Source organism: Zingiber officinale, chromosome 2A (assembly GCF_018446385.1).
Source record: "Zingiber officinale cultivar Zhangliang chromosome 2A, Zo_v1.1, whole genome shotgun sequence".
In the NCBI taxonomy this organism is placed as follows: Eukaryota; Viridiplantae; Streptophyta; class Magnoliopsida; order Zingiberales; family Zingiberaceae; genus Zingiber; species Zingiber officinale.
Genome location: NC_055988.1, coordinates 135,867,177 through 135,939,265, shown reverse-complemented (window position 1 = coordinate 135,939,265; position 72,089 = coordinate 135,867,177). Strand labels below are relative to the sequence as shown.

The 72,089-nt window shown below is 40.1% G+C and overlaps 1 protein-coding gene across 3 annotated transcripts; it reads left to right on the top strand.

Moving 5' to 3' along the window:
* The first annotated feature begins 36,476 nt into the window (after positions 1–36,476).
* LOC122042397 (malate dehydrogenase, chloroplastic-like) lies at positions 36,477–45,903 on the top strand. 3 transcript variants are annotated; one of them, XM_042602504.1, is made up of 3 exons: positions 36,521–36,612; positions 41,071–41,261; positions 44,392–45,903. In XM_042602504.1, the coding sequence occupies exon 3, from the start codon at positions 44,413–44,415 to the stop codon at positions 45,646–45,648; it is 1,236 nt and encodes a 411-aa protein (XP_042458438.1). In that variant the 5' UTR covers positions 36,521–36,612; positions 41,071–41,261; positions 44,392–44,412; the 3' UTR covers positions 45,649–45,903. The 3 variants fall into 3 exon arrangements, with proteins under 3 accessions (XP_042458437.1, XP_042458436.1, XP_042458438.1); XM_042602503.1 differs by lacking the exon at positions 41,071–41,261 and having other exon boundaries at positions 36,477–36,612; XM_042602502.1 differs by lacking the exon at positions 41,071–41,261 and having other exon boundaries at positions 36,505–36,842.
* Positions 45,904–72,089: the final 26,186 nt, after the last annotated feature.

Below are 72,089 nucleotides of genomic sequence, written 5' to 3'. Positions count from 1 at the left end.
ATCTAACCCAAGCCTAACCCTTATCCTGACTTAAACCTTACCTTAACAACAAACACTTACTTGCAATATTTCTGTGCTATTTACCCAAGATTTTTCAAAATCTTGGAGAATTTTCCTTGTCTTAATGGCCTTGCAGGAAGGCTATAGTACCACTCATCTTACTCTTTTCAATGACAATAATTTTGATTATTGGAAGGGTAGGATGGTGTACTAACTTATGAACGAGATTGAAAATTGGATGATCATCAAAGTAAGCTTCAACCTACCAAGAGATGCCAATGGTGAGCTAGTTGGATTCAACTTATGGACAAGTGACATAAAGAAGAAATCCCAAACAAATGCATGCAAGAGCTACTACTACACTCCAATGTGATCTAACCCAAGAGCAGCTAAGTAAAGTTGGACCATTTAACAATGTAAAGGAACTATGAGAGAAACTCATTAAACTTCATGAAGATTTAGCTGACTCAAAAACTACCAAAATGATCTTTTTCTAAGTTAACTCCAAACCATTCAAATGAAGGAAGGTGAGTTAGTAAGTCAACTTCATAGAAGGTTCAAGGAAATTCTCAATGACATCCACGCAATCAACAACAAGTCAAAAATCATAACTTGATAAGATACGTGCTAAAAGCATTTCTAAGGACAACTTTATGAGCATCTATGGTGGATTCTTATAAAGTGTCTAAAGACTTATCTTCAATTAAGTTAGATAATTTTTTTGTGATTTTGAATTGGATGAACACACTAACCTTGATCAAAAGGAGAAGGATATAGCTTTCATTGCAAGTAAACTTGATGGAGCCAAGGCAAAGTCAAAACCTAAACCTAAAGTTGTGACCGAATTAGAGTTTGAGTCTATGAAGATGACTTATCTTCTGAAGTTGCAAACATGGTTAGAAAAATGATCAAAAGAAAGAAGTTCCCCAAAAGACTTGTGAAAAGAGAGATTTAGATGAAGGATTAAACCAACAAGTGAACGTCTGGTGCTTTGAGTGCAACAAGAAGGGACATCACAAGTTAGAATGTCCTCTTCTAAAGAAGTCAAAAGAACCAGACAAGTCTAAGAAGCAATGGAAGAAGAAGGTTTTAAAGGCAACTTGGGATAAGTCTTTCTTCGAATTAGAATTAGACTTAGATCAAGTTAAATTGATGACACTAATGGCTACTGAAGAGTCTCAAAATTTGAGTCAGAATCCAAGTTTGAGTTTGTTGGTGTAATTTGCATTAATGATTTAACCTAGATTTTGATGAATGACAAGTGACTTTAAAGTTAGAGTATTTGTGATCTAATTGTTTTACCAAGTGTGTAGGAGTTGACGAGTTTGAAGGACCTGACACCAACACAACGAAGTCATATGAGGCTCTCAAATTCATCAAGTGGATGGTCATGAGCACGCATATTTTGTTGGTGCAATATCCCTTGGGTCAAGGTTGGCTAGGCTTGAGTTGACTCAAGCCTGAGTCTTGATGTTTTGGGTTTTGATATTTGACAATACATGGAGATTGCGAATGCAATTGTCTGATTGGAGAGATTATTGATACAATTCTCCTCTAGTAAAGGTTCACCAGTTAGATGTGAAAAAGAGTCAAGTAGGTCAAAGGGTTGATCGGATACTTGACTAGGGAAGTCCTGACTGGAGGTTAGGTTGTTGAAAGATTTAGTGAGTGAAGCTAGGTGAAAGTCCTAGTGAGTGAAGCCAGGTAGGTGAAAGTCCTAGTGAGTGAAGCCAAACATTGAGAAAATCTTAGTGAGTGAAGCCAGGTGAAAATCCTAGTGAGTGAAGCCAGGTGAAAACCCTAGTGAGTGAAGCTAGGTAAAAGTGTGGTGAGTGAAGCTAGGTAAAAGTGTGGTGAGTGAAGCTAGGTAAAAGTGATGGTGAGTGAAGCTAGGCAGATGGGAAGTCCTAGTGAGTGAAGCTAGGCAGATGGAAAGTCCTGGTTAGTGAAGCTAGGCACGAGGAAATCCAGATGGGTCAAGGGTGACCGGACATCTGGTGGAAGTCCAAGTAAGTTAAAGGATTGACTGGATACTTAGCACAAGGAAATCCAAATGGGTCAAGGGTGACCGGACATCTAGTGGAACTCCAAGTAGGTCAAGGTTGACCGGACACTTGGCACGAGGAGAAAAGTCCAAGTGGGTCAAAGGGATTGATCGGACACTTGGTGAAGGAGACCTAGCAGGTCAAGGTTGACCGAATGCTAGGAATAAGGTTCCAACAGGTTACGGTTGATCGGATGTTGGGTTTGAGAACTTTAGACTTGATTTAGGCAAGTTAAAGGTGGGTCAATCGATAAACCGATCGATTGAACCGTAGTCCAATCGATCAGTTGGATGTGTGCTGTAAAGAAGGTTTGACCCAATCAATCGGTCGATCGATTGGGAGCAATTGTCACAAGCACAGAACCTTTCCCAATCGATCAGCCGATCAATTGGGCATCTCCAATCGATCGACTAATCGATTGAAGACTGGATTTCTCGCGAGTAGACACGAGAAAAGCTGGATCGATTGGTCGATCGATTCAGCCATTTCAAGATAGCACAAAGGCACTCTAAATTGATTGACCAATCGATTCAAAACCTCCAATCGATTAAGAGTCATTCAATCGATTGAGATCCGATCGTTACTCAGGTTTAAAGCTATTGCGGGTGATTTCTTCAACAACGGCTTCAAGCGCTTCTTCCTGATTTTCACGATCTGTTCTCCACTGAGCTCACCTACACACACCAGATCTTGGAGGCTTAGAAAGGAGTGTTGTTGCACTTCCAAACAAGTCAAGAGGTGTATTCAAGTAAGAAGAAAAGCAAGCTAGGGGTTCTGCCATGTAAATCTTGTAAGATTTGATATTGCATTAGCTTGCATTTTGTTCTTCTTGTATATCTTTGTGTGTGAGCTTGTACAAGGCTTCTCCATCTTTGGTAGTTACTGCAAAGGAGTGTTTTCATAGTGGATGAGTGAGTGAGGGTCAGATCCTTGGATTAGTCACCTCTTCTTGAGGTGGATACAAAGTAAATCCTTAGTGTTAGCGTTGTGAGTGTGTTTCTTGTTGTTTATTCTGCTGTACATCATCGAAGAAGAACATCAACAAGCGCGAAGAGCTATTCACCCCTAGCATATTTCGACCCTAACAAGTGGTATCAGAGTGATGTCGCTCTTCACCGGAATCATCGTCGGAAGGGGCAACAAGGCTAGAGGGTGAAGAAGTTGAAGCAAGTTCATCAAAGTCAAAGAATTCAAAAAGCTCAACTTCAAGATGGAATTCCGAGATGGACTCAGATTCGACACAAGGGTGCCTCCACCATTCACAATGACGAGCTTCAATTCTTGGAAATAAAGAATAAAATTTTTTCTTATGATGGAGATAGAGCAATGGTTTACTTTAATGGAAGGCTTTGAAGCTCCAACAAATTCAAAAGGAAAAATTCTCAAGAGGAGCAAGTGGAGCCAAGAGCAAATCCAAAGATGTGAGGCTAATGATAAAGTGACCAAGTTGTTGGTCAATCTATTGCCAAGCGACATCTTGGAGAAAATTGGAGAATTCAAGGATGCCAAGGAGCTTTGGAGAAAATTGACCAAGGTTCATGAAGAACCCTCCACTACACCAAACCAAGAGGAATCCAAAGAGGGCAACTCATTGGAGCAAGACCAAAAGGAGGAGGACACCGAGGTTGAGAGATGCTCAACATATGAAGAAGAAGAAGCTTCATCCTCAACGGAGTGCAACAAGAAGGGCAAAGAGGGAGCATACTCTTTGTTCCATGTAGAGGATGAAGATGAAGAGACCTTCACCTCAAGGATTGAGGGGGAGCGACATGCATTGACACCGGATCAAGAAGAAGGAGAAGCTTCTACATCCGGGTCAAGTGAAGAAGAAGATGATGCAACCTCTAAAAGTCATGAAGAATCAAATGGAGGATCAAGTGTCATCCCTACACATGAAGGTATAATTAGTTCAATTAAAAATAAAAATCATATTATATATTTTGAGTGTAGGAAACATGGGCACTACAAGAGTAAGTGCCCTAAATTTGTCAAGAAAAAAGGCCAAGTGGCACTTAAGGGCAAGGAGAAGCCCAAGGAGACCGCCCCCACAACACAGAAGAGCAAGGAGCACATAGTTTGCTTCTTGTGTAATAAAAAATGATATTACCGGAGCCAATGTCCAACGGGAAAGAAGTCAGTCATCCAAAAGAGGAAGTTGTAACGCCCGCCCTCCCACTGCTCAAGGAGGGACGGGGTTACTTACTTACATACGTGCATACATATAAAATCATGGCAGCGGAAACAGTTATAAATTTTTTTTTCTACACTAACTACACTAAACATCATGCTTATCATATTGAACATGTAGACATGCTAATGTTCATGCATATAACTTAATTAGTATCAACTACTTGAAACATGATTCAAGATATCATAAGCATACTAACATGAAATAAGGAGAACATAAGTGCATACTATCCATACTAGTGCAAGTACCATCAAAGCATAATGACAACACATGGTTCATATGCAAACTTAAAACATATAAACATAAAGCAGTTTTTTTTCTTCCACCATGCCACTGCCACACACACACTTGCCCTTCCTGCTGCTCCTCTTAATTTAGCCATCCCTTCCCTTTTTCTGCAGTACAAGGAAACATAAAAAGACTATAAGCCCATAGGCTTAGTAAGTTCCTTTTCTACTCACAAAAACCATGAATCATGCATAAACATAGTGTGATAACATGTTCATTTGACAAATCATAACATAACATGTGAGAGCATAATATAAAGTCATATCATATCATGTGAAATCATAAACATCAAATCATATCATATCATGTGAGAACATAAGATCATATCATAGCATGTGAGAGTATAAACATAAAGTCATATCATATCATGTGAAATCATAAACATCAAATCATATCATATCATGTGAGAATATAAGATCATATCATAGCATGTGAGAGCATAAACATAAAGTAATAACATGATCATATAAGCATCATTTGACATATTTTCAAGAGCATCTTAAGTAAGCATAAAAGAAAACATATAACATGAACTTGTAGATGCAAGATGTTCTTTTGAAAACATGTGACATGAGATGAATATATGTAAGATGTCCTTTTGAAAACATATATCATATACATACTTAAACATAATCTCAACATGAGGGCCCGACTTGTACCATATATATACATGAATGCGCACATCCTAAATAGATCCAAGGTAGCTAATCTTGAACCTACTAGGAACTAGGCCCGTTTCATAGACCATCGACCTAGGGGCAACTTAAGAGTCCATCCCTTTTACTAGGCCCGTTTCATAGACCATCGACCTAGGGGCGCTTATGAAGCCCACCCTTGGTACAAGCCATACAAAGTAAAATAGCATGTCATATCATGTCATATCATAACATATCATGTTCTTGTCATATCATAACATTTCATGTTCTTGTTATATCATGAAGAGAGCTCTTGATCCCAACCTAAGGGAAGCATCTCTTTGTCATGTCATGAAGAGTGCTCTTGATCCCATCTCAAGGGAAGCATCTCTTAGGCTTTTCATCTTACATAAGTCTTTCATAAACATATCATAATAGCATGAGGTGCACATAACATAAAGCATATCATAAGGAATCATAACATGATGTCATAAGTGCACAGACATAAAGCATATCATAAAGAATCATAACATGATGTCATAAGTGCACATACATAAAACATATCATAAGGAATCATAACATGATGTCATAAGTGCACATAACCTAAAGCATATCATAAAGAGTTATTATCATGCATGGTTGGGGTTTTGGTCTTCCTACAAATCCTAAATCATCCTTGGCCGAACCTTAAGGTGAGGTTCCAATTTTTTTTAATACAACAGTAGCATGAAACTAACAACATGTAAGAAATCATATATCATAAGGAAGCATAAATAAGCATGGTTAGGTTTCAAACTTTGCTCTAAGTCTCAATTTCAACCTTGGCCGAAACCTAAATGTGAGGAATTCAAACTTTTAAATACAACATGAAGCATGAAACTTAAACGAACCATATATTAAAGATCATACATCATAAGGAAACATATACAAGCATGACTAGATTTCAAAACCTTGCCCTAGACCTTGTATCCCAACTTGGCCGAAACATCAAGGTAGGGTTTCTCAACCTTTAATACCACATGAGGCATAAAACTCTTAACTAACAACATATAAGAGATCATGTATCATGAAGGAGCATAAACAAGCATGTTTTCATTTCGAAACTTTGCCCTAGACCTTGTCTCTTAACTTAGCCGAAACTTCAAGGTGGTATTTCTAGGTTTTTCATGCAACATAAGCCATGGATATTTAACCTAACATAGCATAGGAAAGCATACATCATGAGGAAGCATAAAACAAGTATAGTTAGGTCAACAACTTTCTCTAAGCCTTTAATTCAACCTTGGCCGAAACTTCAATGTGGTATTTCTAGGTTTTCATGCAACATAAGCCATGGATATTTAACCTAACATAGCATAAGAAAGCATACATCATGAGGAAGCATAAAACAAGTATAGTTAGGTCTCAAAATCTTGCCCTAGACCTTGTGTTCATCTTTGGCCGAAACCTAAAGAAAGGTTCTAGGTTTTGTTTATACATCATGTAGCATGAAAATTTATCTAACAACATATAATAGATCATGTATCATGAAGGAGCATAAATAAGCATGTTTAGATTTCAAAATCTTACTCTACACCTTATATTTTCTCTTGGCCGAAACCTAAGGTAGGGTCCTAGGTTTTATTTATACAACATGTAGCATGAACACTCAACTAACAACATGTAATAAATCATGTGTCATGAAGGAGCATAAACAATCATGTATAGGTTTCAACATTTTGATCTAAACCTTATATTCCATCTTGTTTGAAACTTCAAGGTGATATTTCTAGGTTTTCATGCAACATAAGCCATAGATATTTAACCTAACATAGCATAAGAAAGCATACATCATGAGGAAGCATAAAGCAAGTATAGTTAGGTCTCAAAATCTTGTCCTCGACCTTGTGTTCATCTTTGGCCGAAACCTAAAGAAAGGTTCTAGGTTTTTGTTTATACATCATGTAGCATGAAAACTTGTCTAACAACATATAATAGATCATGTATCATGAAGGAGCATAAATAAGCATGTTTAGATTTCAAAATCTTACTCTACACCTTATATTTTCTCTTGGCCGAAACCTAAGGTAGGGTCCTAGATTTTTTTGTTACAACATGAAGCATAATTTGTAGCTTGACAACCATAAGTGACCACAACTTCTTATCTTGGCCGAAACTTGCAAGGAGATCCCTAAGTCTTTTTTTTTCAAACAAAACGTAAAGCGTACGATAACTATTGTACTACAAGTGAGAGGATACTTACATCTCTTGCTTAATTCTCTAAGAGAAGAATCCTTGGTTGTGAAGCTTTTCCTAGAGAGTAAACCTTCTTGCTTGGTTCGGCAATGGTGAGGAAGAAGAGAGTGGTTTCGGTGGAGAGAAGGAGGAAGGAGAAAGAGAGAGCAAAAATGAAGATTTTCATTCTTTTTCTCCTTTTATTCCAATTAAGAAGAAGAAGGAAAAATGATCCTTTCCTTCCCTCTTCTTTTACTCATCCTAAATGAAGGGAGAAAGTAAAAACTCTCTTTTCATTGTAAGAAGAGAAGGAAGCTTGAATTTCTCCTCTTTAGTGAAGTGAGTCTTCACTTTCCTTACCTTTAATCATAATTTCCCTCTTTTCATATCAGCACACCCCTGCTGAGGCTACTGGTTATGACATGGAACCACTTACCAAGAGGTCCAAGGTTCAATCCTTGGTCATGCCTCTTTTTGGTTCTTTTTCTTTTATATTTTTAAAAATCCACATAACGCCCATACTATATCATGTATAAATCTATTTGAATTATTAAGGCACATTTTAATCATGCATAAATCTACATGAATTATTAGAGATTCTATGGGTGTTACAGAAGCACAAGTCAAGGGGGAGCTCTTAAGAGCAAACCCGAGGTAACATTTATTGATGCAATTCCTCTTAACAATGGTAAAAAGCATGCTAATTCTAGTTTATATTATTTTGATGTCATTTACCATAAAAATAGAAAGCATGATACCATTAAGGAAAAACATGCAGCTCTTCATGCTAAAACTACCTCACCTAAGGTTAGGAAGGTAGATAACTATTTGGGAAAAAACACTAAGGATAATAGATACAAGCCTAAAAATAGGAATACTCAAGGATTTAAAGAAAAATCCAAATCTAAGGACTTAAGATTGGAAAACCAAGCCTTCAAGTCAAGGCTTGATAAAATTGAAAATACCCTAAAAAGAATGGAAAATATTCTTAAGGGGCAAAATGAGCATAACCTAGGGATAGGAACACAAAAGTCATCCTATGGCCATAGAGGGTTAGGATACAAACCCAAAGCCAAGAAGAATGTCCCTTCTTATCATAGGGTTCCATATAGTTATGGGACCAACCCTAGGTCTAGGGGTCAAGTCAAGGATACAAGGGAAGTTATCCCTATGAGTATCTTTGCAACAACTAATGTAACTAAGACTTCTAAGAAGTCTAAAAAAGTCACTAAGATGGTCACAAGGGAAGATATCCCTAGAGTTGACCTGGAGGAAGTGACCAAAGCTTCTAAGAGGCTTAGAAAGATCATTAGGAAGGTATCAAGGGAAGTTATCCCTAGTGAATACCTAAAACATCCAAGGAGCAACAATAGGTGTTGAGTTCTAAGGAGCATCTTCTCTACCCCTTAGAAGGGTTAGAGAGTGTCAACTCAAATTGGAAGGGTAGTTAACCCAACCTTGATGAAGTTGGCACTTGGAGAGCATTTTCAAGGTTATTGTTAACCTTTGAAAATGAAATGGATTATTGTTTACTCTTTGGAAGAATAAAATGTGCCATAATTTGAGGAAATGGATTTAATTTCCATTGGCACAAAAAGGAAAAGAACAAAATAAATGTTAAGTTGGGTTTTGACATTTTCTTGAAGAAAATAGGGGCAATCTAGATAAATTTTAGGTTTAACTAAGGATTAAGGATGCTTAGATAGATAATCTAGGTATATTTTATTTATGCTAAAACTTGTCATGATTGTTTGCCCATTATATGTCATGACATCATATTTTACATTCATACTTATTATGAAAAACATAAAAATATCATGTTATGTCATACATATATCATGTAGTTATAGCAGATTTTCTTTTAAAAATTATTCATTTTGATGTGTGTCATATATCATCATGCATTATTTTAATTTCCTTGGAATTAAGGACAAATGACATTTACTAACAAGTGACATCCTGAGTGGATGTTCAAAATTTCTAAAATACCTAGATAGATATGCATGATCCCTAGTTTAGGGCAAAACCAAACTTTAATCTCACAAAGAACCATAAGGTGACTTGTATATGTTTTAGTACACATTAGATACAAGTGAGGTGTTAGGATGATGAACAAAACTCAAGATGTTGATTTTGTGCATTCTTTTTGAGTCTTGATTTCATCAAAATACATAATTATGTGTACTCCAATCATTGGAAAAGCTAATGTACAAGTCATGTGCATTGAGCCCAAGGAACATGGTTGGAAATTGATTTTGAAAAAATTTTAAATATACTTTGGAAAACCTTGGTGAAGACTATCTTTTGATAGTAATCATCATTGAAAAGTTATACACAAACCTAAAAGAAACATTGAAGTTTTTACAAGCTTCCAATGTTGTGTCAATATTTGAAAATAAGATGTATTTTCTTAGAAAACTATTTTTCCATGATAGTATATATATATCCTAAATAGTGTCTACAAGAGTTTTCATAATTTTTAGAATTTTGTAGAATTTTTAGGACATTTCTGAAATTCGGCTGAAATTGAATTTCAAAATTTCAGAAACCTAATCGATCAACCGATCTATTGGGAAGCCTCAATCGATCAACCGATCGATTGAGCTGTGTTTCTTCGCAAGCAAAGCCTTGCTGAATCAATTAGCCGATCGATTCAACCAGCCTGGATCGATCAGTGGATCGATTCAGAGGCAATTTCCACGAATAGAACCTCGCGAAGTCGATCATACGATCGATTGAAATGGTTTTCAATCGATTGAGACCCAACTTCAATCGATTGGGAGTACTGATTTTGGCTGAAAAAAGCTTGATTTCAGTATTTTAAACCATTTTTAGTCTAGGTAACCATTCCTAACCTTTAGGAATATTTTTGTACACATTTAGGGGGAGCTTTCATGCTGAAAGCGAGAATGGATTGGTTTGGAAAGACTAAGTTGAAGTTTAGGTTGAGATTTGTCAATATTGAATTTTAAACCTCAAAACTTCTAATTTTAGATTTTCTAAGGTTTAGGGATTCCAAATCATTGTTTGTGCAATGACAGAAGCTTGAAGCATGTTTTTAGGGTGAGCATTTGAAACAATGAAGGGTATGAGACCTTCATTATGGTGTTGTGAACAACATGTGAGATTGTGAACAACGTTGGGTAACTCTCCAAGGGAGAGTTTTTAATGTGTGCCAATAGAGGAGAGTTTTTGATGTGTGTCAATAGAGGGAGAAATGTAGGGTTGAAGTTAGGCCTTTGCCCCTCTAGGAAAGTTAGGGGGAGAATGCAGGATCTGTACTATGCCTTGATTACCTTAAGAGGGAGTTTGCCCTCTAGGAAAGGGAGAGAATGAAGGAAGCCCTCATTCATGCTTTGGCATGAGGAATAAGTTGAGGCTATGGATTATTCTAACTTAAAAGTATTATAAACATCAAAAAGGGGGAGATTGTTGGTGCAATATCTCCTAGGTCAAGGTTGACCAGGGTGACTAGGCTTGAGTTAGATCAAGCCTGAGTCCTAATGTTTTGGGTTTTGATGTTTGACAATACATGGAGATTGTGGATGTAATTGTCCAATTGGGAAGATTGTTGACACTGAAGGCGCTAGAATTCCGTTCTGTTTAAATTTTCCTGTACAAAAATTGTACAAGTACAGAACTTTTCCTAGCAACCCGCATGCTCGATCAGACATGTGTTTGATTAATCAAGCAAGTTCTTGATGGATCAAAGCACACCTTAATCGAAGTACAAGATCGTTGGCCTCTTGTGTTTGGTATTCAAAATCGATACAAAGAAAATAAAATTAATTATGCAACGGAATTAAAGAACTAGTTGTACCTTTCCTTTGTAGCTAAAGATCTCTTGATCTTCTGTCGTATTTCTCTCCTCTTATTGGACGTCATGTGAGCGACAATCTACCAAGACAAAACCACCCTTCCCTTCTTCTCTTCCAAACCGCCGGCCACCAAGGAAAGATCTAGGATGGGGCACCTTCTTCTCTTCTTCCTCTTCTTCCTCTTCTTCAAGTCGCCGCCCACCAAGGGAGAAGGGGGTGCCAGCCCTAAGCAAGGAGGAGGGGGGCGTTAGCCCTAAGCAAGGAGGAGGGGGACGCCGGTCCTAATCAAGGAGGAGGGGAGGGGCGCCGGCCATAAGGAGGGAGGAGGTGAGGGACGCCAGCCACAAGGAGGGAGGAGGTGAGGGGCGTCGGCCACAAGGAGGAGAAGAGAATTTTGAAAAATTAGGTTTTAGGGGTCACCACCTACTCCTTTTATAGCCTTGTCGCCGACCCTAGGAAGGTAAGAAAAAACCAACCCAAAATCGAGTTGTAGATGGGTGGATGCGATGCTTTATATAAAGGCTACAACAGGGACCTAGAGGAGGAATTGGTTTAGGACTCCTGATGGGCTTAGGCTTCCTGTGTTCAGCCCAAACACCCAACTCAAGTCCATCAATAATAACTCATACCACTAAAGGTTATTATTGAACTACTGCACCGATCCCATATTACAATATGAGCTTCTTCTTATCATGAGTGCGTTAATCTCCTTGTGTTTAAGATATCGTATGCCTGTTAATTAAATGAATTACTGACAACTCACTTAATTAACATTTGATTCCAAGAGTAGTACCACTCAACTTTATTATCATAGCGGACTAAGTCCACCTACAGGGTTTACATGATAATCCTTATGAGCTCCTCAAGGGGACATCATCAACATAAATAATTAGGGCACAGATTCTTTCTATAATCAACAACATACCATATAAACAGTACTATTTCCCAACTCATCAGACTTATTAATTTAACGAATAAATCTCACTCATTGATAAGTTAAAGAAATAAATACTAAGTATACGTGCTTCTTATTATATAGGGATTAAGAGAACGCACATCCATAATAATAGAGGTTCTGTTCTTTTACGTAGTCAGTACAAATCAAACAACCTCAAACAGTCCTGCTCAATATACACACATAGTGTACTAGTATTTATATCCAAGACAAACTAATACCAAATTACACTACAACCATTCCAATGGTTTATCTCAATCTATCTTGGTTGTGAGCTACTATTTATAATTTATAAGGAACCGTTAACATGATCTTCTGTATGACACCACACACTATGTTATCTACAATATAAATTAAATGGGCAACTGCATTAACATATATATAAATATAAAATGTAAACATTTGATCAAAGTGATTCTCATTTCAAAATATTTCAAAACAGATGTTCATACAAAAGCTAGGCTTATAGTATACATCCCAACAAATATAATTCTCCTCTGGTCAAGGTTGATTAGGTAGATGTGAAGAAGAGTTAAGTAGATCAAAGGGTTGACCGGATACTTGATTAGGAAAGTCCTAACTGGAGGTTAGGCAGTTGAAAGACCTAGTGAGTGAAGCTAGGTGAAAGTCTTGGTGAGTGAAGCCAGGCAGGTGAAAGTCCCGGTGAGTGAAGTTGGGCAGTGAACAAATCCTAGTGAGTGAAGCCAGGTGAAAACCTTAGTGAGTGAAGCTAAGTGAAAGTTCTGGTGAGTGAAGCCAAGCAAATGAAAAGTCCTGGTGAGTAAAGCTAGGCACGAGGAAATCCAGATGGGTCAAGGGTGACCGGACATCTAGTGGAAGTCTAAGTAGGTCAAAGAATTGATCGGATGTAACGCCCCGGCCCGGGAGGGCCCCACCCGGACCGATCCAGGAACGCCACCAGAATTGCCCATCGGGTTGACAACTAGCTCCACACACCACCGGAGGTCCTTTTAACGTGCTTTATCCTCACTCGCACGCACCTTGGAAAACTTCCCAGGAGGTCACCTATCCTCAGATTTCTCTAAGTCAAGCACGCTTAACTTTAGAGTTCTTAAGTTTGAGCTTCCGAAAAGGAAGGTACACCTTGATGATATGGATAGTACCATCTAACCTTTTTAAGTCATACTTAACCAGAATCTCAGAACCGAGGTATTACAATCACCCCCACTTAAAGACATAACGTCCTTGTTGTGTAACCACAAATCACACCACAGACAAATCCCAGAATCTCCTTCGCTAGGTGGTGCTCTGGATGCTCCTGCCACATGCGCACTCACGGTCGCAAGGTCGCTCTGATACCATCTGTAACGCCTCGGCCCGAGCGGACCCCACCTGGACCGAACCGGGAACGCCACCAGAATTGCCCATCGGGTTGACGACTAGCTCCACAGACCACCGGAGATCCTTTCAACGTACTTTGTTCTCACTCGCACGCACCTTGGAAAACTTTCCAGGAGGTCACTCATCCTCAGATTTCTCCAAGTCAAGCACGCTTAATTTTGGAGTTCTTAAGTTTGGGCTTCCGAACAAGAAGGTGCATCTTGGTGATATGGATAGTACCATCTAACTTTTTTAAGCCATACTTAACCAGAATCTCAGAACCGGGGTATTACACCGGATACTTAGCATGAGGAAGTCTAGATGGGCCAAGGGTGACCGGACATCTGGTGGAAGTCCAAGTGGGTCAAGGTTGACCAGACACTTGGCATGAGGAGAAAAGTCCAAGTGGGTCAAAGGGATTGACCGGACACTTGGTAAAGGAGACCTAGCAGGTCAAGGTTGACCAGATTCTAGGCATGAGGTTCTAACAGGTCACAGTTGACCGGATGTTGGATTTGGGAACTTTGGACTTGATTTAGGCAAGTCAAAGGTGGGTCAATCGATCAACCGATCGATTGAACCTTAGTTCAATCGATCAGTTGATAGATTAGATATGTGTCGCGAAGAAGGTTTGGCCCAATCGATTGGGAGCAATTGTCGCGAGCACAGAACCTTTTCCAATCGATCAGCCGATCGATTAGAGACTGAATTTCTCACGAGCAGACGCGAGAAAAGTTAGATCGATTGGTCGATCGATTCAGTAATTTCCAGAGAGCACAGAGGTGCTTTGATTCGATCGACCGATCGATTCAAAGTCTCCCCAATTGATTGAGAGTCATTCAATCGATTGGGATCCGACTGTTGCACAGGTTTAAAGTTGTTGCGAGCGATTTCTTCAACAACGGCTTCGAGCGCTTCTTCCCGATTTTCACGATCTGTTCTCCACTGAGCTCACCTACACACACCAGATCTTGGAGGCTTAGAGAGGAGTGTTGTTGCACTTTCAAGCAAGTCAAGAAGTGTATTCAAGCAAGAAGAAAAGCAAGCTAAGGTTTCTACCGTGTAAATCTTTTAAGATTTGATATTGTATTAGCTTGCATTTTGTTCTTCTTGTATATCTTTGTGTGTAAGCTTGTACAAGGCTTCTCCGCCTTCGATAGTTACCGTAAAGGAGTGTTTTCATAGTGGATAAGTGAGTGATGGTCGGATTCTTGGATTAGTCATCTCTTCTTGAGGTGAATACCAAATAAATCCTTAGTGTTAGCGTTGTGAATGTGTTTCTTATTATTTATTCTGCTGCACATCATCGAAGAAGCACATCAACAAGCGTGAAGAGCTATTCATCTCCAGCATATTTTGACCCTAACATGTTTGTCCTTATCAATCTATTTTGATCAATTTGATTTTTGCATGTGTAGAAGGGGGTGATTAGAAAAAAGGTAAAACTGATACCAGGTAATTACTTAACCAGTCATGACAACAGCATTGCATCAAATTCATCTAATGCCACCACACTAGCTTACTTGTACACTAGGTGTGGTATGTTGAGTATTTCGTTAAGTCTTTTCAGATCCATATGACTATATGAGGAATTAAGAAAAGAAATGTTGCTTCATGAAATGGACTGATAGCGGGTCTTAGTCAATCTGGCCAAATTTTAGAATCTTTGAAATATTTTAATCTTAATCTATCACAAGAAACAACAATAATTCAGAAAATAAGCCTTCAGTTCTAAATAATTACTGACATCACATGAAATTAGGAGATATAAATTTCCACTAAACCAATCATGTTCATCAATGAAATTTAGTAGACAAATAATAAAAGACTTATGAATGGGGAACAATGGGATTAGTGATGTGAACACAATGGCACACCAATGCACTCCTCAAATGTGAATCCTAACTTATTATATAGCTGAGTTCCCATATTGTCCATGGTATACCGTATACCATTTTGTAGATATGTAACAAGATAACATTTTCAGATTTTATATCAACAGGAAGTTTTTTGTAATTCATATATATCATGTGTTCATTGCCCTTAATGCCATAATCAGTAGTGATGATAACTTCCTAACCCTCCTTTAGTTGGATTGGTTTTCCATCCTCTAGGAAACCTATATGAATCTCACGTTTTTGTCATAAGATTTCTAGTATAATTTTCGCTATCATGGTACACCTTTGACATTTTCAGATAATTGGTCTCTCCTTAAATCTTTTTATAAGCTTTTTGTATGGTCAACTTTTGTGATCATTGTCATTTTGCCTAGGTGTTCAAGGAACATATTATTGCCGTTTTTCACGGTTCTGTTTATCAAATGTTGGCTTGAGTTGTTATTGCTCTTCCTTTCATAATCAACATTTATTTCTTAGCTATTGGCTTGAGCAAACAAATTCATAGAGCCTCACTTCCTATCTTTGGTAAAATGCAATAATTCGATAATAATGGGATTTCTATTATTTATGGTATTTTGGGCATTTTGGCACTCTATTGGTGTTATGACACTCTCAAAGGCAGAATATATTTTTTATGGGATTGTTGTCGAAATGTGGTTATCAATTATCTTATTTTTTCAATTATTCTATAAGATGTGTTGCATGTTATCATCATAAATGAGTTGGATATATACTACCAGCCTCTGAGCAAATCATAACGGCCTATAGGTTAGGAATCTTACAATAGCCCCTAAGCATTATAACAGCGCTATACGCTATAGTATTTGCAAATAGCCTCCGGGCCAATTATAATGCGGAGACTAACTATGATAGTCTCTGGGCTACTCTTGTGACAGCCTCCGAGCTACTACTTATTATGATAATCTTTGAGTATCAGTATAATGACTTAAAGGTCAGGTAGCTAGTGCCTCTGGACTATAATAACGGCCAATGCGTTAGGTATTCATTTCTCATTAACGCACTGATCTTGTTTAATATCATTTTTCTTCAATAACAATATCAATTGATAGTTACTGCATTTATAAGTGGATAGAGCATTTTTCCTACCTATATTCAATTTGTTGTAGTAACCTGGGAAGCGTCGGAGTAAATCTCGAACCATATGAATTTTGTTGAGATAGGGCACTTATTTATTGCATTGTGAAATCTTGGGTTTCACATCCTTTGTTTACATTTTGTCATTTTTCGACTACGCTCTACTTGGATCATGGGTTGCTTGTCCTATCTCGGAGGCTGCATAAGGAGCTTCATGGAGGCTGCTTATTGGACTAGTCAGCGCCACCTATTCTCCAGTGTCAGGGCTAGCGCAACCCTCTCCATAGTCGTTCGCCACTGCCTCTAGAGGCCGCCGTTTCCTCTCGCAACGCCGCAGTCGCCTCCCGTTCTCCCACGTTGCCCGCTGATAGCCTTCGGCCACCGCAGCAGCATTCCGGCCACCGCCGCGAACCACCTCGTAGTCCTCACTATGGTTTAGCCTGCTACCATGCACGTCGTCTCCCTCTCCCTTGGCACGCCAGCATCCACAGCCGCTTCCAACGATCGTCGGCGTCCACAGCCGCTTCCAATGGTCGCTGGCAGCCCAGTGTCTCCTCCCTCTCCCTCCTTACCGGCTCCCTTCTCTTCGCCGGCCACAGCCAGCCGACGCTGCCCTCCGGGGTCGCCGCCCACCTTATTGTCGCTGCCAGGTCGTTGACTAACCACGCTAGTGTAAAATTTGGCCCGAGCCGCAGCCGGTCCCCATCGTCGTAGATGGCCTCCTATCCGTGTTGTCGTATACTTCCGATGCCGATCCGGTATTCGATCCACATTGACGTACGTTTTCGGCACTAATTTGGCCTTCAAGTCGTTGTCGTGTTCCGGCCTTCGTGTCGTTACTGTATCTCGATTTGCGTGCTGATATTAGATCACGGCCTTTGTGCTGATGTCATATCTCGACTTGTATGCTGATGTCATATCCTGGCTTACGTGTTGATGTCATATCCCGACTTGCATGTCGCTAGTAAGTCCTGGTCTGCATGTCGCCTTTCGGGTCCAGGTCGCGCTCGGCTCCGTGCCATCAAATCCAGCTCCTCATCCGGCTCGCATTCATTTACTCTTTCGGGTCACGACAACTCAATCAGCGCCACAACCAGCTCACCAATCCACCAGAGGACGCCCCCTAGGTTAGGGTACATTCTCCATTTTTATTCTATACGCATTTCATTACTCTACTATTTGTTCTATTCCTTATATATTCGTTGGATCCGTCTCGAGCATCAGGGTACCAGGGACTGGACAATCCGGTCATTGGCTACAGGTAGCATTGACTAGAGGACTTCTGATGACTTCGTCAACATAGAAGGCAACTCAGCATAACCCCCTCCAGATCATAGTGATTCGGTCAACATTACAGCCACATCACCCCGACGGTTCCTCTAACTCAGCTCTTGGACAGGATCAGTCATTAAGATGCACCACGAAGGACAGGATGGAAATAGAGTTATTCTTGTGAGCTTTCTCCAGGCAGCAATGCATTTACAAGCACTTACAGATGGTCATTCAATCCATTTATATGCTTTTAGGAGAGCAGCATGTGTACTAAGAAAAATGAAGAGAAGAAAGCATTCTTATACAAGGAGGAGTTTGGGTCACAGCATATTGCATTCATGGAAATTGGAAGCTTACAAAGATGGTGACAGAGCATTTGTTTGAACCAAAATAAGATGTCCACAAATATTATATCTTGCTTCCACCAAAGTAAGCTGAGGACTTGGCAAGGAGTATGGTCAAGTTGGACCACGTTGTTGGCCAGATCTTATTTCCTATTGAACATCTTGGAGGTTCCATTGGTAGTCTCACAGAATCTTCACCGGCAAGATAAGTTATTCATTTCTCATTAACACACTTATCTTGTTTAATATCATTTTTCTTCAGTAACAATATCAATTGATAGTTACTGCATTTAGTGGATAGAGCATTTTTCCTACCTATATTCAATTTGTTGCAGTAACCTGGGGAAGCGTCGCAGTAACTCTCGAACCATATGAATTTTGTTGAGATAAAGCACTTATATTTTACTGCATTGCGAAATCATGGGTTTCATATCCTTTGTTTACTTTTTGTCATTTTTCGACTACGCTCTCTACTTGGATCATGGGTTGCTTGCCCTATCTCGGAGGCTGCATAAGGAGCTTCTCATGGATCAGTAATGAAATTTGGATTTTTGAATGATGTATTTGTTAGGAAGACTCTTCGACGAACCTATTCTGCTATTGATGATGCATGCTTCACACATAAGGTGTTCAATGAAATGGTGCACAAATGCATTGTATCAAGGAATTGGTGATGATAAATTGTTTCCTGTTAAACAACTTAGAGCTTCAAGGAGTTTTTCACTCCCAAGAAAGTCCCCCTCCTCTCACTATCATATATATCTTTCATAGTTGTTTTGTCTTCTTAACTTAACTCACTAGCAATATCATCTAGTAATTTATACGTTTGTTTACTGCATTTATTTGTTTCTACTTAAAGTATCATTAGCATTAGTTTTAAGGATCTTCCGATGCTCGAGGGGCTCAAATCACAAGGAACCTAATGAACACTACATAAATATACACCTCTAGACATGTCATACTAGGCAACATCTATGATTTTAACTATCACAAGAAACAACAATAATTCAGAAAATAAGGCTTCAATGTTAAGTAATTACTGACGTCACATGAAATTAGGAGATATAAATTTCCACTAAGCCAATCATGTTCATCAATGAAATTTACTAGAAAAATAATAAAAGACTTGTGAATGGGGAACAATGGGATTGGTCAAGTGACCACAATGGCATACCAATGCACTCCTCAAACGTGAATCCTTACTTATTATATAGCTGAGTTCCCATATTGTCCATGGTATACCGTATACCATTTTGTAGATGTGTAACAAGATAACATTTTCAGATTTTAGATCAACAGGAAGTTTTTTGTAATCCATAGATATCATGTGTTCATCGCCCTTAATGCCATAATTCGTAGTGATGATAACTTCATAACCCTCCTTTAGTTGGATTGGTTTCCATGCTCTAGGGAACCTATATGAATCTAACGGTTTTGTCATAAGATTTCTAGTACGATTTTCGCTATCATGGTACACCTTTGACATTTTCAGATAATCAGTGTCTCCCTCTTAACTCTTTTTATAAGCTTTTCGTATTGTCAACTTATGTGATCATTGTCATTTTGCCTAGGTGTTAAAGGAACATATTATTGGGGGTTTTCACGGTTCTGTTTATCAAATGTTGGCTTGAGTTGTTATTGCTCTTCCTTTCATATCAACATTTATTTCTTAGCTATTGGCTTGAGCAAACAAATTCATAGAGCCTCACTTCCTGCATTTGGTAAAATGCAATAATTGGATAATAATGAGATTTCCATTATTTATGGTATTATGGGCATTCTGGCACTCTATTGGTATTATGGCACTCTTAAAGGCAGAATATGTTTTTTATGGTATTGTTGTCGAAATGTGGTTATCAATTATTCTATTTTTTAAATTATTCTATCTAACTTTGTTTCAAGAGAAACAAATGTGTATTGCAGGTTATCTTCATCAACGAGTTGTATATATACTAACAGCCTCCGAGCAAATTATAACAGCCTATACGTCAGGAATCTTACAATAGCCTCCAAGCACTATAACAACGTTGTACGCTATAGTATTTGCTAACAGCTTCTGGGCTACTTCTTACTTTGATAGCCTCCGAGCATCGGTATAATGACTTAAAGGTCATGTAGCTAATGCCTCTAGGCCATAATAATGACCAATGGGTCAAGTATTACTTTTTGTGACAACCTATGGGCTACTTTCTGTGATAGACTCCGAGCTACTCTTGTGATAACCTCTGGACTACTCTGTACTTTGATAGCCTCTGAGCATCAGTATAATGGCTTAAAGGCTAGGTAGCTAGTGCCTCCGGACTATAATAATGGCCAATGCACCAGGTATTACTATTATGATAGCCTCTGAGCTACTCTCTATGGCAGCCTTCGGGCTACTCTTGTGACAGTCTTCGGGCATCAGTATAACATCTTAAAGGCTAGGTAGCTAGTGCCTCTGGGCCATAATAATGACCAACACGCAAGTATTATTACTCAAACAATCTCCTGGTGTCAATGTAATGGCATATATGTCAGGTAGCTAGTGTCTCCGGGTCATAATAACAACCAATGTGCCAGATATTATTACTCTAACAGGCTTCGAGCACGAATATAACAATCTCTATCTCATAGCATCTTTTGAATTGTACTCTTTCATCACAGTCCAGACTGTATTATTTAATCATATATCAAAATGAGAACTAGTTTCATAGTCTTCTCATATTTCTTCAATTATCTTTCCATATGGGAGTCGGTATTATTTCTGTCAACATCACTCAATAATATTCCTGAGTGGGACTAAATTTTTTATCATCTTGGATTTCTCAGTAACATCCCCAAGCGAGATTTAAATTCTTATTTTATCTAACTTTGCAATATTTAATTTTCTATTATCATTGGTATATCCTTGAGTGGGATTAGATTTCTTATCTTATCAATATGTTCAGTAATATCCTCTGAAAAGATAGGATTTCTGGTCTCTATTCAGCTTGGCAATATCCCCCTTGTGGGATTAAATTTTTGGGTTTTCTCATTTTCCTTAATAATATTCTCAAAGCGGGATTGAAATTCTTATCTTATCTTATCTAACTTTGCAATATTTAATTCCTACTATCATTGAAATATACCTAGGTGGATATGTTCTTTTGTCTTATTATTTAACTTGACAATATCCTCAGCGGAATCGGATTGCTTATCTTATCAATGTGTTCAGTAATATCCCTTAGTAGGGTAATATTTCTGGTCTTATTATTTTGTTCAACAAAATCCTCTAGTGGGATCAGTTTTTTGATCTCATTATTTAGTTCATTAATATCCCCAGCCGAATTGATTTTTTGGTTTTCTTAGAATCTCTTGGTTACATCCATAAATGGAATTTGCTTATTTTATTTTATAAGAACTTCTCAATATGACCCTGGGGGATCATTTTTTTTTTTATTTTCTCAGTATTGCTACTTGTCCTCTTAAGGAAGGGATCAAACTCTTCTCCCTAATTCGGACATTAGTCTTTCGGTCTTCGTGGTATTCTCGTCATTACCTCCCGATGAGATTCGAATGCCAATTTTTTATGATATTCTTATTAGTATCCTGAGTTTTGTTTCTATGTTTTTTTACATTCTTATTATTCTTGGCAGGGACTGATGATAATTTAGATTTTATTTTTGGTCTTTTTATGTTCTATAATAGTACTTATGTTTGATATAACTATCATGCTTATCTCATTCTTTTATTGGGTACTGGACATGACATTTAGTTTGTTCAAAAAAGTTTTCATTATATAGAGAAGAAGCATTTCTCTTTATCAAAAGAAAAGAATCAAGTGTGGCATGTGAATGAATTTTTTTTATTCTTATTAGAATATTAATCCATGTTCTTAGTCTTGGTGCATGATGGTGTTCAGATTCATTCCCAAGCTAATCTTCTTCGGCTCAACACTTTTAATCAGACTTCATTTAACTTCGCTCTTCAGTCCAACTTGAAAGAAGAACATCTGATGGTATTTGGATATATCCCCAAGTTAATTCTCTTTGACTTGACATTTTTAATCGAACTTCATTCGATTTCACTCTTCAGTCCAACTTGAAGGAGGGGCATCTGATAGTATCCAAATTTATCCTCAAGCATCCTAAGTCACTAGAATCTCCTCAGCAATTATATTCTCGAATGCTATAGTAAAGACTATAGTAACAACATTGCTACAATATTACGAAGTCAAAGTGCCCATATGTTCTCTCCCGAGCATCCCCATTTTTAGCATTACAGTACTTGCTACAGTAACCTTTGCTCTACAAATCAGTTTCCTCTCCCGAGGATCCCCATTTATGCGTGCTACAATGACTGCTATAGTAACCTTTGCTCCACAAACCAATTTCTGCTCTGAGCATCCCCATTTTTGGTGTTACAGTAATGCTATAGTAATGCTACATAACTTTGCCCCACAAAACTAATTTCCTCGCTCTCGAGCATCCCCATTTTCATGCTCTACAGTGACTACTACAATACTTGCTATAGTACCCTTTGCTCCACAAACCAGTTTGCTCTCCCAAGCATCCCCATTCTCAGTGCTACGGTGACTACTATAGTATTGCAAAGCTACAGTGCTCCAGAAATCAGATTAATCACCCAAGCATTCACATTCATGTACGCTACAATACACACTGCTAAGGTAAAGCTACAACAAGGCAAAGTTACGATGCTCAATCTATTTTTTATCTCGAACATCAAAATATACTTCCACCAAGTACCAAAATCAACTTCCCTTAATAATAAGCTCCGAAGCTTCTAGTTATAAATACATGGCAATTAATGAATGAAGAAGAGCGTAACGAACTATCAAAAGGCTCTCTTTGCCAACTCACGGGAAAATGTAAAGGAGTGTGCGACATCTGATGTTGAGATGCCTTCTGATAACTATATAAACAATAGATGAGGTAAGTTAGAAAATAGTTGATTCTCTTATTCTCGCAAGTGGAGACGACTCCTTTCCATTAACTTTCTTCTTCTTCTTTTTCTTTAGTCTTCTTCTTTCTTCTTTAATCGATGGTTGACTTGAACTTCAGAGGGGTCGTACCAGTGAGCCAGTCCAAGTCTTAACTTGTGTTATATTTTAGGACATTGAATCTCACACATGAATTAGACTGATCCAACTTTCAAAAGAGGAGGAGCCCAAGTGATCAAGAAAAGAGACCATCATCTTACTTTCAATTTTTATTAATGAACCTTTCCTCACATTATTCAAATAGGATAAGAGAGTTGGTGAAAATTAAAGAGGCTTTAGGATTTAAAGTTTAGAGTTCTCTCTCCCTCACGCACCATAATACCTAAGTATATCCGCAATAGAGGGAGCCCGACCCTTCTTTTTGTCACTCTTATTTTTATATATTTTACTATAGTTCATGTTGTCGACTTAAGCATCAGAGGAGTTCTCGACAACTTTAACATCCTTTAATGTTTGCTCTCTTTTTACGTGATTGAGGACGGATTGTGAGAAATATTTGGAGTGCATGTAATTATTTTTTACTATAATATTATAATATTGGCTCTTTTATGTGTAGGATAAACTTCTTCGGGCAAACTAAATCACCCCTCGACCTCAATATCTCGTGCACCAACATATTTCAACAGTTTGAAGGAGAATTCTTTCTCATATCTTCAATCCTTACTATCTTTCGTTTGGCATCCTCCATATCCTCTATGGTAGTGGCGCAGCTAGGATTTTCATTCAGGAGAGGCAAAGCGACGAAGTTGGTGAATGATGACGGTGATGCTGGCAGCAAATAATGGTGTCAGCTAAGCGAAAGAAATTAATTAAGTAAATTTCACCTCTGATCCGATGATAATCTAGGAGGGCCCCCTCCCAGGAAGTGCAACGCTCAGGTGAACATCAAAACCAAGATGTGGTCGGCTAAAGGACTAGCCGAGCGGAAGTCCATACAGGCCGATCGGCCGGAAGAATTCGTCGATCGACTGGAAGAATTCAAGAAGGGTTGGGTTAGCCCGCAGCGCACTGAAACCAAAGTCACTCATGCCGTTCGGATCTGATATATTTGTAAGGGGTCAAGGAATTGGCTGGTCAGGACGATCAAGGGAAGTTCAATCAGATTAGCGGCCGACAAATTAGACGGGGGATACGTTCCAACATATTTTTGGGAGTCAATGCCGCTGGCCGACGACGCTGATGGACAGAAAATCGTACGGGAGAAGATTTCGCCGCCTTGACAGAGGCGCGTTCGCCCCGTTAGAGTAAGACGTCAGGGACCCTTTCTCGATGTTAGCTTTTGGGGAAATTTTGGGAATGCGCACCTACCCAGGAAGTGTGCAGTCAGCCCGCCGAGGCTCTATATAAGGGGAGAGGTGGCCATCCGCGGAGGTACACGCAGACGTCTTTGAGGCACCGCTATTCACTTCTTTACTTACTGTTTTCTTCTTCTTCTTCGGCTGTTGTGTGACTTGATCGTCGGAGGGTCATCGTCGGGAACCCCCTCCTGGCTTGGCACTAACGACTTGTGATTGCAGGAGCGGAGCACTTTCATCACAGACGAGGACCCACGTTACGGTATTACCCGGTGGTCGTTTACTCAGCTTCAGGGCAGGATCAAATTGGCGTCGTCTGTGGGAACTTCAACCTGAGTCCAGAAGTAGAGGATGGAAGACACCGGATGATCAATGACCGTAACGCTGATGACGGAAGAGTTGGAGAGGTTGATCCAAGCCGGAGTGGCAAAAGCAATGGAACAGCAGCAGCGAATGCTAGCCGACCGACCAGCACAGGAGCCCGTCATCTCAGGATCCGACCGGCCTGAAGATCCTGGCCGTGGAGCTGAACCCATAGCCCACCCAGGCATAGACAAGAGATCAGACACGACCGTGCCAGTACCTAACGCGCCGATTCCTTTTCACCGAGCATTGTTTAGAACGCCCTCAGAGAAAGGAGGCAGAGCACGCCGAGACCAGGGTTCCTCGTCGGATGAGGCACCCGAAAGGGATGCGAGGAAGGGAAAAGCACCACGAGACGGGGACTCGCCCAAGCGGATCAATGACCAGTTCTCACGAGGAATCATGGAAGATCCCTTACCTCGCCACTACACCCTATTGGCGATTAGGGAGTACAATGGGAGCGCCGATCCAGATGATCATTTAGCCAAGTTCGACAACGCGACCACTCTGCACCAGTACACCGATGGAGTGAAGTGCAGGGTATTCTTAACAACGCTTTCAGGACCAGCTCAAAGGTGGTTCACTAGGTTACCGACCGGGTCCATACGTAGCTTCAAGGATTTCCAGACCACTTTCCTGCACCACTTCACGAGTAGCCGCCGACATCAGAAAACGAGCGTCAACTTGTTTTCACTGAAGCAAGGTCCCCGAGAAACACTCAGGGCGTACATCCAACAATTTAACCAGATGGCGATGGATATACCAGCAGTCTCATCGGAAGTGCTGGTGAACACTTTCACTCAGGAGCTTGTAGAGGGTGAGTTCTTTCAATCCCTCATCCACAGACCCCCGAAAGATTTCTCTCATCTCTAAAAGAAAGCCACGGAGTACATCAACATGGAAGAGGCACAAGTAGCCCGAAGGAAAGAGGCGCTTGCCGAACCCCAACTTGCGGCCGATCGGAGGAGACCTAGCAACCACCAGCCCCCAATCGGTCCCCGAGCCACAGGGTCACAACCGTATCCAGAGCCGAGAACGCATAAAGTCCATATAGAGGCCACCCAGCTCAAGAAAGGCAAAAAGTGGACCCCCAATGTTCTGTAAGTTCCATCAATTAGGGACGCACAACACGTGGGAGTGTTGAGGCGACCCTAATGTGCATTGACTCGTGCCAAAGGAGTATAGACGTCGGTCGCCCACGCCGGATCGACAGCCCGAGCGCCGAATCGATCGAAAAACCGAGGGTCGAAAGGCTCATGAGCCACGGGAACACCATCCCCGAGAAAGAAGCCCTACTCGCGCCTCGGCCGATCGGAACAGACATGCGGCGCGAGAAGAGGAGAACAGAAGGAACGCCTCCCGTGAAGAAATTGGGATGATCTCAGGTGGCCCGACCGGGGGAGATTCCAACCGAACCCGGAAGGGCCACGCGCGGCAGCTGACCATCTACGCAGTAGGATGCAACAAGGAAAAGGCAGAGGGGCCCGAGATCAGCTTCGGCCCTAAAGACTTGGAAGGGATAGAGATCCCTCATGATGACGCACTGATTATCAAGGCGGTGATTGCAAATTACACCATACGCCGGACTTTCATCGACACAAGAAGCTCGGTAAACATTATTTTCAAACAAGCATTTGATTTATTGCAGATTGATCGGGTTGAACTCCTGCCCATGGCAACACCACTATACGACTTCACCGGCAATGAAGTCTCGCCAATCGGGCAGACGAGGCAAGCTGTCTCACTTGGAGAGGAGCCCCTAATTAGGACGCGCACCACGAATTTTATCGTGGTAGATGTGCCCTCGGCGTACAACGTGATATTGGGCCGACCGACCTTAAACGAATTTCGAGCGGTGGTATCGACCTACTGCCAGAAGATCAAATTCCCGGTGGGGAATCTGGTAGGCGAAGTTCGAGGAGACCAGGTGGCGGCCCGGCGGTGTTATGTGGAGATGGTCAGGGCGGGCGCTAAAGCCGCCAGGAAATGCCCCCGATTGGAAGCAAACGCCATCAGAGAAAAGCCGCCCCCACTGGTATATGACAACAAGGAGGAGATACAAATACATCCGAGCCGGCCTGAGGCTACTACTTTTATAGTATCCGATCTAATCGGCTCGCAAAAGGAGGAGCTGGTCGCCTGCCTTCAAAGGAACCACGATGTGTTTGCCTGGTCGGCGCACGAGCTGCCCGGGGTCAATCCAAGTGTGGCACTGCATGAGCTGCACGTTCAGCCAGACGCCCGACCGGTCAAGCAAAGGAAGCGCGACTTTAGCACTGATAAAGATCTAATTATCCGGGTCGAGGTAGAAAAACTACTAAAGGCCGAGCACATCAAGAAGATTCAATTTCCAACCTGGCTCGCCAACGTAGTGCTGGTTTCCAAGCCAGGTAATAAATAACGAGTGTGCATCAATTTTAGGGATTTAAACAAGGCCTGTCCCAAGGACTCTTACCTGTTGCCAAGGATAGACCAGATGGTGGACTCGACAGCCGGATGCGAGCTAATCTGCATGCTCGATGCCTATCAAGGCTATCACCAGGTGCCACTCGCACGCAAAGACCAGGAGAAAGTCAGTTTCATCACGGTTGACGGGACGTTCTGTTATAAGGTCATGCCGTTCGGATTAAAGAACGCAGGCGCTACCTATCAGAGAATGATGAACAAGGTGTTCCGGAAGCAGATCAAACGGAATTTGGAGGTATATGTTGACGATATACTTATTAAGTCACTTCGATCTATCGATCTATGTGCAGATGTGGAAGAAACATGTCGGACGCTGCGAAATTATGTAATTAAGCTCAACCCAACCAAGTGCCTGTTTGGCGCTAAAGGGGGACGGTTTTTGGGCTATATAGTCACCGAACGGGGAATTGAAGCGAACCCCAGTAAAGTAAAAGCTCTCCAAGACATGGCAGCGCCTCGCAACCTGAAGGAAGTACAAAGACTGACTGGAAGGATCACGGCGCTATCGAGGTTTATATCTAAATCGGCTGACCAGAGCCTGACATTTTTCAAGATTCTGAGGCAAGCGACCAAGTTCCAGTGGGATGGCGAGTGTGACAAGGCATTCGAGGAACTCAAACAATATTTCAGCTCCATGCCCATCTTAGCCAAGCCAGCTGTGGGGGAGCCACTTTTAATTTATTTATCATCGACTGAGCATGCTATCGGTTCAGCGTTAATCACTGAGAAAGGGGGAAAGCAGCAACCGGTGTATATTTTGAGACACATATTGAAAGACGCTGAGTCTCGCTATACAGGTCTTGAGAAGCTCACTTACGCCCTGATTCTCGCCGCCCAGAGACTTTGACCCTATTTCCTGGCTCACTCTATAATTGTGATGACCAATAACGCCTTGGGTTACGTCCTGCTCAACCCTGAAGCGTCTGGCCGGTTAATCAAATGGACCACTGAGCTCAGTGAGTTCGACATCCAATACCGACCCTGATCGGCTATATGAGCGCAGACATTGGCGGATTTCATCACAGAAGTACCGGACCCTGAGCCAGAGTCCTCATGGAGGGTATACGTGGATGGTTCGTCCGCCCGACCAGGTAGTGGAATAGGCATCCTGCTTATATCCCCAAAAGAAGACTAAATGCATCTATCCATTCGATTGGAATACCGAGCCACCAACAACGAGGCCGAGTACGAAGCACTCATAGCTGACCTCCGGGCTACTCGGCACGTCGGGGCCACCAAGGTACTCTTACATTCGGATTCCTAGTTGGCGACCCAACAGCTGAACAGAACGTTCGAGATCAATAGCGCTCGACTCAAGTTATATGCGGACGCCTTCAAAAAGCTCCAGGCGAATTTCCAAGAGGTCGTTATTTACAAAATTCCTCGATCGGAAAACCAAGCGACAGACGAACTGGCAAAGCTGGCTAGCGCGATGACGTCGATCATCGCCACTTTCCCCATTGAGCAGGTCTCTCTAGTGGCTCACATTGACCGGTCAGGCGAGATGCCACTTCCGGAAGACTAGAGGACACCCATCATTAGGTTCCTCCAGTCAGGAGCCTTACCAGAAGGTCACGAAGTCGACCGGATTTTAAGAAGGAGAACCGCTTGGTTCACCCTGGTGGGTGAGCAATTGTATAAAAAAGCTTTCTCACGCCCTCTGCTCAAATGTGTGGGTATTGAGGACGCTGAATATATCTTTCAAGAAGTACATCAGGGCTCTTCCGGAGGGCACCCGGGTGGACTATCACTAGCAAAGAAAATTATCCAAGCGGGATATTTTTGGCCAACACTCCAGAAAGATGCGAGCAAGTTGGTAGCCACTTGCTTATCCTGCCAAAAGTACAGCAATCTGCCTCATCGACCGTCCTCCGAAATGAAAGTGGGCATTGTTGCGTGCCCATTCGACCAGTGGGGAATGGACATAGTCGGCCCTTTTCCTATGGCGACTGGTCAGAGAAAGTTCCTATTGGTGGCCGTTGATTATTTTTCAAAATGGGTGGAAGCCGAACCGTTGGCAAGAATAACGGAAAGCATGGTCAAGAAGTTTTTATGGCAGAACATTATATGCCGGTTCGGCATACCGCGTCGACTTGTCTCAGATAATGGGAGACAGTTCGGCCAAGAGTTGGGGAAATGGTGCGCGGGTTACGACATACAACAAGCTTTTACCTTCGTGGCCTACCCTCAGAGCAATGGACAGGCTGAAGTCACCAACCGAGAGATCCTCAAGGCATTGCGCGCTCGGCTCGATCACATGGGGGGCAGCTGGGTAGACGAGCTACCCAGTGTGTTATGGGCGCTACGGACGACTCCCAAGGAAGGGACTGGCTTCACTCCATTCCATTTAGTATATAGAGGAGAGGTGGTCGTCCCGGTCGAGGTCGGGATTGAGTCCGATCGGGTGCTTCACTACGACGAAGAAAATGGGGAAAGGCGACGGTTGGAGCTCGACATGGTCGATGAGACGCGCGATAAAGCGGCCGGCCAGCTGACAGCATACAGACAAAGGATGCGGCAAAACTACAATCACCGGGTAATTCCCAGATCTTTCCAGGTGGGCGACCTAGTCTGGAAAAGGGTCAAGCCGGTCGGAGATGTCAAAAAGTTGGAAGCCTCATGGACGAGCCCATTCAAAGTAGCAGAAAGGTTGTGGTCGGGTGTATACTACTTGGAGGACGCGGAGGGAAGGAAGCTGGAGAGACCGTGGAGCGCAAACCACCTCCAACCTTACAGAGTCGGCTGAGAGGTGAGCGAGTGAATTCATGTACACTTGCATAAATATATGTTTCCTTGGACACAGGAAGAAAACAATGGGATCTCTCCTAACTCCTTCTTATCAAACACGCCATCGACGGTCGAGCGGTGACCTTAAACCCTCGCGTTATCGACGGTCGAGCGGCGACCTTAAACCCTCGCGTCATCGACAGTCGAGCGGCGACCTTAAACCCTCGCGTCATCGATCGTCGAGCGGCGACCTTAAACCCTCGCGTCATCGACGGTCGAGCGACGACCTTAAACCCTCGCGTCATCGACGGTCGAGCGGCGACCTTAAACCCTCGCGTCATCGACGGTCGAGCGGCGACCTTAAACCCTCGCGTCATCGACGGTCGAGCGGCGACCTTAAACCCTCGCGTCATCGACGGTTGAGCGGTGACCTTAAACCTTCGCGTCATCGACGATCAAGCGGCGACCTTAAACCCTCGCATCATCGACGGTCGAGCGGCGACCTTAAACCCTCGCGTCATCGACGGTCGAGCGGCGACCTTAAACCCTCGCGCCATCGACGGTCGAGCAGCAACCTTAAACCCTCGCACCATCGACGGTCGAACGACGACCTTAAAATCTCGTATGATCGAGTGACAAGTAAGAACAAGATGATCGCCTAATCATATTCAAGGACGATCAAAATATCGAGGAAAATTGCAAGTTACGTCTTAAAAATTTAGGCCAACCGGGTACACACGATGGCCGACTAGTACGACTGAAAGAAGCACTTAACAAACCAAGCGAACATAAACGCTTCAAAAGGTTCACTCCAAATAGGCCAGGGCATCGTCGGGGATAGTCATTAAGCTGGTCGTGATCAATTGTGGAGCCTGGCAGATCGGCAGGCAGATGCCCCTTCTTCTTGAGTTGATCGAAAATGTTGTCCACGGCGCAACCGAAGAGTCGGAGAACTCAGGCAACGAACTTATCCACGAAGGTATCCGACCGGATATAAGCCACCTTCATCTCTTCGAATCGGCTAGGCTCACTTTCCTTATAGGCCTCCAAGGCTGATCGGACTCTCTCTAAATCTGCCTTCACCACCGCAAGATTGGCGTCCTTGTTGGATAGCTGACTTCTCAAAGTGGCCTCTTCAGACTCGCGAACTTGCCGCTCGGACATCAGCAGACCTTCAACATTTTTCAGCTTGTCTTTTGTCTGCTTTAACTTCTGCTCGAGAGCCCGGGCTTCCATATTTTTCTTCTCCAGATCCTCAACAACCCTTTACTTGCGGTTGGTGGCCAGAGTGATTTTTCCCTCGAAGGTGGAGATCTCTCTCTTGAGTCGGTCAATATACCCGACCTGCTCGGTGCTCTTACCCCGCTCGGCGGCCAACAGCTCTTCACTCTTGGCTAAGTCAGCCTGCAGTTGAGCCACCTGAGTATCATTCAGACCATGAGTGGTACCCTACTGGCCGGGGGTTTCCTTCAGCCATTTCAACTCATCCTCCACAAAGGTGAGCCTCTGGCTCATAGCCAGACCGTCCACCCAAAACTGCGAAAGTCGTGATTGAAAAGAGATAAAAAAACAAGGTCAAATTAAGCGGTATGGAAGCTATAAGAAAAACTCACGCTAGTAATCTGCTTAGTATAGATGTTCGCTAATACACCCGGAGGAGCGGCGCCGCTCGGGCGCGCGCATCTTCCCATATCTCGGCCAAATGACCTCTAATAATAATCCGGTGTTCAGTCTGATCGGCTGAGCTGCCTGGCGCTGAAAGATCTTCGGTAGGAAGGTGGAGTGTGGTTGTGACGTGTCTCCGGCGAGTCGTGGCTGAATGGGAAGAGGTTGATCGGCCCGCGCGGGAAGAAGAGGGCACGAGGTTGATGTTTGACCTTAAGATGCGGCCCTGAGCCGATAGTGGCGGCAGACTAGCGGCAGGAGAGGCAGCGAGAGGGGCGGATGGCGTCCGGTCAGAAGAAATATTGGCGGCCTCTGACAATATCTGACCGGAAGCGTCGGTCTGATCGGCAACCCTCGCCACCGAAGTCGTGGAGCAAGCGGCTTTCTTTGCTCAACGCCTCTTGCGCGTATTTTCGAGCGGCGCTTCCGATTGCGAGCCCTCTTCTGGAGCTAGCTGGTCTGCCGGAAGCTCCGCGATCGGCGCTCCCGCTGCCACTGCTCCCACTGGCATCAAGTTCGACTCCCCGCTGGCCTCTTGAGTGGGCCCCTGCTCGGGCAATGTCGGTCCAGGGAGATCTTCCGGCTGAAACCCCCGCTCGGCCAAGACTTCAACCACTACCTGGTCAACATCGACAGCGGTAAGCTTCGATTGCCCGACCAAGCGCGCTCGCATCATGATGTCGGGTGCAAAATAAAGGAAGAAATCAGTTAGATAAAGAGAAAAGAGGTAAATTAATGGTGTACCTAGGTCGATCGGTTCATCTGGGCTGATCGGACTAAGGCCGAAAAGCGCCAAGACCCCTTCCTCCAGTAGCTTGTGAATGTTGAACTTCTGGCCGGCTAGCATGGAGGCAGCAAGCAAGTAGGCGGGAGTATTCTTGTAGCGAGGCAACGAAGGTTGGGGCCCTAGCGAAAGTTGCCAAGTGGTCTGGAAGGAAGGCCGGTCGGGGAAGTGGACAAAGAAGAAGTATTCTCTCCAATGCTTATTGGAGGAAGGCATCCTGTCAAAAAAGACCAAGCTCGGTCGAGCTTGTAAGAGGAAAGTGCCCGGCTGATCGGACAGCTTGGGGTAATAAAAAAAGTGGAAAATCGAAGGGGTCAGGGGAATACGATGTAAGCGGAATAAGATAATTACCCCACACAAAAGGCGAAAGGAGTTAGAGACTAACTGAGAAAGGGACAGACCGAAGTATCTACAAACATCAAGGATGAAGGGATGAAGAGGAAGCCGCAAACCGACAGTAAATTGGTCGCGAAAGAAGCAGACACAGCCGGTCGGCGGAGCGGAAGGCCGATCGGTAGCTAGCGGGACATGGATCTCATAGCCAGGAGGGAGTTCAAAGGTATTGGCTAGGGTTCGAGCATCATCCTCATCGAACCACGACTCCATAGTATCGTACCAAGGACCCGAGGCAGAGGACGAAGGCTGCGATGCACCAGCCATGACAAAAAGGAGTCAGGAGGAAGGGCAAAAAGAAAAAGAGGGGCAGAGGCAAGAACAGGAGCTCGCCGAAAAAGCGCAGAGGACAGAGCAGTAAGGGGCTACAGAAGAAGACAATGGACTTACCCGGAATCGGAATAACAGGGAAGCAGAAGGATTTGCTGAAGAACACGAGGTATTCGCCGGAGAATATGGAGAAAGTCGCTAAAGAACACGGACGAAGTCGCCGAAAACAAAAGCACAAAAGAGAGAAGACGACGACGATAAGCTTATAAACACCAAGAGACCTCGCTTAGCCGTTCGATCGACAGCGTAAACACCTAGAGGCAAATCCAGCCGTTAAAATTCAAATAACCCCAAAGGTCACATCCCAGCCTATCACCTCAAACGTGCGTCGGCAGGGGGAGACGTGTGGCGTGCATCGATAATGCGGTTGTCAGAGCAATTAAGGAAGCGTGCTTCACATCAACGCCTCGAGTTAGTGAAGGTTCCAAGAGATTTTGCGAAGAGCACCTTGGCAACGACTCCAAGAACCAACCGAGCAAAGATAGAAAGCTTATGGATAAACAATCTGGCATGCCGGTCGACCGGCTCATAAGGATGGGGCGACCGACATAGGTGACTGTCACGCCCGCAATGAATCACTTCTTCACAACACTTTGTCCAGTCAGTCGGACTTACAGCCTCCTTCGACTAGATTTAAAGGGGAGGCATGTGATCCGGTGATAATCTAGGAGGGCCCCCCTCCCAGGAAGTGCAACGCTCAGGTGAACATCAAAACCAAGATGTGGCCGGCTAAAGGACTAGTCGAGCGGAAGTCCATACAGGCCGATCGGCCACAGGCCGATCAGCTGGAAGAATTCGCCGATCGACTGGAAGAATTCAAGAAGGGTTGGGTTAGCCCGTAGAGCACTGAAACCAAAGTCACTCACGCCGTTCGGATCTGATATATTTGTAAGGGGTCAGGGAATTGGCTAGTCAGGACGATCAAGGGAAGTTCAATCAGACTAGCGGCCGACAAATTAGACGGGGGATACGTTCCAACATCTTTTTGGGAGTCAATGTCGCTGGCCGACGGTGCTGATGGACAAAAAATCGTACGGGAGAAGATTTCGCCGCCTTGACAGAGACGTGTTCGCCCCGTTATAGTAATACGTCAGGGACCCTTTCTCGATGTTAGCTTTTGGGGAAATTTTGGGAATGCGCGCCTACCCGGGAAGTGTGCAGTCAGCCCGCCGAGGCTCTATATAAGGGGAGAGGTGGCCATCCGCGGAGGTACGCGCAAACGTCTCTGAGGCACGACTATTCACTTCTTTACTTACTGTTTTCTTCTTCTTCTTCGGCTGTTGTGTGACTTGATCGTCGGAGGGTTGTCGCCGGGAACCCCCTCCCGGCTTGGCACTAATGACTTGTGATTGCAGGAGCGGAACACTTTCATCGCAGATGAGGACCCACGTCACAGTATTACTCGGTGGCCGTTTACTCAGCTTCAGGGCAGGATCAACCTCAATTAAAATATTTTTTTTTGGAGCATTGGCGAAGAGACGACGTTAGCCGAGTGAAGACAATGACCATGCAATAAATGATAGTGACAATGGTAGCAATCAGTGTTCGGCGATAGCGACTTGGGCTATAACGGCAGTAACATATCGCGAAAGATTTTGTGAGTAAAATTAGAGTTAGAAAAAAGAATATGAAAGAAATTATAGGAAGAAAAAAAGTGAAAAGAGGAAAATAAAAGTGGGATTAGAGAAGGAAGAAGAAAAACGGATTAAAAAAAATTGACTTGGGAAAAGAGGAAAATGGGTTAGGTTGAAAGGGTTCTAATTGGATTTTTTTTGCTAAAAAGATAAGAATGTTTCAAAATTTATGATTATACATTTTTTTTTAATTTTTCCCCACCGTATTAATATTTTCCTTGAATTTCAAGGGTGCGACCACACCCCCTGAGCCTTATATAGTTACACCCCTGCTATATGGTGTACTTCATCGGCTTCCTTGATAGATCGGATGAGCATTTGGTTAAAAAAAGATATTCTCCATTATGAATGTTGGACTCTAATCGTCTTTTTCACTTTGCTTGATTAGTTGTCCTCGTTCTTGTGCAATCTCGGCCTCTCTCATCACTCACTTGATGCATTTTTGCTTCTTTCTTTGCCCCACGAGGATATCTGGAGCGGTTAGTGTATAGAAGCTTACCATTTGAGAGCGTGGATTCGAACCGCGGGATAGTCAAGGCATAATTCTCTGGTCCCTGTGCACCTCTTCCCACTGCACACTAACTTCTCCAACTATCATGATTTACCTCCCTCGTGAAGACCTTGAGCGTGGTACAACGGGGGCGCTGGGGGCGAACGATATCACCTTTTGCCACTTGCCACTTTTGCTTCTTTCTTTCCTGTTCAGGATTGATATGCAGCCTTATCACTATAGTTAAACCGAGCTCTATTTAGAGCTAGTTTACAAAAATAGTAAAACATACAAGTATTAACGATTGTTTGTTCAATTAATCAAAACTTTTAGGCTCCGTTTGGTTTGGTAGGGGTAGTAGAATTAAAATTTGATTGATTAGGATAGGATTGGAGGTGAGATTATTAATCACTCCCCATGCCTTGGAATTATGAATCTCACTCCTAATCAACCCTAATCCTACCCCTAATCAACCATACCAAGCGACATATTAATAACTTTTTGAAAATATAATCTTAATCTTATCACTACTATCAAATGCAACCTTAGTGTAAAGTAATCCTTTAATGGTTTCTAATGTTAAAATTACATCTACTTTATATAAAATCAAATTAATATTAATTTGTCTCACCTATAGTGCAATGGTAAAGTATGCCCATAATTATGTAATGTATTTCTTATGTGAAAAGATAATCCTGGTAGTAAAAGATGAATACGTTCGTCCCTAATGTTTCCGTCAATTTATCCCAAGATTAATACGGAGGAGGTAAATCATGGACGACTACTAAATTTTGGAATAATAACTAACACATAAGGAAGGTAAAAATACAATCCTGAAACATAAGTTGTGGAGGAATGAGTTGTTTGTGCTTCTTAATGAATTTTGATAGATGATTAAAATTTTTTATAGGATCAAATTGATTACTTTTAAAATTAATTGGTTTGATATATACTAGATTATATAAAAAACTATGGCCGTTCATAACTTTTCTTAACTTTTAATGACAACTCACACAATTAAGGCCTCTCTTTATATGTTAACAGTCACTCTTTGAATCAATTTTGGTATAAAATTAATATAGTTGAATTCTAAAGTGTTATGACATTATTTTTACTTGGAAAGTAAGCAAGTCACAGACTAGACACATAAAAAATATAATATAATTTGTATTTTTTATTTTACCGACGCATAAAAAATAAGAAGAAAAAATTTAAATAAATAAACAGAAATATCAATCGGAATCATACCCTTTCACCTATTGAATATTCAAGTTGAATGAACTCTTTATAAAACACGGGGAGCACGCTTCCACGTTCTTTCGCTTGCTGTCTCCGTCGCTCGGCCGCCGCTGACGAACGAAAGGGCAAACGGAGTTGGTGGTGCTCCAGGAAAGGTGAAATGCGATCTCTTGCTCCTTCTTCGTAGTTCTGCCTTAGTTTGCTCTTTGGGTGGGTTGAGGTTCCATTCCACTTGCTTCGCTCGATCTTCTGTTTTCCTACTCGGTTTGCAAGTATTTGTGGATTTTTTTTGGGGGTTAACCGGATGCTCTGAGGAGGTGGCGTGGTCTCCCCTCTGGAATCGTGAGATCTGAGATCTGGGCTCGTTGTTGCTCCCGAGATTTAGGTTATTTTGCTATCTTTCTGCTTTCGAAAGGCCGAAAGCCTTTTCTACACTAAGATACTTGATTACTTTGTTGTCATTTCCGATAACATGTTGCTTTGGATGTTTTATACTAAGTTTTCCGGGTTGGTATTGAGTGAGGAGATTTACGGTATGTCTTCTTGTTCCATTGAGATGTGTTTTTTTGATCTTCCTGGTGATCGGGATTCAGAGTTAGGGAAGGAGTAAGGTAAATTTTTTCGACAACTTAGAAAGGTGTTTCGCGCGATATTTTTTATTTTATTTTATGAAATACTAAATCGTGAAGTGGTCGTAGGTATGTATGCGCTTTTCAATTTGTTGGTTCCATCACGTTTCATAGATACGACAAGGAGGCTGTTTGGACCCTATAAGATATTTCATTAGCTTATACTTTCTTTTGATTCTTCTAAGATCTAATTTCTTCGATTGTGACTTAATTCTTCTTTGCTTGAATCTTGTGCAAGTCAAAAAGAGGTTGAGTTTGATGATCTGTATCCTTTTTATTAATTTTGTGCCCCTTGATAGCCAAGGAACTTTTTCTACCATACAAGTAACTGACGGACTGAGTTTTTTCACGTGTATATATATCATTCCTCCTGATTTTCATGTTAGGAAAAGGAACAAGGTTTAATTTTCACATATCCTTATTGATTTTTTTTGGTTGATAAGGACTAGATGTCCATCTTATAATTAATTTAAAAAATTAGAAAGATCCTTAGAATTTTGGAATAAAAAATTCTTCTGTTCTCTCATATCTACCGTTTGCAGTACATATGAAAAATATTTTAAAAAATTAAATATTTCCATTTGGAAAAAATAGCAAAGAAGGCAAGCAAACATTTGCTCGAGCCTTATATATTAGTATTTATATATTCTCCTTTCTCGTCTTTTTTTTTTAAACTTTATAAGAACTATAGGTGAATTAAAATAAAAAGATATTATGGAAGCGCAGCTCCCAAAGTTGTGTGTCCATGTACGTTGTACATATAACTTGTCTGATTACAGATCATGCTTAAATTTTTGAAAATTTTCCTTACCAATTCTCCAGTTACTGCCTTTTAATTTATTATTTTCTTGAAAATATTAGTTCCTGTTGTTAAATTTCCTATATTTCCTACTGCACTTTTAAGATTCATGAAGCACAGTTGTTAATTTTAGGTGGCGTTCCATGTTGCCTCTATGAATTTCACACTTTTTTTTACTATATAAATGTTTTAAGAGCATGCAGATTTCTTGTAGAACCTTGTTCCTTTAGTTATGTAATTCCTCCACTGCTAGTAATATATTGTTTTGGATCCACAACTTTTGACCTTTGTTATCTATTTACTATTTATGATTCTAATTCAGAGCGCCAATTTGTCGCAACAAACATCCCATCTTTTAATCATGTATGCGATTTTCATATTAAACATTCCTGAATAATTTATACTGAAGATATTTGACTGAAAACAAAAGATATTAGATTTCTTCCATTTCTTTGTTTGTACTGTAAATTAATCTTGAATAAACCATAGAAAAACTTCATCATGAAAAAGAATTCAGAGAGGTACAGGGAATTTAAGGGATTATTGGTGTTTGAAAGAGTTGAGATTTTGTGACTGAATAAGGATAAGACATGCAGATAACCAACCTGCTCAACTTGCTGCTCGGAACTGCTTGACACTGTTACCTCTAACTCTTGGTTTTATTCTTGGGTGGCATTAGGTGGCATGAAACTGTCTTAAATTCTATTATTGACACCTGCCCTTGTGTTTTAGTCACGGACTAAGATGACTCGGTTGAGCACTATAGGGTCGATTGTGGTACTCTTGCTTGTTAAATCTGGTGGGTTTGGACTGCTACAAGTCATTACTGCATCAATAATTAGGGTCTTAGTGTGTAGATTTTGATTTTTATAATCTTGTAAATACTCATTATTATGTCTATGCTCCCATAGCAAACCTGATAAATTTAGACTCTACTTATTGGAGAATAAGCTATTGTCAAAGTCATAATCCTTCCAAATTTACTTGGGTAACATATATATCCTTATTGGTCATAAAGAGATATGTAGTCTATATTGAAATTAGTTTCATTGTTAGTAAGATTTGGTGTGGTGTCCTTCCCATGAATGTGGCATACTTACTAGACAATAGTTATAAGACCACTCTGTAGCTCATTATCACAGAGAAACACTTATATTAAGGGAAACTTGAGATGAACAAACCTAACCTGAAAAAAGCAAAGCCTAAGCCATAAACACACAACAAGACTCGATCGTTAAGTTAATTCTTTTACCTTCTTACATAGTCAGTTTGGTATTGGTCACCTTGGAGTAAAACATTGGCACTGCTAGCCCACTTGAATGTCATTTTCTTGAAGATGAGGAAACTTTAGATAATTCCAGAACATAACCGAGAATCTTATACAATAACTTACGTCCTATAATCTAGGAGGTAAAGTGAGTTGAGAGGTTAGAGACTTGCAGCCCGGAGAGGGCAATATTCAATTTAGGTAAGATTCGACCATCCTAATGGTCGTAGTGAATGATCCAATTGACTGAATTATAAGATTCAGTTGGCTGGTGGTTGACTCAACTAAGCTATTGATTCAAATTAGGTAGCCAGCAAACAAAATATTTCTGTTTGTAATTTAGTAAACTAGACTGAATTAGTTAACTAATGATATGCCGATAGCATGATCCAATTAATTGACAACATAATCCATTTAATTAATGACTCAGTCGAAAAGTTGGAGGTAATTGTCGATTGGACAAAGTTAAATGACAATGGTCATATCCAAGGTTTAAAATCTCGACCCGTGTCGAGGTTTCGGTTCCAGACTGGTATGATACGGTTTCAGTATTGTGCCGTGCCGATATGATTTCGGTATTTTTTTATTTATATATAGTAACTATTAGATAAATATGTTTATTGTGTATAATTTAAAAATAAGTTGTATATTGATTTTATATAAGTTCTCCATTATTGAACAACTTAATATTGTTAGAAAAATAATTTAAAAATAAGTTGCATACGATTTTGGCAGTGCCGTTGGTGTTGCGGGAGGCATCCCACGACGCTTCTGACATCACCTGAGACGCCGAATTTGTGTGAAGCTTGCTCGGAGGCGTCCGGGACACCTTTGGGCCGTTTGCAAAGAAGGGAAATCATACCTGCTTGGAGAGTGGTTGTTGTGCCACCCCGCTCCTCGTTGTCGCCTCATCACTTCTTGTAGTCATTGCCTCACTGTTGATCACTCGCTAGTGCCTCCCTTGCTTTATATAGATTTTTTTTTTATTCCTTCTATCGTGCATGTTGTCGTGCATGCGCGCTCCATTCCTCTATCGCACGTGACACACATGAAATTATCGTGCACGGGGTGTCAGTTTTGCTCTCATGAACCGTAAAAACCGTCCATGTTACCCGACACGGAACGGTATTTCATTCTTGGCCATATCATCTAAGGGTTACAAGATTACAGTTGACTGATTATGGTAGAAGCTAATTGACTTAGGTAGACTGGAGATTATATTAATTGAGAAAACACTTAAGTGATGGTGGATCTAGAGGATTGATTGGCGAAATAATAGTACATAAAATGAAGCTAGAGACATTGAAATAATAGTACATAAAATGAATCTAGAGACATTTAAAGGCTACAAAAAGAGGACCATGAGAATCATACAAAGACTTACATTAATGCTTATTATTCTGATGTAATTAGATCTTGTTTTGGCCTTAACAATGTTGAACTTGCTGAACCTCCCACAGTATTATATAAATCTAGAATAACAAGCTAAACTAAATAGACAAGCTAAAGGACTTAGAAAGTGTGTCATGGAGAGTATGAGTCATTCTATTGTTCCAACATTATTAACACCAAAATGGATGAACCTTGAGGAATGTGTATTGAAAGTCATGCCATCAAAAATATCATTATCAAGTATAGATCTCCCATACCTAGAATTATGACATGCTGCTCCATACCTAGACTAGATGCATGCTACCTTCTTGATGATAGGATTATAATGCTTCTCTAAGATGTGTTGGTGCAATCATGTCTTAGATGATCGTCTTAACCTTGGGTTTTTATGTTTGTGCTAAGAGTTTAAGTTAGGTTTTTTTTGTATCTTATATGTATATAAAGTGGTGCAGGTGTTAGTGAAATACACACAAGACTTAACGTGATCAATATTAGAGATTGGCTCAATGACTTGAGGTTTGTGTAGATCGGAGAAGAATGCTGTGGGACATCTAAAGGATCAAAGGATGAGGAGCATCAAGGCACAACTCAACTAGAGGAGATAAACTACATAGATGAAGAGTGGAGGATGGCATGTGGAGCAACTAAGGGCTTGATGCATTCGAAGGACGAGTAACCTAATGGGAGATAGTCTTGTGGGTGAAGAGGAGTTGCAAGGTAACCTCTTAAATGAGTTGTAACTTGAAGAAGGTAATACTCAATTTAGGCGAAGATTCAACAATTAGGATGATCGTGTCAATGATCCAACTAACTAAATTGAAAGATTTAGTTGATTGGTGGTTGAATTGACTAAGCTATTGACTCAAGTTGGGTAGCCAACGAACAAAATATTTATGCTTGTGGCTGAGTCGATTGGACTGGGGTTTCTTAACTGATGACATGATCTAGTCATCTGATAGCATGATCCAATCAACTGATGATACTCACTCGAAAAGTGAGACTTAACCATATGTGTGACAAAGTTGAGTGACAATTGTCATATCATCTAAGGGCTACAAGGAAACAGTCTGCTGACGGTGGAAGCTAGTTGACTAAGGTAGACTAGAGATAATAGTGATTGAGAGAAGTCAACTGATGATGGATCTAGAGAATTGATTGGCGAAAGAATAGTAGTATAGAACGTGTTTCTCCACTTCTGGAAGGAAATCAAGAAGGAGAAGAAACAATGGACTTTCAGGAATCACTTGCTGAAGAGTCATTGGTAGTGGAATAGGAATAAGGGTAGTAGACCACATTATATTGGAGTGTTAAAGTTTGCATTATTGTCTTATTTATGTCTGCTGCATTAATTGTGTAATTGACCTTGGTAAGCCTTTAGCAGGAGCATAGGTTTCATTTGTAGAATCGAATGCTATTCTGTGTTAGCCATCAGACCACTTACATCTTAACAAGATTTATTTGCATGGTAAATACTATTGGAATTCAAATCATGATTGAAGATGAATGCAAGACTCCCTTTAAAATGGTCGGTGGATTGTGTGAAAGTTTAGTCACACCTTTAAAATCTTCAATGCTCTAAGCACATTTAATAAATCAAGTCCTTATCAAAGAAGTTCATGGTAGTGCACTTTGATCACATCTGATATATAGCAAGGAATATAATTTCCACATGTAACATAGACAATTCATCCTTGTAACCTTTTGAACAAAGAAGTTATATTTAAATCTAAATAATTATATCTTTTTTTGCATGCTTCTTCAAGTTTGCCATTTTTCCACAAAGCATCTCTATTGTTGCAAAATTAGGATCATTAAGGATTGATCTAAGTCGAATACCATTCATGAAGTTTCCATGGCATCATTACCTTTTACATGCATAAAGAACTTTTGTGTGCTTATGGCTTCCATAACAATTTGTCAAAAGAAAAAGGGTTGGGTTAAGTCCACTTTCATAACAAAAGGATGAATGAAAAAGAGGTTCACCCAATTGTTTTCCTTAACCTAAAACTCAATAGCACTTTATAATTATATTTCATCTATAATAAATGATTTATGTTATCATTGTGGTAATAATTTTTCAAATGAGTTCATACTATAGTTACACTATAATGCTAAGCTTCATTCGGTTAGAAAGGATGAAAAGCGCAAAAAAGCTAGGTGGGAAAAATTCTCTAAGCTATATTTTTGTCTTAAATCACTCCCTTGCAAAAGATACATGCTAATCCACTCAGGAAGGTTGGGTTTTCTTTACACAATGAGCACAAGGGTAATGTATTTGAGCACCTTGAGGATCAGTACCTGACTTGTCCTGGATATTTTAGGAATACAAGAAAGGGAATTGTCATCATTGGCTTCACTATGTGATTAAAGAAGATTACATTTATTAAGGTATCCCTTGTGTATTTTGGGGGACACCACTTAGATAGATCTTAGTGTGGGAATTAGACATAATGGTATAGTTTTAGTAATTGATAGGATCTTTTAGCCATTCCTAAGATAGGATGTTGAAGTGATTGTGATCCGTTGTACATGCTAAACTTAAGCTTCTAAGTTGAACGTTGGTTTTTGCACATTGCTTAGATACACCTTAATTTGGATTTTGTTGTGGAATTGCTCAAATCCAATTGAACCGTGATGATTATAGCTAGGTTTTCCATGAGAACACATGTATTACATGGAGTAAAGCTAGTGGTGCATCTTATATTATTAGATTTAGTTTTAGGAAAACTAGTAGATTGTATTAATCATCCGCATACGTAATGTTAGACAAGGATGCCAAATTTGTTATGAAGATGTTTGACTCCCAACTTAAATCTTTTGCATACATTCAACTTTTATGGATGTTCAATGGTTAAAAAATATGCATCATGACTCAATGAACTTCATAGTGGCTTCATCAATCCCTTTTCATTTTGTGACAAAAATTGATACCAAGCATGGTTGCCAATATTGGTATTAATATCAATATTGTATGCAGAAAAATTTAGCTTAGGAATTGATAGGATTGGAATTGCTGAGAATTTTTTTTAAAAAAAAAAATCACAAAATGAAAAGAAAAAATAATAATTAATCACTTATTTATAATGTAAAACTTAACTAAACTAAAAAATTAATAAAACCTGTATACTGAGAGTTAAAAGTTTAAAAATAATGTAATGTAATTAATTAAAATTATACTACATATGTAAATTGATTAGTTATTGACGTGTACTTGATAAATTATAATCTACAATTTTAAAATTGTTATATAATTTTTAACTTAAATTCAATTAATAATTAATAAATTAAAATTCGAAATTATATATTTTAATTTTAATTTAAACCTTTTTGTTGTAAGTTGTATATTAAAACCCTATATTGTAAATAGCAAATTAAAATTTATTTACTGTAAAATTAAGTTAATCCCACCACCTTTTGAGAATGAAGAAATATTAAAAAACCCACCACCACGAACTTTATCATTTATATTCTAAACAAAAACTTCTTTACTATGACCCTTTGAATCTTTGTATAAGGTCGTGGAACCATGAAAAAAATCTGCCAATCCATGGTTTGTCAACCACGTTGTAGTACCATTGGAAAAAAAATGCTGTCGGATAGACTATCTTTAATAAACCCATGATATGAGAATATTTTTCTAGCCTATCATTCTATTTTTCCTTGTACTTTCTGAAGTTTTCTTTCATGCATAAATCAAACCTAACTGTTCTTTGGTTCTTGATAAGGGCTAACATGACATGCGCTATGTTTCTTGACATATTCAAGTGCACTACAACTTTATAGGCAATTATGTAAATCTCATTGTTGCAAATACTCATATTTGGACTTATTACTGTTATAATATTAGGTATCTTAATTCATTGGTAAGATGGCATCAACTGCAGTAGCAATTACTACTGTCACTGGATCAGCCAATGTTCGTGCTACCATAGGATCAAAATCTAAAGCTCTTGGTCTGAACTTGAGTTACCCAAAAAGGCCTTTGTGTGCATTCAGTGGTCTGAAGTCTGCATCAATAGCTCAAATTGATTCATCCTTTTTGGGGAAGGTGAGTAATGAATCTCTCTGGGCTTATGCTGTTCCCAAGCTCAAAGAAAAGCAGGTTTTCTCAAATCAACTTCAGCCTCAGGCTTCTTTTAAGGTGGCTGTCCTTGGGGCAGGTGGTGGGATTGGCCAACCCCTAGGGCTTCTAATTAAGATGTCTCCACTGGTCTCAGAACTGCATCTATATGATATCGCTAATGTTAAAGGTGTTGCTGCTGACCTCAGCCATTGCAATACCCCCTCTCAAGTTATGGATTTTACTGGGCCATCAGAATTAGCAACTTGTTTGACAGGTGTGGATGTTGTGGTCATCCCTGCTGGAGTTCCAAGGAAGCCAGGCATGACTCGTGATGACTTATTCAATATCAATGCTGGTATTGTGAAGTCACTGATGGAGGTTGTTGCAGACAATTGCCCTGATGCGTTCATCCACATTATAAGCAACCCAGTGAACTCTAGTGTTCCAATAGCTGCAGAGGTTCTCAAGCAAAAGGGCGTCTATGATCCCAAAAAGCTTTTTGGTGTGACCACCCTTGATGTTGTAAGGGCCAACACTTTTGTTGCTCAGAAAAAGAAACTCAAGCTTATCGATGTTGATGTGCCAGTCATAGGAGGTCATGCTGGCATTACTATCTTACCCTTGCTATCAAAGACAAGGCCATCAGTGACATTTACAGACGAAGAAATTGAAAGTCTCACTGTAAGAATACAAAATGCGGGAACAGAGGTTGTTGAGGCAAAAGCTGGTGCTGGATCTGCAACCTTGTCAATGGCCTATGCTGCAGCACGATTTGTTGAGTCTTCTCTTCGAGCTCTTGACGGTGATGGGGATGTTTATGAGTGCAGTTTTGTTCAGTCAGAGCTAACAGACCTGCCTTTCTTTGCTTCTAGAGTTAATCTTGGGAAGAAGGGGATAGAAGCTTTTGTATCTGCTGATCTCGATGGTCTGACGGAGTATGAGGCCAAGGCATTGGAAGCACTGAAACCTGAATTGAAGGCTAGCATTGAGAAGGGCGTGGCGTTTGTTCACAGGACGGCAGCAACAGCCGCATCTGGTTGAATCAATCTGCACGTTTTATCTTTGGCGTCTTGGTCATTACAGAATAATGGATGGATGCTTTACTTCCAGCTCTATACAATGAGGACTTTTGGTCTTATCTTGACAAGTTTATGATGTAAGAGGCTAGATTGATTTTGTGGATCCTAGCACGTTGTATTAATGTTGCTGGGGCATTCTCCTGCATAGACTGATCATTTTTTGTTTCCATTGTTTTCTTGTTCAACTATTCAAAGGGCTATCTTGGTTGGTATTCAAGTGGTTTGCTGTGCTGGTTTAGAAAACAGTACACTGTTGTCTATTTCCAATTTTCAAAATTTCCTATAGTATTTATATACTTTTAATTATTTTTAGGAGAACAGCTAACTTTCTTGTTGTAAAGTTAAAATTCTTATATTTTTTTTATTGTTCGTGTCAAAAAAATAGACAAATACTCATTCATATTCCTTTTAAATTTTTGTTTCTTTTTGTAAGTTTTTTTACCCCTATCGTCAGCAACTGACGGGTGTCAACCACGTCAACAAAATTGGGTACGCAAGGTGAAGCTTCGCGCGCTCCTTGCGTAGGTACAAAGTGGCAGGTGTGGCCTTCATCCTCACCCGGTGAGTTATTGACACTCCATGTGCCTTGCCGATGTGTTTGTTTACCTCATTGCTTTGTTCATGAATACTTATGGATGCCTAGCCATCCCAGTAGGTTTTACAGGAACAATAGTTGTTTACCTCATTCCTCCTATTGCATTGCAGCGCTGCGTGACACTTTAATATTGACAACATTTAAATTTGTAGATTTTTTGGTTATTATGTAGAGACACTAGCAGAAACACTGGATTTTATAACGTGTTGATTGGTTATCGTTCTCATTCTCACGGTTTTTGATTCTTTTTGAAGGCCGTTCACTGAGGATGAGCTACGGAGCAACGCCCTGAAGGTTGTAACGTGCAAGGATTACAGCAGGGAGGTATCCGTCATATGGGGAAGCAGATTGATCCTGCTTTCAGGTTTGCCTTGTGAGATCATTGTGAAAATGAATCATTTTTAGAAGAAGATTATGTCAAAGATTCATAACTAGAATCTTGCAACACTAAGGAACATATGCAAAATATTTAATAAACTAAACAGATGTACCGTGTGTGTTAGCTATTTTTTCTAAAAGAAAAAACAAAAATATCTGCACGTTTATATATATACATCAAACAAATTCACAGATCAATTCATACTTAATAAGAAAAAGAAAAACTGAGATGGAAGGTAATTATTTCCCTGCATCATTAGATTTGTTATTAAATTAGATAAAATAACACTTCATAGTGTTAGAATAAAGAAAAATGACAAACTACTTGAAAATAACATGCAGTTTACCTTTTATCTCCTAAAATACTAGACGCAAAACACCAAAAAAAAAAAAGTGTCTTAACTCTTAAAGACCCTAACTGAGTTTGTCGAAAGCAAATCTAGAGTATGTTTGCATTTTGTCAAGCCTATTCCATTACACTCTCTTGGAGGGAATAATTCTCCACTGGATACTTATCCTTGATTTCAATTTTTAGTTGAGAATCTTGTATGTGTCATTTTGTTGTTGGATGCTTCATTTTGAACTTTTATTTTAATGATGTCCTGAGCTTTTATTTTAATGATTTAATATTGTGTCGAGCTTCTATTTTAACGATTCTGTATGTTTTTTTTAAAATATCTTAAGTACCAGAAGCTTATGTTTAATTGATGTTGCCACATTATGTCTTGGAAATTTGACATGTTTGAATATGTTTTTTTCCATATCTTGATTATTAGTAATTATCTGTGATTTAATTTCTCTGTGTTGATCTAAGGACAGATTGATGAAGGTACTGAGATGAGTGAATCATCTATTTTTTTTTTACCACATTAAGTTTAATTGATGTTATCATTGTTTAAAAAAAAATAATTGAGGTAATTATTTCAAGTTTGGATATACAATAAATTAGAGAATGAATTTATAATTGAAGAAGTTTGGATGTACAATAGATTATAGAATGAATTTATAATTGAAGAATATCTGAATGAGGTTGAGAAATTTATGAACTTTGCTAAGTGCCTTGCTAAATGTATAAAAGGTTATAAGTTATGTTATTCATGTATTAAATACAAATATATAAATATAACCTTTTGTAATGAGGATACTGGTATAGTACATTTAGAAAAATATAATTTCATTTTAAATTATTACAACTAGTATAATCAAGGGTTAATAACTTTAAGCCCCCCTGAGTTTTATAGCGAGTTGTATTTTGCCCCCCTCTATTTAAAAAACTACACTCAACCCCCCTTTGACATGAAGTAAAAAAGAAAAAAAAATAAATGACCAAAATAACCCTAACCTAAATCAGATTTCTAAGAAGAAAATGAAAAAAAAAAAATCTCATAAGATCATTGAAAGCTTAATCTTAACCAAATCTGATTTATATATAGGTCTAAAATTTTATTTGTTCCTAGAAAAAATATCCTCACAAAATTTATACATGCACCAGTATAAATTTACCTCCTCCGTATTGGTCCTAGGACGGATTAGTGAGGGCGCTTGGGGCGAGCGTATTCGCCTTTTTTTTATGCCACAATACATGCACCAGTATAAACAACAGAAAAACAATAACTCTGAAAGTGATAATCAAACAAAAACTCATTTTATCAAATAAAAAAGAGCTAAAATTCTAAATTAATGAATCAAAATTAAATGAAGATGGAACAAAATTTATCATTAAAAAATTAAAATGAAGACCATTTAACGATTTAGAAAAAAATCACTCTTTTAATTTTTGTCCAAAGGTAAATTTTCATTTCAAAGCAGCTAAAAATATTTTTCATTTCAAAAGGGTATTGTTTTGAAATGAAAATTTACTTTTGGGTAAAAATTAAAAGGATGATTTTTTTTCTAAATCATAAATGGTCTTCGTTTTTTTTATTTTTAATGATAAATTTTGTTCTATTTTTATTTAATTTTGATACATTAATTTAGAATTTAGAGTTACTATTTTTCTATGCTAGTACAAATATGAATTTTACATAAATCAGGTTGAGTTAAGGTTAAACTTTCAATTTTATAAGATTTTTTTTATTTTTTGTTTTCTTTTTAGAAGTCTGATTTATATTAGGGTTATTTTGGTCATTTTTTTTTTCTTTTTTTACTTCATATCAAAGGGGGGTTAAGTGTAGTTTTTTAAATAAAGGGGGGCAAAATGTAACTCGTTATAAAATTCAGGGGGGTTTAAAGTTATTAACCCTATAATCAACTCTTAACATTTTGTTGGTCATCTCCTACCCCTATATTGTTCAAAAAGAACTAGTTTCCTTGGATGGGTCTAGTGGCTAACGCATGAGGTATTTTCATAATGAGGTCTGAGGTTCGAATCTCGGCAAAGCCGAGGTAAATATCTCCCTTATGTGTTAGTCACTATTCCAAAGGTTAGTAGTCGCCCGTGATTTACCTCCTCCGTGTTGACCTTGGGACGGATTAACGGGGGCGCTGAGGACGAGTGTATTCACTTTTTACCACAAAGAAGAACCATCTAATGATAACATAGTGTAATCGATGAATGCGCTTGATCATCCGAACATTGATGAGATACCAATATTTGACATCTAGAAACTATATGATAGGTAGAATACTATTTTTGAATGATGTTAAGAATATAATGATTTGGTCATGTCTAATTAGTCAAAGGTTTAGGTTTTCTTGTGTAAAAGATTGATTATTTCATTAATAACTCTATGATTTTTTTTTTAGAAAGATGATAATAAATTTGCTGAATACAAGATGTTGACCATTCTTGTTATAGGCAATGTACTAGGAAGGAAGAAGAAAAAAGATATATTATAGAAAGTTATATATAGTTTCCATTAATCGCTAGAGTTTAGCGCTTGTATATATCTATGGCAACAACGACCCACATGATGTGGCTATTAGATTGATCAATTAAAGAATATGTTTATTGATTATAAACTTCAGTAATTTCAATTGGATTAAGATTATAATCTTGTTCTTTTACTAGAATAGAATTATATTAATAAATTATTTTGATTAGTTAAGAGTTGATTAGGTCAGAAGGGGAGTCGTGATGTAATAGTAAAATGATTGTTGTGTGATTTGAAGGTCACGAATTCAAGTTACAGGCAAAACTCTATATAATAGATTTTTTTTTGGGATCCCGTATTGACAGGAGCTCCATCTACCATGGGTTGTCTTTTTTTAAGGGTTGACTAGGTCAAAATTAGTTTATTAGAACTTTATCTAATTGGGTTCGATCATGTCCTTTGGTGACTCAAGTGAGATTCGAATAAATTACAAAAGTTGTAATTTTTCAAAAATTATAGTGAAAAATAAAATATATTCGACTGATGCATCCTCAATAGTCAAGTAATTATCAAATGAGCAAGATTCTTTGAACTGTTTTTAGCAGATCAGAGCCTGATTAATTAGGAGGAATTTAATGATCCTTATCTGTTAAATAGATAGGGATCATTGAATCTTTCCAATTATTATCTTTGAATTCAATGATCCTCACCTACTAAATAGGCGGGGACTATTAAAATCCCTTCAATGCCCTTGATTTAAGGGTGGACTAAGACAAACGGACCAAAGAATTCCGTCTGTTATCAAATCTGTCTTAAAAAAAAGTTTTTAAAAACTTATTCTAATATTCTGGATATGATATGATTTGATCAACCGAACTATGATAAGAATATAATTATTTTATATTATTATTATATTTAGGGGGTGTTTGGTTCTTTCCTAAGAATAGGAATTGGAATGAGAATCATTGTATTGTGGAATGAGAATGGGTATGAGTATGGATATCACTTTTAAAAGTAATGTTTGGTTAGTTGCATATTTTCTATCGGAATAAATTAAAATTTCCTTTTTTACCCTTAAAGAAAAATAAGAGAAAAAATTAAATGTGAGAGAAAGATGAATGTGAGAGAAAAATATGATGAAAGAGAATGATAAGAGAGAAAGTATGATGAGAGAGAAAGTGTGGTGAGAAAGAATGAAGAGAGAGAAAGTGTGATGTGAAAGAATGAAGAGAGAGAAAGTGTAATGAGAGAAAATGATAAAAGAGAGTATGATAGGAGAGAACATGCATGACGAGAGAAGATGAAAGAGAAAATATGATGTGATAGAAAGTACGATGGGAGAGGATGAAGAGAGAGAAAATGTAACGAGAAAAAAAAGAAAAAATGAAGAGAGAGAGTGTGTGATGAGAGAGATTGAGGAGAGAGAAAGTATGGTGAGAGATAAAGTATGATAAGAGAGAAAGTGTGATGAAAAAAAGAGAACATTGAGTGTGATGAGAGAGATTGAGAAGAGAGAAAGTATGATGAGGGATAAAGTATGATGAGAGAGAAAGTGTGTTGAGGAAAAAAAGGAGAGAGTGTGACAAGAGAAATTGAGGAGAGAGAAAGTATGCTGAGAGTGAAAGTGTAATGAGAAAAAAGTGAAAATGGAGTGTGATGGGAGAGATTGAGGAGAGAGAAAGTATGATGAGAGAGAAAGTATGATGAGAAAAAAGAAAGAAGAGAGTGCGATTGAAGAGATTGAGGAGAGAAAGTATGATGAGAGAGAAAGTGTAATGAGAAAAAAAAGAGTGTGATAGGAGAGAGAAAGTGTGTGATAAAAATAATGAGAGAGAAAGTATGATGAGAGAGAACAAGGAGAGAGAAGTGATATGAAAGAAAAAATAAATAAATATATTTTGATATTTGATATTAAGGGAGAAAATTTTAGTTTTAGGTCAAGGGTATTTTGGAATAAGGGAATATTTTGATTAATGAAAATAGGGTAATGACTCATTGAAGGGGAGGTACATGGGAATGAGTTATTACCCAATTTCAAGGTTTCATTCCCTTATTTGCATTCCTATTCTTATAATCCAAACATTAACAATGACAATCAATAATTCTCATTCTCATTCCCCACTCCTATTCCCTTAAACCAAACGCCCCCTCACAAAGTTATTGTAAGAGAACACGAAAGAAAGATCGTAACATAGATTCGATATTGAAAGTACCTTTTCACGGTATTCTTTTATATGTTTCATTATTCAATTCGTGTTTATACGTAAATAATCAAAATCATGTAATTAGACACTCTAATTATAAAAAAATATATTTGTGCAATTAAACTTTATCATATTGGCTCAACAATTGCTATCCACCACAGCTTATGATATTATTATGCATTTTGAATTAATTTATACATGTGTTAGTTAATAGGGTGTAGTGTTGTTAAAGGTACGAGGTACATCAAGACGCAAAGGGCTTCTAGAGCCCAAGACATGAGGCACGCTCCTCTTGAATATAAGGTTGATTACTAAACTACTAGCACATTCATATAATATGTCAAATATGATAAATATTAATATTCCATACACACAAATATCAAATATGACAAGTAAAATAATACCATGATAAAATTAATAAAAGTTTCAAACTTTCAAATTTCAACTTTCTAATCTAAACTGACAAAGTTCATCAAAACAAGTATAATAAGCCAAATTAATCATCAAGCTCAAGATCATCCTCATTGTATTCTTCTTCTTCTTTATCTTCATCTTCTTCAAATTCAATTTCTTCTTCTTCTTCATCTCTAAGTCTTACAGATGAGTATCTAGAGGAAGATGTATTTCCCTTCTCGACTTGTTTAGGACTAGCATATGAACTAGAGGCCATGGATGTAATATTTTGTCCTCTAGTACAATATTCAGGCTCTTCAGCTTCACTAGCCCTAGCAACAACATCCCATGTCAAGTCATGACCTTCAAAAACTAACTCATCTTCTTCATTATCACTTTCTCTATTCATTCTACCCATCAACTATTCATTACTGTCATCAATATCTGTCAAAGAGATGAGGTCAATCTTATCACATGCATCATACTGAAGTTTTAAGGCACGATTATATTTCACAAATACCAAATCATTTAAGTGCTGCTGAGCTAGTCTATTCCTTTTTTTACTATGAATCTACAAAATATAAAAAATCACAATAAGTATAATAAAATAGTAAAAAATATTTTCTACTTATAAAAGTAACATACTAATAGTATTATACATTTATATTTATTACATACTTGCTCAAATACACTCCAATTGCGCTCACAGCCGGAACACTACAAGAGAAGCTAAGCACTTTAATAGCAAACTTTTGCAATTCTAGGGTATTTGCCCTATAGCATTTCTGTTGGGGCAATTTCCTTTGGTCAAGTTTGACCAATTTGACTAAGCTTGAGTTGAGTCAAGCTTGAGTCGGGATTTGAGTTTTGATATTTGACAATATAAGGAGATTGACAATATAAGGAGATTGCTGGAGCAATCGTCCGGTTATGGAGATGGTCAAAGGGTTGACCAGGTTGATGAGAATACAAGTCAAGTAGGTCAAGATTGACAGGAGACTTGACTGGGAAAGTCTTAACTGGATGTTAGGCAACGGAAAAGTCCTAGTGAGGAGTTAGGCAGGAGAAAGTCCTGGTGAGGAGCCAGGGCACGGGAGAGCCCTAGTGAGGAGCTAGGCAGGAGAAAGTCCTGGTGAGAAGTCAGGTAACGGGAAAGTCCTAGTGAGGAGCTAGGCAAGAGAAAGTCCTGGTGAGGAGCCAGGCAATTGGAAAGTCCAAGTGTGATCTTGAAAAAGGAGAAAGTCCTGATGAGGAGCCAGACAATTGAAAAGTCCAAGTGTGATCTTGGCAAAGGTTGTAAGTCCAAGCATGTGGTCTTGGCAAGGTAAGTCCTAGTGTGACTTGGCAAGGAGAACTCGACAACTAGGATGAGGCCAAAGGAAGCTCTTGAAGGCAAGACGTGAAGAATGGGGAGATATCCGAGGGACGCAAGACTGATGGAGGAGGCTAGAAGGCTAGTTCGAGGTTGGTCGGGTGTGGTCAAAAATACTAGGCATGGAGACCCAACAGGTCACGGTTGATCGGGTGTTGGGTTAGAGACTTTGGACTTGAGTTTGAGTCAAGTCCAGGCTGGTCAATCAATCGGGCGATCGATTGAACCAGGGTCCAATCGATCAGTTGATCGATTGGAGTGTGCTGCGAAGGAAGGAATGACTGAATCGATTGGTCGATCGATTGAGACCATAATTCACGAGCACAAAGGCATTCCCAATCGATCGGGTGATCGATTGGGAGCTGCCAATCGATTAGCCGATCGATTGGGCAGGGGAGTTCTCGCACGATCGCGAGAACACAGAAAGCTTCTGAATCGATCCACCGATTGATTCAGATGTTCCCAATCGATCGGTCGATCGATTGAGACTCGACCGTTGGGCAGGATGCAGGTGATGGACTGCTGCGATGGAGCGGTGCTGACGTGGCAATCAATTGGGGATGGATTGGATCGATTGGGAGCACTGTTTAAAGCCTTGGCGGAGCGTTTTCTCCACAGAACTTTGCGTTCTTCTCCTGCGATTTTTTGTGATTTTCACCAACGATCTCCTCCAAGATTCTTGCCAATTCTTGAGGGTTCTTGGAGTGCATCTCCAAGATTCAAGAGGCAACAACAACAAGCAACAAGTAAGCAAGAAGAAGTGTGTATTTCAGTTGTATTCTTGTATTTTCTTCTTGTGTGAGTGTTGTAGTGTTGTGTGTATTTGTACGAGGCTTCTCCGCCTCTGGTTACGACCGAGAAGGAGTATTTCATAGTGGAGGAGTGAGTTGGTGTGTGGATCCTTAGATTAGTCACCTCTTCTTGAGGTGGATACCAAGTAAATCCTACTTTTTAGCATTGTATAATTTATCTTCGAGTTGTATTCCGCTGCAAACCATCAAGACGAAGCAAACGACGCAAGCGCGACGAGCCGCTATTCACCCCCCTATAGCGGGCACAAAGGTCCCTACAATTTCCACCATTCTGCTGGAGATAATGCTCTTTTATATCTAATTGTCACATTCCTCCCAAATAGCCCTTATGTCTTTCGATATATAGAGAGTTGTGTAGTAATTTTATCTTGCTCAGCAACGCTTGAAACCAATCTCTCCATAGTTTCAAACAAACCATTCACCACTTCTCCATAGATATTTGAATCTGTGTATGAAAAAAAATATTCTGGATTCAAATAATGTCCTGCAACATGTAGAAGCTGATGAAGTTGGCATTCCCATCTCGTATCAATGATCTCAAACACTTCTTTGTATTTCTTTTCTTTCTTCTTAAATGCCTTCATAATTATTTCTTTTGCCCTATACATAGCTTCATAAATGTAGCCCATTACAAGTTTTCTTTTGTCATCAACCAGTCTCAGAACACTGACTAAAGGGTCATATATCTTTAAAGTATTCATAATACTGCTCTAAAATCTAAGTATCATGATGATTTTAGCTACCTTCCCCCCTTTACCCATTTATTCTCTGTCCAATCCTTTGAAATAAATATTTTTCTTAAATTTTATTGCTGTAAGTGCATCCTTTCAAGAGTGAGAAAAGTAGTAGCAAGTCTTGTTACGCCCGCCTGACAAAACTCTTTTTCTCTTGTGAATTGCCTCAACATATTTACCATGTCGGGTCGAACATAAATGTAAGCATTCACACTCATTGGCCTTCTTCAATGTTGCTTTGAAATCAAGTAATTTCCCAATATCTTCTAAGATTAAGTTGACACAGTGAGCAGCACAAGGAGACCAATACAAGTGTGACCTTTTTGCTTCTAATAATTTTCCTACAAAAGAAGTTAGAAAACTAGATAAGTTTAACATATATAAGAAAAAGTATATTGATAAGAAAGAATTAAATAGATTCTTACCAGCAAGCACATTGTTACTTGCACTATCTGTAACAACTTGAACAACATTTGCTTCTCCTATACGCTCCACAAATAGATCAAGCAACTAAAATATTTTCTCTCGTCTTTGCATAATTAGAAGCATCAACCGATTCAATAAAAATTGAACCTTTAGGAGAATTCATTAAAAAATTAATCAATGTCCTCTGCCATGTCTGTCCACCCATCTACCATCAAACTACAACCATACTTAGCCCATTCTATTTCACATGACTTAATGTAATCATTTGTCACACTAACAACATCCTTTTTTTTAGCAAAGGAACCCACACCTCATGATAACTAGGTCCTTTTAGACCTACATCATATTGGCCAACCAAGTCTAATATCCTTTTGAAGCTTGAATAGTTAACGACATTAAAAGGAATTGCCACATCATATATCAACTCAGTTATGGCCATACAAGTTTTTCCCCTCAATTCTTTCTTGTATGCATCATTTATTGTAGTTTGCCTCTCTTTACCCTTTCTACTTTCAACATTTTTTTGCACATTAGGAGCAAAATACATATCCATTGGACCTATATGTCTTGAACTTTTTTTTGTATATTCACTGATATAAAACTTGTACTTATACTTATAGACGACATAACTTTAGCTCCAATATCATCCATATCAATATCATCACCAAGAGGGTCTACATCCTCAAAGTCCAATGTCACAAGTTTAGAAAGATTACTTTTCTCCGTCTTTTTCTCCATGAAATTTCTAATTTCTTCACGTACATGAGGCGGGCATCTTTTGCAAGTCGTAGTATCAAAACAAGATGTTTTGCACGATAGATACCCTCTTTTATAACTTTTTGATAAAAGTTACACATCAAATTATTTTTATTATCTAGAGAACTCTTTGAAAATAATTTCATGCTGTATCTTTTGATATATATGTTAGAGTATCACTACTACCTTCCATGATAATTGAACAAGAAAACAATCTTAAAAATCAAAAACAAAATTAAAAAGCACTTTAATGGAAAAGCACTATACTAGCAATATAAAAGCACTGTACTAGTAATAGAAAAACAAGAAAAAATAAAATAAAAAATAGGGGGGGAGGAAATGAAAAAACAGGACCAACAAAAATGAAAAATCGGACATCAGCAAAATCAGACAACAGTCGACAGCAAGAACACAACCTGAAAAAATGGAAAAGAAACAAACAAAATTAGGCAGCAGCAAGAACACGAACAAGCAACTCAGAAGAAAAACAAAGAAAAAGAGGAAGAAAAGAAGATACTAGAACAAAGAGAAGAAAAGAAGAAGATGAAGCAATGAAGAAAAATTGAACAATGAAAACAAAGAAGAGAAAAAGAAGAAGAAAAGAAATAACAGAAGAAGAAGATAACAGAAGAAAAAGAAGAAGAGAAGAAGAAAAAGAAGCGAGGAATAAAAAAAACAAAAAAAAAAAGAAGGAAAAAACACATACCTAGGCGACAATGTGACTCACCAACGACGATGACAGATGGAAATACCTGGGCGACGACGCCACTCTTCTTTAAATTCAGGTTTCTTCTTCTTCTTGCATTCTTTTCTTCTTCCCTTTTATTCTTTTCTTCTCCATGCCCTAATTCCGAACCAAATTGGTTTGAAATATTTTTTTTGGTTATAAATCCAGAAATGGTTCACAATCTCACCTTGATCGCGCCTCAATCAAGGTGCGAAGTTGCCCTAGGCATGCCCAGGCGCACCTGAGGAATAGCGGCTGATGAATAACGCTCACCTCGTGTGGGAAAAGGTGTTTTTCCCAATGCCTTGTGTGCCTAACACCTTGGGCACGCCTTTAACAACCTAGATAGGGTGTTAGGAATTTGTGATTGTGTAGATGGATGATTTAGTTTAATAAAAAATTTATGGCCCTAAACTTTTTATGTTTAATCATTATTTCATTCTTCAAGCTTGAACTAATGGGATGGATTACGACTCCATAATTTTTTCCTTATTAATTTTAAAATTTTTTTGAAGCACCTGTACTTGTATATTTTCTTTATAAATGAAATCAGAGGACCAAAGTGTAATTTCTGTTGGAGCAAAATCTTGCCTCAAGATGGTCCGGGATGACCATGGGTTTTGATGGCTTGGACAAAGGATTTATTTAAGTTAGGTTTACCCTTATATTTGATATGTGTATGTGAATGTGCAGATTTGAATGATACACATATGACTCAGCTTGATGGCTTCAGGTCCGGTGAAGGATGGAGCATCCGAGGGACCGTGGACAAAGCAACAAGGACAAGAGTCAAGGGAAGTGACTTCGAGGCATATGCGAAGGATGACATGGGACAAGTCGCAGGCTTGAATGCATCCGAGGGATGAGAGTCAAATGAAGTATGCTTGAAGGCAAGAGGTCAAGGCTACAAAGAAGAGTCAAGTGAGTCGTAAAGGGTGAGGGTCCAAGTGCTGAGAGACTGTACTCGGGGTACTAGTCGACTGATTGTCACGCCCCAGAGGAGTCCCCGTCCGAAGAAATTTCGACAGCATCTCCCCTGTACGGCGGACAATCTGAAACTTTCTACATATCTCCATACCTCAGCCACATGCGGCTGGAATAATAACAATAAATATAACACAACCACACAAACATCCACGCAGTTATATATAATCAAACAAAGCAGTAATACTCTGACTCAAAAACCACCCTACTCAACTACACTCGTAAAACTCAAATCCGACGAAACTCACCTCTTATGCCGACCCGGCAGGCATGTAGTAGAATAAGACCAAATAAAATCCATCGACATCACAATAATAAATACAACGTCCAAGTATCAAACAAATCAAGTCTAAACATAAACAAACGAGAGAAAACTCAAAAGTCAATCAATCCTCGAGGTCTGCAGGGGATCTAGCACTGCGTGCAGTGGGGACTAGCGACTGGAACTCCCTCTTGACAGCATCAACCTGAAAATAACAACAATGGAGGCGGGGTGAGTCCAACACTCAGCAGGTACAATTGATATGCAAAGTAAAGAAATAACACCTAGCACTAATCATGCGTACAGTCTCCTGATAAAGATAAAGGTAAATGCAAACCGAAGAAGACAGGAGAGAATCTGTACTAACCAGGACCCGGTATAAGGACAAACAGTCCGAAAGGTATAGAAGACCTGTATGCATGTCAAACATAGGTATCCAAACAATATGCAGCATATAAATGCAGCAAACACAATCACAAACAATAAATGCATCATGCATATGATGCCAATGTCATGGTCACCCCTGACGCCAGTCAGCCAACTCACAACAAAAGTGGGACCAAGTGGGTAGGGCTGTGACAACCGTGCACTCAGCAACACTACTCCTGATGAGTGATCGAGTGGACGGGATGCTGTCGGAGTACATACGTACTCCTACCCCAAATCATAAATGGGGGAGCGCAATGCTCTCATCTCCCGGTACACTATGACGGGGAGGAATCTCTAACGTGCTACACGCTGCGTCACACTACCCATGAGCGGATCAACGGAGCACCGGAAGAGTCAAACTGACGTGCTACCACGCTGTGTCACGCTACCCATGAGCGTCACAACGGAGCACCGAACAGTGATGAAAACTGGCAAAGTGCTCGACAATAATGGAGCAATCTCTCACACAGCATGCAATCATGCGAATGGTGCATGTCACTAAGCAAGGTAATATGCTAAATCAACCTTTGGACATATAACAATGGGCACCATAGTGAATAGATCAAAACAAGATATACTGATAAATAAGGTATCAAACCTAGGTCCTGAACATGTGAAACATGGTTGTATCACTACCCATGAGCATGTGAAATCAGATAGGTATCAACACGAAATGCCAACAAACAATCAATCAAATAGGTAACATGTATCGGGCAGTGATTAACCGAAACAAATGAGAAAAACACAATTAATGCAAATTGTTAATTTCATTACTAAGCATATCAAAGACAATAAGTCAAAAGTACCCGCCTCCGAAAATAGAAAGGTCCAATCTGACTCCGAGATACTCGTCTCGCGTCAAAATCCTGTATCCAATAGATATTCAGATTTAGCTAATTTTCATTATAAACAAAATTAGCTAAACGAAATCCTAATCCGATTAGGAAGCTAGAGTATCAATTCCATTTAAATCTAAGTCTATACTTAAATCAATTCTAGTGGCAATTCAGTCTTCAACTTACCACCAGATAATCCCACCATAAATAAACAACTAACCACAATATTCAATTTAAACCTTGATCTACAACTAAACACAATTAATCCACTAAATTCCCAATTCATCTTAATTCAATGATTTCACCTAAATTTGCACCTCTTGTTAACATTAACAAATTCCATAACCAACCTATTCATTTACCTCTTTCTCTCCACTGATCCGAGGTGAGGAACAATCTGGAGAAAGAAACCCCAGCGAACAGTGATGGAGTGGCTGAAGTCTAGCAAATCTCCTACCTTCGGACACAAAACTCCCAAATCAACACCACTCTACCAAGATCAAGTTCAAAACCACAGCTAGGTATAATACTTACCTCCAAAATCGCTGCTAGGCTACGGCGTCAGAGCTGGCTAGGGCACAGAGTCGGGAATTAGGGCACGAGAGAACACCAATGTTGCTGGAGTGTGCCTGCTGATCGGCGGCGGCAGTAGCCGTGGCAAGGGGAAAATAACTAGGGCACAGGCTACTCCGGTCCAGAGAGAGCAGTGGCGTCGGCAGAGAGGTTCGGTCGTCGGCGGTGGTGGCACCGGAATCTCCACAGCGAGGGAAAAAGAGGAAGAGTCGGCGCTGTCGAAAATGGCTAAAGCACAGCGAAGGATCGGCTGGGGAAACTCGGTGGCTGGCTCAGAGGAATTGGTCACTCGGCGCAAGAGAGGAACGAGAGGAGCGTCGGCTGCCGGTGCTTGGAAGAGGAGAAGGGCCGGCGCTAGGGCACAAGTGACAGCGGCCGGCGCTGGAGTTTGTCTAGGGCAGAGGCTGTCGACGATGGAGGAGGTGAAATGCTCGGTGACCAGGAGGAAAGGCTCGGCTTCACCGAGAAGAAGAGAAGATAAAGGGAGAAACCGCCACAGCCGGCGGTTAGGGCTCGGAGAGGGCGCGGGCGGCGTCGGGGAGAAAAGGGCTCGGGCTCGCAGGTTTTCGGCGAGGAAGAGAAGAAATAAAGAAATAAAAATAAAAAGAAACGGAAAAAGGAATTATAAATATAAACAATTCCTCACTTAAATGGGTAGCCCAAAACAGGCTTTCCCGGGGCCCACTTTTATCCCCGTAAACTCGTCCGTACGAACTCTGAAAAATTCCCGAAAATTTTCCAAAAATTCCGGAAAATTCCCTTATTAATATTCACCTATTTCCGGTATTTTATATTCTCCCCCACTAATAAAAATTTGGTCCCCAAATTTCATTATCTACCATCAGCAAGTACTAACAACAGATATAGAGTATAAATGCTGAACGGTAAATAAATCACATACCTCAAGTGAAAAGATGGGGATATCGAGCTCGGATAGTGTCCTCGAGCTCCCAAGTAGCCTCCTTGTCCGAATGATGCTGTCATCCGACTTTAACCAGCCGGATAGTCTTGTTCCGCAACTGACGCTCTTTCCGGTCGAGAATCCGTACCGGAACCTCCTCATATGTAATGTCAGGCTGAACTGGAACTGGAATATCTGCCAGCACATGTGTCGGATCAGGCACGTATCTCCTCAGCATCGATACGTGAAATACATCATGAACGTCTGACAGGGACGATGGTAGTGCCAATCGGTAAGCTACCGCTCCGATCCTCTCCAAGATCTCGAAAGGGCCAATGTACCGCGGAGCTAGCTTACCTCTGAGGTCAAATCTCTTTACCCCTTTCGTGGGTGAAACTCGCAGAAATACATGGTCGCCAACAGAGAACTCTAGTGGTATGCGTCTCCGATCAGCATAACTCTTCTGGCGATCCTGCGCCTCTGACATCCTCCGTCTGATAGTACGGACCAACTCTGCATCCTGCTGAACTCTATGAGGTCCCAACAACTGGGCCTCTCTAACCTCATCCCAGAGGACGGGTGTCCGACAAGGTCTACCATACAACGCCTCAAACGGTGCCATCTGGATAGCCGAATGAAAGCTGTTGTTGTAGGCAAACTCTACCAATGGCAAATGGTCCTCCCAACTGCCTCCGAAAATCAAATACACAAGACTTCAGCAAGTCCTCTAGAGTCTGAAAGGTTTGCTCTAACGGTCCATCTGTCTGCGGATGGAAAGTTGTACTGAAACAGAGCTGCGTGCCCAAGGTCTGCTGCAGTCTCTGTCAAAAACGAGACGTGAACCGGGGGTCTCTATCCGAAATAATGGTCAACGGAATACCACGTGATCTGATAATCTCCCGGCAAAACAGATCTACCAATCGATCCAGGAAATCAGTCTTCCGAATTGCTAATGAGTACGCGGATTTGGTTAATCAATCAACAATTACCCAAATCGCGTCATGGCCTCGTCGTGTCCTCGACAAACCTACCACAAAGTCCATAGTAATGTGATCCCACTTACACTCAGGAATAGGAATCCGCTGAAGTAACCCTGCAGGTCTCTGGTGTTCAGCCTTCACCTGTTGACAGACAAGACATCTAGATACAAAATCTGCGACGTCTTTCCTCATGCCGTTCCACCAGTAGGAACGCCTCAAGTCTCGATACATACGGGTCCCACCTGGATGGATCGCAAATCGAGAACGGTGAGCCTCCTGAAGTAGCTCCTGTAAGACCGGATGAGACTGAGGTACGCATAATCTGCCTCAGAAGTATATAACACCCTCCTCGTCTCGTGTGAACTCGATCTGCTGCCCGGAAGCTATCTGGCTGTAAATAAATTGCAAATACTGATCAACAGCCTAGGGCTCTCGTATCCTCGTCCTGATCAACGACTAAGCACCCATGGTAACCAGAGTACCCTGCTCTGTCTGTCCTTACCACTCAAGGCCCAAATCGGAGGAACCTTAAATCAAGTCTGTGACCACAACTCGGTGGCAAGCTAAAGTCCCTCCGGACTTCCTGCTAAGCGCATCGGCAACCACATTAGCTCTCCCCGGGTGATAGCTAATGGTACAATCATAATCCTTCAGGAACTCCATCCATCTTCTCCGTCGGAGATTAAGTTCCTTCCAAGTAAACAGATATTTGAGACTCTTATGGTCAGTGAGAATCTCAAATGTAACGCCATATAAATAATATCGCCAAATCTTCATGGCAAAAATAATGACGACTTGCTCCAGATCATGTACAGGGTAGTTCTTCTCATGTTCCTTCAATCGACGAGAAGCATAGGAGACTACCATATCGTGCTGCATCAGAACAACGTTCAAACCCTGAATAGATGCGTCGGTGTAGAGGACATATCCATCCTCTCCAGAAGGTAAAACCAAAATCGGAGCCGACACTAGCCTCCGCTTCAGCTCCTAGAAGCTGGTCTTGTCATCCTTAGTCCAAGTGAACTTCACGCCTTTCCAGGTCAGGCGTGTAAGTGACATAGCAAACCGAGAGAAAACCCTCAACGTATCTCCGGAAATATCGAGCCAAACAAAGGAAATTGCGAGCCTCTTCTATAGACTCCGTCTACTCCCAACGGTAACAATCTCGTTCTCCTGTGGAACCACGGTATACTCCTACTGGTGACCGTGTGTCTCAAACATCTCACAGAAGACAACCAAAATACGCACTACTAATCTTCACATCTAGACGTTTCCACCGAAACATCTCTAGAACTATGCAAAGATAGTGTACGTGATACACCTCAGATCAGGAATAAAACACCACATCATCAATAACGATAACGAATTCTGATCCAATATCCTAGGGATACCCAAATCATCTAGTCCATGAAAACATCTAAGGCTCCGCAAGCCCTAATGGTAAAACCAATACAAATAATGTCTGTATCACAGACATTCCCAATCCATAAGATCCTCGACAATAAATCTGAAATATGATCACCAACGATATAAAACATCTAAGCATAGATCCTCCAGTGTGAGAGCAACGCTCCATCACAAAAAATACCACATATGTGGGAGCAACGCTCTACCACAAGAAATCCTCAATATGTAGGAATAACACTCCACTACAAATAATCCATCACATGTATCTGCAATAGATATGGAAGCAATGCTCCTCTACAAGCAATCCGAAATATGTATATGTGGGAACTCCGCTCCACCACAAACGATCCATAAGTGTCCAAGGCACCTAACTAACCAACTAGAGGTTGCACGAGACCACTCAACCACATATCACTGTGGGCAGCCAAAGGTATAAACAACCTAGTAAACAAATCAAATCCATAGTCAACTCTATCATCATCCTAGTGGGTTGGTCACCCACTAATAGGAGAATTAGTTGACAGGGTTATACAACCAATAACATAATGTAGACTCTCAGCATTCTACATTCAACATAGGTAAAATCATCATGATGCTACCCACCATACACCTGGTACACATGTACACACAACATATGTATAATCGACATAATCTTCCAATTTGTACACACCAAACACACTCATAGTACAGGTATAAATCAGTGTGATACCACCTCCAACAATACCTATCAAACCCGTGTGCATATATCAACATAGGTATAATCAACAATACACCTCAAACAATCTCACCTGGCATATATACACCTATGCCAAGAGTATAATCAACGTAATACTTCCAACAAAGCCTAATAGACACAAGTGCATCCACACATCAAATATAATAAACAAGATACATCAAATATTACACCAAACGCATCTGCACATATCACAACTCAGATTAAATCGATAAAATACCTCCAATGAAACACTCAAACATATGTGCACATTCCACAACATAGTTTTTAATTGACAAATACCTCCAATAAACAATCAGACATGTATGTCTATCCACTCGGGTATAATCTACTAGAAACCCACAATAATCATATGTATAAATGTGTACGACCCAAAAGATAAAGTCAGAATTCAAGAACATCAAGACACTTTTATTTTTATCCTCAAAAATATCAGCCCACATAATATCAGATGAATAAGTCTCTACTCCCCATGAGAGCAAATTAATATTCCAAACATCAAATCATTATTTATCCACATAGTCCAATATCAGAGGAAGCAAATATCAATTTTATCATCCTGTGTTAAATAACCACAACTAACCAGACTTATTAAAACTCATATGCACACTCAACCGTAAACTCTCTAGCACCCGATCTATATCTGATCACCAACTATAATCATCAAACCTGTGAATATCATACATGACACTCACTATGTCACCATCAACGACAACCCAAATAATAGATCATCAAAACAAATATCTAGTAATAGATCATCAGACAACCACATAACATTTACTCTCATAAATCATTAGAAATCAACACATCACAATATATGATCTCTCAATATTCCTCAACCTCAAATCATTCTCAACAATGATCAAACATGATAACTCCCCAAATGATCAATTTTCATCGTATCAGATACCCTAATATCTAAAAGATACGAGTATAAAAACTCTACTGGCTAAGTCCACAGGAATATATATGTATCATCCATTACCCAACTAACAATAGCAGAGGTTGATATGTGCCTCCATCTCCTAATAGCAGTAACAGAAGCTAAAACTACTGGTGGTAAGATATATAAAATCACCAGAGACTATAATCCTTGATCTTTATTAGGGTCGACCAAGATCAGTGGCTAACCCATCATATGTAATATGGGCTACAACAACCAGACAGGTACTAAAGATAAAGTGCTAATACATGTCATAACTATCAAATTAAACATCATACCTATATGTCGTCTGGAGATGTTCCGTCGCTGTCCAGTCCCCAACATCTGGCCTCAAAATTCCGAACGAGAATATCGCCGGAAATCCAAATAAATCTGAAACGGAAAACCGAAACATAACCATATCGAAAATCCGAAAATGCCCAGTTTGACTCGCAAACCTAGCTAACCCAAATATCCAGAATACCAACAACAGGTATCCGATAAATCTCCAGAACACCAAAAGCAGGTATCATAACCCTGCTCTGATACCAATAAATTGGTATCAGTTAAATCTCAAAATTCAACACACAGAAACCAACCAAGTATCGCCAAACTTTGGCGCTCTGATACCAAATAAATTGGTATCAGGTTATCTAAAATATCAAAAATACAAAGACAACAATCGTAAAACTGCCCTCTGATACCAAATAAATTGGTATCAGAATAAATCTTGAAAATCCAAAACACATAGCAAGTATCGTATACCTGCTCTGATACCACTAAATTGTCACGCCCCAGAGGAGTTCCCGTCCGAAGAAATTTCGGCAGCATCTCCCCTGTACGGCGGACAATCTGAAACTTTCTACATATCTCCATACCTCAGCCACATGCGGCTGGAATAATAACAATAAATATAACACAACCACACAAACATCCACGCAGTTATATATAATCAAACAAAGCAGTAATACTCTGACTTAAAAACCACCCTACTCAACTACACTCGTAAAACTCAAATTCGACGAAACTCACCTCTTATGCCGACCCGGCAGGCATGTAGTAGAATAAGACCAAATAAAATCCATCGACATCACAATAATAAATACAACGTCCAAGTATCAAACAAATCAAGTCTAAACATAAACAAACGAGAGAAAACTCAAAAGTAAATCAATCCTCGAGGTTTGCAGGGGATCTAGCACTACGTGCAGTGGGGACTAGCGACTGGAACTCCCTCCTGACAGCATCAACCTGAAAATAACAACAATGGAGGCGGGGTGAGTCCAACACTCAGCAGGTACAATTGATATGCAAAGTAAAGAAATAACACCTAGCACTAATCATGCGTACAGTCTCCTGATAAAGATAAAGGTAAATGCAAACCGAAGAAGACAGGAGAGAATCTGTACTAACCAGGACTCGGTATAAGGACAAACAGTCCGAAAGGTATAGAAGACCTGTATGCATGTCAAACATAGGTATCCAAACAATATGCAGCATATAAATGCAGTAAAGACAATCACAAACAATAAATGCATCATGCATATGATGCCAATGTCATGGTCACCCCTGACGCCAGTCAGCCAACTCACAACAAAAGTGGGACCAAGTGGGTAGGGCTGTGACAACCGTGCACTCAGCAACACTACTCCTGATGAGTGATCGAGCTGTCGGAGTACATACGTACTCCTACCCCAAATCATAAATGGGGGAGCGCAATGCTCTCATCTCCCGGTACACTATGACGGGGAGGAATCTCTAACGTGCTACACGCTGCGTCACACTACCCATGAGCGGATCAACGGAGCACCGGAAGAGTCAAACTGACATGCTACCACGCTGTGTCACGCTACCCATGAGCGTCACAACGGAGCACCGAACAGTGATGAAAACTGGCAAAGTGCTCGACAATAATAGAGCAATCTCTCACACAGCATGCAATCATGCGAATGGTGCATGTCACTAAGCAAGGTAATATGCTAAATCAACCTTTGGACATATAACAATGGGCACCATAGTGAATAGATCAAAACAAGATATACTGATCAATAAGGTATCAAACCTAGGTCCTGAACATGTGAAACATGGTTGTATCACTACCCATGAGCATGTGAAATCAGATAGGTATCAACACGAAATGCCAACAAACAATCAATCAAACAGGTAACATGTATCGGGCAGTGATTAACCGAAACAAATGAGAAAAACACAATTAATGCAAATTGTTAATTTCATTACTAAGCATATCAAAGACAATAAGTCAAAAGTACCCGCCTCCGAAAATAGAAAGGTCCAATCTGACTCTGAGATACTCGTCTCGCGTCAAAATCCTGTATCTAATAGATATTCAGATTTAGCTAATTTTCATTATAAACAAAATTAGCTAAACTAAATCCTAATCCGATTAGGAAGCTAGAGTATCAATTCCATTTAAATCTAAGTCTATACTTAAATCAATTCTAGTGGCAATTCAGTCTTCAACTTACCACCAGATAATCCCACCATAAATAAACAACTAACCACAATATTCAATTTAAACCTTGATCTACAACTAAACACAATTAATCCACTAAATTCCCAATTCATCTTAATTCAATGATTTCACCTAAATTTGCACCTCTTGTTAACATTAACAAATTCCATAGCCAACCTATTCATTTACCTCTTTCTCTCCACTGATCTGAGGTGAGGAACAATCTGGAGAAAGAAACCCCAGCGAACAGTGATGGAGTGGCTGAAGTCTAGCAAATCTCCTACCTTCGGACACAAAACTCCCAAATCAACACCACTCTACCAAGATCAAGTCCAAAACCACAGCTAGGTATAATACTTACCTCCAAAATCGCTGCTAGGGTACGGCGTCAGAGCTGGCTAGGGCACAGAGTCGGGAATTAGGGCACGAGAGAACACCAACGTTGCTTGAGTGTGCTTGCTGATCGGCGGCGGCAGTAGCCGTGGCAAGGGAAAAATAACTAGGGCACAGGCTACTCCGATCCAGAGAGAACAGTGGCGTCGGCAGAGAGGTTCGGCCGTCGGCGGCGGTGGCACCGGAATCTCCACAGCGAGGGAAAAAGAGGAAGAGTCGGCGCTGTCGAAAATGGCTAAAGCACAGCGAAGGATCGGCTGGGGAAACTCGGTGGCTGGCTCAGAGGAATCGGTCACTCGGCGCAAGAGAGGAACGAGAGGAGCGTCGGCTGCCGGTGCTCGGAAGAGGAGAAGGGCCGGCGCTAGGGCACAAGTGACGGCGGCCGGCGCTGGAGTTTGTCTAGGGAAGAGGCTGTCGACGATGGAGGAGGTGAAATGCTCGGTGACCAGGAGGAAAGGCTCGGCTTCACCGAGAAGAAGAGAAGATAAAGGGAGAAACCGCCACAGCCGGCGGTTAGGGCTCGGAGAGGGCGCGGGCGGCGTCGGGGAGAAAAGGGCTCGGGCTCGCAGGTTTTTGGCGAGGAAGAGAAGAAATAAAGAAATAAAAAGAAAAAGAAACGGAAAAAGGAATTATAAATATAAACAATTCCTCACTTAAATGGGTAGCCCAAAACAGGCTTTCCCGGGGCCCACTTTTATCCCCGTAAACTCGTCCGTACGAACTCTGAAAAATTCCCGAAAATTTTCCTAAAATTCCGGAAAATTCCCTTATTAATATTCACCTATTTCCGGTATTTTACACTGATACTTTTATCAATTGACTGGTTCAGTCGATTGGGCAGTCAACTGTGAGCGAATATAATGCTTTTGTTCATTCGGCCAGTATAGAGCAGTTGACTGGTGCTTTAACCAGTCCACTGGTATCGAGCCTTTGGGATGTAACCATCAAAATTCCATAGAAGGTAGTCGACTGGCACTTTCATCAGTCGACTGATAGGCGGGGTTTTCCAACCCGTGGCCTATATAATCAAGTCTTGGAAGCTTGGTTAAGGTTAACAAAATAGAGGTGGTTAAACCCTATTAGTAGTCTACTAGTGCCCTAGCGTCTCAAGTATTCTTGTGAGAGTTGTGGTGAGATTTCTCCACCCACAAGGAGCTAAGTGAGCTAGCCGGAGGTTTCAGGGGAGTCATCCATCGATGGATCAGGATCGTCCATCTCACGGACAACCGTGGAGTATGAGCTTTATCTCTGAACCACGTTAAACAACGTGTTGTGGTTTGCTTGCTCTTTCTTGTCTTTAGATTAACTTTCTATTTTTTTTTGTTTGTATTCCATTACGCTAACATCGTAGGAAAGCAAATTGGAGGCGTCGTCTATCCAACCCCCCTTTTATTTGGTCATCCGATCCCCAACAAGTAGCATCAGAGCAAGGTCACACTTCGTCAGAGTAACCGTGAAGAGTAACTCTCAAGGATGACCGACTTGATAGCTCCTCCAAAGTATGAAGGAGATAGACTATGGGATATCACGTATTGGATGATAAAGATGGAGATCTTCTTTGAAATGGATTGGGACACCATGATGATGGTTAAGAAGCCATTCGAAGTCCTAAAAGATAAGAAGGGAAAAAGACTCCAACCAAGATATTGGACTGAGGAGCAACGATCACGATCAAAAGCAAATGATAAGGTAATATCAATTTTAATAGATATTTTACCTTCTAACGTGATAAGTGATGTAGGCAAGAACGAGAATGGCCATGATTTGTGGAGCAAAGTGAAGAAGGTCCTAGGCAAAGAACTTATGCCTACACAAGAAGAAGAAAAGTCCGAAGAAAGGGATGAAGTGGCTCAAATAGAGAAGGAGCAACCGGAAGATGATGTGCGTTCAACTTCTGAGAAGAAGGAAGATAAGGAAGTGTCATCCACATCTTCAAGGGTTGAAGAAGAATCCAAGACAAGTGAAGAGGAAGTCTTGGAAGCTAACCTTGCAAACATCTCCACCAAAGTCAAATCAAAGGATCACATCATTTGCTTTTTGGTGCAATGAGAAGGGACATTACAAGAGTAGGTGTCCAATGGGTAAGAAGAAGGTAACTCATAAACCCAATCAAGTTATTTTAAATATTAACATGGGTTGTAGGAAAGGAGTCAAGGAGAAGAAGCATATTAGATGCTTCACGTGTGGTAAAATGAGTCATTATCACACCAAATACCCAAGGAAGGGAGAGCTCAAGAAGTTGGAGCATTTGAAGAAATGGAAAAAGAAGAAGAACTCAAGTCAAAGGGAAGCTTCAAGGGTAAGGGAGGTATACCCTAATTTGAAATGTAATTCAAATTTTTATTTTCCCATGCATGCCAGGAATAATTTTCATTATTTACCCATGTAAAATTTTGGTTTTAAATATCATGATAGAAATAGGGTCAATGTAGATCATAATCCTAAGGTATCTATGCATGATAAACCCAGACGAATTAGATTCTCATTACCTAAGGAGAAGAAGGTAATGGAGAACCAATGCATTAATTCCAAGAAGGGGAGACACATGCCTAGAAGGGTAGGTCTAGGAATGTCCAAGGTGTACATGTTGACTCTAGATTTAGGAACCTAGAAAGGGAAAATTAAGCTTTGAAGGAAAAGCTTGATCAATTGGAGAAAACCCTAGAGAGATTTATGGTTGGATCTAGAGGGTTAGATATGATGTTGGGTAGTTAAAGACTCAACAATGATAGATCAGATTTGGGATACAGATCTAATGTCTCCAATGCTAAGGGAAAATCTTATGCTAAGGTTGCATATTATTATAGCAAAAAGGAGTCAAGAAATGACAAGGGAAAGTCATTTAAAAGTAGGGAGAAATTAAACAAGGACAAGGTGTCAAAGGTTAAAAAGAAGAAGACACCTATGATGCACCATGTGGGTGTAGCCATAGTGGACAAGTCATCTAGGGAGGTGACTAAGGTTAAGAACTCTAAGAGAAGCTCAAAGAGCCAATTTGGGATCCATGGCCACTGGATCTTAAGTGGGTATTACTTGGGAGACTAGATGAGTCATGGAATGTGCCAATGGATTTTGGAGACGGATTTAAGTCTCAAACATAAGGAATTGGCAATGTGGGTTGAGTTTCATGCATGAAAATATGGCAATGGGGTCATATTGCATGACAATTGGTTTTAGATGTACAGATGTCATTTAGACTAATGCCAGGAATGCATTGCGGTTTAGTATGGGCAAATATATCAAGAGAAAGCCAAAACTAGGACTTTAGGTCAAGGTTCAAATTGAACCATTTAGCTAGTTTTGAGTTTTCTGTCAATCTTGGGATCTGAGATATGTACATTTTTAAATATATTTTTTCCAAGTAGACATGGGTAAAATATACCTTTCCACAAAATTTAGAAATTTTTAGATGTCTGTAGATTTTTTGGTGTATTTCTGAAGTTGGATTCAAAATGTTATTTGGGTTGAAAACAATACGCCAGTCGACTGATGCAGTTGCCAGTAGACTGGTAACAGTGTTTATTGAACACAGAATGATTCTGTGGGGTTATTTCGATAAAGGTAGTTGACTAGTATTTTTGTCAGTCGACTAATACAAGTCTGAAACTATTTTCAGCATTTAGTTTGACCGGGACAACTCGCATAGGTGTATGAAATCCTTAGGGGAATAAATATATGAGTTTAGGGTTAGTTTGGATGATCAAATTTTGACAATTGGGATATTGTTAGAAGCTTTTTGGTATTAAGCAAAGGGGGAGAAGTAAGATTTTAGTTGGGAAAACCTTTAATATATTTACGGTGAGAAAATCCTAGCTCAATGGGGAGTTTAGGTGTAGGGAGAGTCTTGTGATAGGTTTTTAAATATCCTTATGTTAAAATTCCTAGCTCAATGGGGAGCATAGGTGTAAAGGGAATTTTGTGATAGGTTCCAATGCATGTTGCATAATTTCTTTGCGGTGTAAGTCTAAGTGTGTAGCCTTGGCAACATAAGTCTATTTCTTGGCAGTGTAAGTCCAAGTGTGTAGCCTTGGCAACGAAACTTTAAATGTGTATTAGCATGCTTATTTGCTATTTATTTTTCCTAACTTAAACATATTGCCAAATATCAAAAAGGGGAAAATTGTTGGAGCAATCTTGCCTCAAGATGGTCCGGGGTGACCATGGGTTTTGATTGTTTTAGCAAAGGGTTTATTTAAGTTAGGTTTACCCTTGTATTTGATATGTGTATGTGAGTGTGCAGGTTTGCAGGATACACATATGACTCAGTTTGATGGCTTCGGGTCCGGTGAAGGATGGAACA

Excerpts from the sequence above, each read along its gene's own strand:
- LOC122042397 (XM_042602503.1), top strand. The coding sequence starts at position 44,413 with ATGGCATCAACTGCAGTAGCAATTACTACTGTCACTGGATCAGCCAAT.